The sequence below is a fragment of the Rhinichthys klamathensis genome, unplaced genomic scaffold (assembly GCF_029890125.1).
Source record: "Rhinichthys klamathensis goyatoka isolate OS25496 unplaced genomic scaffold, OSU_Roscu_1.1 h1tg000098l_1, whole genome shotgun sequence".
Lineage (NCBI taxonomy): Eukaryota > Metazoa > Chordata > Actinopteri > Cypriniformes > Leuciscidae > Rhinichthys > Rhinichthys klamathensis.
The window spans coordinates 2,272,286-2,344,374 of NW_026606637.1; the positions used below are offsets into that span (position 1 = coordinate 2,272,286).

The window sequence follows — 72,089 nt, forward strand, 5'->3', positions numbered from 1 at the left end:
TTAACATGAACTAACAATGAAAAATACTTCTGAAGCATTTATTAATCTTAATTTCAACTATTGCTTATACATTTTAAAAATGAAGTATGAGCAACATCAAGCAAAAACTTGAGTGATTCAGAGTTTGGATGCATTTTAAAAAGTTTAGATTTATCCAACAGATAAAGCAGCTAAGTCAGGTGTTGAAATATTAATTTGTTCAGATTTGTTTCAATAAACCAAAGCTCTTACAGAAACAAAAAGGAAACTATAGAAATGATCTGATGTCCAGAATCTTTCTATGAATATACGTGTACTATATCTAATGGCTGGAGTGTAGAGCTATATTGTGGGCATAAAACCTCTCTACAGCACAATGAACTGTACTCACTTTAGTGCTGCAGGTCTTGTCAGGCAAGGCTTCTAAACTGGGATCTAGTGCCCATTTTGGCTGCGCTGAAAACAGCCTGCTTGCTTGCCTCCAAAAGCATTGCCCCAGGTCTCCCCAGCACATGTATTTTGCATTATGCATAGTCTACATTCCATCAATAATTCAAAAAGTACATCCAGATTTCCTCAAGCCTTGGGGACCAGAGCTCCTGCTTCCATACCTGTCTGAACACCCAAGGCTGAACCTTGATCACACTTTCGCAGTTGTGTGTGTGTGTGTGTGTGTTTTATGAGCTGTCTGTCAACATGTATGTGTCTGTGTGTCATTGTCTATGCAGGTTTGGCTCAAAACACACAGAGAAGGGCCTTTTACAATCCCTGCGTCCAAATATGCACACCGTCAACAATGCTGATGTCAAACAAAGAGGATGTCTGAAAACTCAGTATTTATGATGAACAGTATAGGATGATACTGGGTCTAAAAATATTCTGAAGTGTGCAGTGGGTGGACTTTGCTATCCCATGAAGCTGTGATGCTTTTTTGTCCTTTAAATTATTCAGTGTATTAATTTATTCAAAAGTACATTAAAACGCAACTCATACAATGACTTGAATACATATTTTTTTATTAGCATGTTTTTTTAATTTCTTAATTAAAATGTTTTAAAGGGCTTAAAGTTCCAAATGTCAGAGAGCACTGAAGTTTAGTCAGAGTTTATTCAGTTCAACTTAGAAAGATATGTACTTCATGTAATAACATCTATAATAACTGTTTAGTTTATGTAAACAGTGTTGTTTACAATTATGCACAATGTATATATTGAACCTATAAGAAAAGATTGGTGTATATGCTGTATTTAGCATTACACTATAGCCTATAGCCAAAGAACAAGCGCTACTCTTCAGCACAATGGTAACCACAAAATTCAGTAAAAGAAACTCCTAAATGTTCAACATAACTGAATATTAAACATTACCATAAACTACCAAAATCTTTCCCTTTCCTGAAAAACACATACAATAACACTTAATCCCCCAATTTACTATCCCAATGCAGTCCCTTGCAAAGCATGTTGGGAACTACAGATGTATTTCTCAAAAGCATCATGAGCTAAGTTGATCGTAGAGCCTTTGCCACCAATGGTCTCTACGATCAACTTAGCTCACAATGCTTTTGAGAAATACAGCCCTGGGCAGTGGATCTGTAGTTCCCAGCATGCTTTGCAAGGAACTGCATTAGGATAAATTTGGGGAAGTGTTATTTTATGTGTTTTTCAGTAAAGGGAAGGATGTTACAATTTATGTTAATGTTTAGTATTTAGTTATGTTCAGGGGTTAAAGTGGGCCGGTACGGTCCGGAACTGCGTTCCGGCACCTCAGATAAATTAATAAATAAATAGATTCATTAATCTCAACGAATCTCGCTGGTCCCGATCTGGGCCGACCGACTGACCAACCTCCCTTCCTCTCCTCCCTGCTGAACGCGAGCGATTACAAATGCGTGAAATGATGTTTCCTAACAAAGTTCGGGAGGAGCATGTTCAGATAATTAAACACATGTGGAGCACATTCAGGTAATCAAGCCTAATTAGACACGAGTGGAGCACACTCCCAATCAATGAGGTAAGAGGTATATATTCAGCAAACTTAACTCAGTTCTTTGACAGTCTAACAGCATCCCTCCACCACCCCATCTCCTCACTTCTTCTCCTAAATACTCTTACAACAAGGGGGAGCACTCTGGGTTCGGGCAAAAATTTCCGAGCTCGGAGCCCTCCCCCTGGACAGCACGCCAAATACGCATAATCTTTACTCTGTTTAATTGATGTAAATGTGAACTCGTGAAATGCACTCACGGTAGTTGAGAGCGGTAAAGTTAGTTTTAGGTTCGATATTCACCGGACATTTTTTCCCTTGCCACTGTTCTATAGGGTCGGCAGTCTTACAAAGATATCAATAGCAGGATTAGTTTTAACATTATGTAACCATTGTATATTGACATGAAATATTCGTTAAAAATCACCTACTTGCGTTAATGCTGCATATTTATACCTGAGAATTCTTTGACGCGTTTACACACCGCATGATGCCTAAAGGCTGATTTATACTTCTGCATCGGACCTACGCCGAAGCCTCTACGCTATAGACTACGCGTTGGTTTTCATTTATACGTCTGCGTCGTTGTCCGTGTTGACGCGCAATTACACATGCAGAGGGAGCATGTGAAACCCGGGGAGCGGTTCTAGCAGACCAATCACAGCGCTTGCGGTACGCGTAGAATTGACGCGTTGTTACATTTTTGGAGAGGTGCACGTCAGGGTACGCCGAAGGGTACGCGCGCTACACACAGCCTACGACGTAGCTACAGCGTGAGTTCGACGCAGAAGTATAAATTGGGCTTAATGGTGCGTTCACACCAGATGCGAATAGAGCGTCTAGCGCGAGTGATTTCAATGTTAAGTCAATGCAATGACGCGTTACGCGCGTAAAAAATTCCTGCTGATGGCGCGAATTGAGCGTCTGGCACGTTGCGCGCGAATGATTTTATTAAGTGCTTTTTGTGCATTCACGCGTTTGACGCGAATTTGCATCTGCCGCCCGAGTTGAAAAATCTGAACTTTGGCGTCAATTCGCGCAGTGTTAACCAATCAGGAGCCTAGCTGCTTGCTGCTGTCACGTGGTGAAGTATCTCAATAAATTATTTTGTAATATGACAATGCCTGGTGTGGTTCTAATGCACAACAAAGCAAATATTTTATCACATAAAACTTGATTTCAATTTATGAGACATATTCATTTTGTATTGAATGTTATTTATTCCATATGTGGAGTATATGAAATATTATTATAATGTAAAGACAACCAACATACTATAGTGCATAAGTTCGTGTCTGGACAGTGTTGTGTGAGAGAGAAAAAAATCACAGGACAGGTTAATCACTTTTGGAGGCTGGCTCCATTTATCATCAAAACAAAAATAAATTACAAATTAGGTGGATGAGGGCGAGGGTGATCCTCGCTCCGATGCGGGACAAAAGGTCATCAAACTGGGCGCGGGACAGGCGGAAGTACTACTTGGGCTTAATGCGCAGGCGCAGCTCCTGGAGCGAGCAAATGGTGAAACTCGCCAAATTGGTTTCGCCTCCGAAGGGTCTGGTGGACACAAATACGACGACAATGACCCCTACGCCGCCGTTCTGCTCTCCAGAGCAAATACTCTCTGTTGACTCTAATACTCTGGTGACTCTCTCGATGAATGCTCGATCAACATAAAAAAGATGGCCGCCAACGGGTTTCGATTCCGACGTGCGTGACGCGCGTAAATTTCGTTTCAAACTTTTGTTTTTACGCGCGTTAATTTCCCTCTTGACGCACGAATGGATTCAAAGTGTTCAAGCGTATAACTAGACGCGATAGGCGTGAATTTGACGCGCTATTTGCGTCTGGTGTGACCGCACAGTAATGGAACGTCTGCCAATTCCACCAACTGCGTTAAACGAAGCCTATAATTTGTATTATTTAAAATTACTTTTAACATTTAAAAACAAAAGTTTGTAGAAGGTTCCTATTGGCAATACTGACCTGGTAGCCTTGAGTAAATTAACTTATCTAAGAAAATTATTCATAAAACATAAATATCAGTTGAGCCTATGCTTACTTTCTTCAATGACACGAAATGAAAATGAAAAGACTATCAGTCAAAGTTCAGCTTTAGGAGGGGAAGAAATAGGGCAGGATAAAGAGACTGAGAGAAAAAGAAAGATGCAGATGAGGAGAGAGCAGGTATTGACAAATAATCTAATGCCCACTGACATGGTTTTAAAGCTATTTATTATCCATTTTTTTGGCCTTCAAAAGTCTTAAATTGCACATATGTAGGTCAGAAAAGTCAAAATTTTATCGGGTAAGCATGCCCCCAAACCCCCCTAACTACCTCACATTTGACCTATTAATTAGATACTAGTACTTATTAATTAGCTACTAGTACTTATTCAATAGATACTAGTACCTATTTATTAGATACTAGTTTTTATTCCAAATGTTACTTTAAGATTTTTTATTTTACTAGTAAGATTTTTTATTGAACTCTACAGTGGCCGTTCTGACTAGTCATAACATAAGACTAGTAAAAAATCAGTTGTGACTAGTAAGATAAGAATAGTTCCCTTTCGTTGTCACTACGAGTTCCGTCGTGACGACGAATGGGGTTCGCTTAGAAGCCTCTCATCTTCGAAAGAAATAAAATGAGCCAATGGCAAGGAAATGCCATGGGTCTGCGGAATTTGCATGGCGTAACTCCGCCCCACCGCGTGGGTATAAAAGGAAGGACGCCGCAATATTGCAGATATGTTTTCGCTTCGGAGCCAAGAAGTTCTCTTCACTCCTGCAGCCTATTCTCTGACTATCTTCGAGAATCTTCTAGAGACGAGCAGCTTCCAGTTGGAACGCCATCACATCGTTGGTGTGATGGCGTGTTCCAGCGAGTTTCACATTCCTGCCTGCTGAACTGAACTGAACAGCGTGTGTGCTTCTCCCAGGGCGCTTCAGCACTGCTGCAAGCTTTACTGCTGCAAGACGCAAGCTTTTCTCTCACAAAAAGAGCGTGGACACGGCGCGTCTTTCTAAAGACGATCTGCCCGTGTATTTCTGAGTGCGGTATTCTGATAGATTCAGCTGATGTGCACGAGCGCTGTTTTGACGTGTTTGGGCTTCGATCACACTCAAACAGCGTTCGTGGATGTGTCACGTTCTCCAAGCGGGAACATGACCATCGCAATGTAACGGTCGAGACTCGATGAGCTCAATAGAGCGAGAGTCCCCTCATCCACACCCCGGTCTATTTTTCTCCACGCGAGATAATACTTCGGCTGGTGGCCAGGGTGACGTAAGACGGCAGGTCTGGAACTAAACTGACGAAATATCCTCGGTCCACACCCCGTCTTTCACATTACAACCCGTGCGATTCCGAATGAGTTCGCTGACCAAAGCCGCATCAGAGGACGCCAGCGGGCCCGCGATCTCATTCGGTTCCAAGGTGAGCTGGAGTCCTCTGGAGATGAGGTCTCGTCTGTGCTGCCATCCTCGGGTGTGCTAGCATAACGAGTCTGATCCGGAGTTGACAGCTATGCTTTCCTGGGCCGCCACGAGTATCGGGCTTGTGTGGAACCATCTGCCATGTCCTGAGCACTTAAGGCTGATTGGTTTTTGGGGGAGGCGAACCCAAATCCTTTCTACCCGGACGTGCATGAAGAGGTCATGAGATCGTGGGAGTCTCCTTTGACTTTTCGCGACTGCTCAGCGGCCTCTTCCGCCTTCTCTGCCATCGCAGAAGCCGCGGCCAAGGGTACACTGGGGTTCCCCCCGTGGAATGTTCTGTGGCAACACATCTGTGTCCCCACAGCGCCTCCACCTGGCGTGGTGACCCTAAGCACCCCTCCAATGCCTGTAGGTTTTTTGTCTACTCCGGTGGCAAAGACCTATAGAGCTGCGGGGCAAGCTGCCGCTGGCACAGTCCTTGGGAGCCTGGATAGAGCTTCCCAACCTGTCCCACTGGGTCGCACGAACCGTCAGGCTCGGCTATACTATTCAGTTCGCACGGTCTCCTCCCCGCTTCAGGGGAGTCCGCTCTACTTGGTCAGTGGCAATGCCCCTATCATGAGAGCAGAGGTTGCTACCCTACTGGCGAAGGGGGCGATCGAGACTGTCCCTCCAGCCGAAATGAGGTCCGGGTTCTACAGCCCCTACTTCATTGTCCCGAAGAAATCCAGTGGGTTATGGCCAATCCTGGACCTGCGCATCCTGAACCGCTCCCTTCACAGGCTGCCGTTCAAAATGCTCACGGCCAAACGCATCTTCAAGTGTGTGCGGCCCCAGGATTGGTTTGCAGCGATCGACCTGAAGGACGCCTACTTCCATGTCTCCATTCTCCCTCGACACAGACCGCACAGACCCTGCGGTTTGCTTTGGAGGGGCAGGCATACCAGTATGCGGTTCTCCCTTTCGGGCTAGCCCTGTCTCCTCGCGTCTTAACGAAGGTCGTCGAGGCAGCCCTTGTTCCCCTACGGGGACACGGGGTTCGCATCCTGAATTATCTCGACGACTGGCTGATCCTAGCTTACTCTCGAGACCAGGTTTGCGAACACAGGGACCTAGTGCTCCGGCACCTAGCTCGTCTGGGCCTTCGGGTCAACTGGGAGAAGAGCAAACTTTGCCCCGTGCAGAGGATCTCTTTTCTCGGTATGGAAATCGACTCGGTCACCATGTCCGCGCAGCTTACGAGCGAGTGCACACAGTCACTGCTGACTTGCCTGAGACAATTCGGGGGCAAGAGCGCGGTTCCACTGAAGTTATTTTAGAGGCTCCTGGGACATATGGCATCTGCAGCCGCGGCAACGCCTTCGGATTACTCATATGAGACCGCTTCAGCTCTGGCTTCGCGACCGAGTCCTAAGGTGGGCATGGCAACACGGCACGCTCTGAGTACCAGTTACTCCGACCTGCCGTCAGACCTTCACCCCGTGGCCGAACCTCAGCTTTCTACGGGCCGGAGTGCCCTTAGAACGAGTTCCAGGCATGTTGTTGTCTCAACAGATGCCTTCACCACGGGCTGAGGTGCCATGTGCAATGGACATGCTGCCGCGGGCTCCTGGACAGGACCCCAGCGCCTATGGCATGTCAATTGCCTCGAGTTGCTGGCAGTACGCCTTGCTCTGCACCGCTTTCTGGCGCTGCTCAAGGGTCAACACGTACTAGTCCGATCAGACAATACGCCACAGTAGTGTACATCAACCATCAAGGTGGTCTACGCTCCCGCCGTATGTCGCAACTCGACCGCCACCTCCTCTTATGGAGTCAGGAGCATCTGAGGTCACTTCGAGCCATTTACATTCCCGGAGCCCTGAACTGTGCAGTCGACGAACTCTCACGGCTTCAGCCCCTCCCTGGAGAATGGCGACTCCATCCCCAGTCGGTTCAGCTGATTTGGGACCAGTTCGGGGATGCTCAGGTAGATCTGTTTGCATCCCACAACTCGACCCATTGCGCCCTGTTTTACTCCCTGACCGAGGGCACAATGGGCATGGACGCACTGGCACACAGCTGGCCGCGGGGCTTCAGCAAATATGCGTTTCCCCCCAGTGAGCCTTCTTGCGCAGACTCTGTGCAAGATCAGGGAGGACGAGGAGCAGGTAATTCTGGTCGCACCTCACTGGCCCACCCGGACCTGGTTCTCCGAACTTGTACTCCTCGCGACAGCACCTCCCTGGCCAATTCGTCTGAGGAAGGACCCCCTTTCTCAGGGACGGGGCACCCTATCACCCTCGTCCCGATCTTTGGAACCTCCACGTGTGGCTCCTGGACGGGACGAGGTAGGTTTGAGTACCCTACCACCAGCGGTGGTGGCTACCATCACTTCCGCTAGAGCATCGTTCACGAGACATGTCAACGCGTTGAAGTGGAACCTCTTCGTCAACTGGTGCTCTTCTCACCGAGAAGACCCCCGGAGATGCCCGATCAGTGTTGTGCTTTCCTTCCTGCAAGATGGGTTGGAGCGAAGGCTGTCTCCCTCCAACCTGAAAGTGTATGTTGCCGCTATTGCCGCACATCATGACGCAGTTGAAGGTAAGTCCGTGGGAAAGCACGACCTGATCATCAGGTCGCTGAGAGGAGCGAGGAGACTAAATCCTCCTCGCGCTCCTCTAGTTCCCTCTTGGGACCTCTCAGTGGTTCTAACTGCCCTGCAGATGGCTCCCTTTGAGCCCTTGCAATCAGAGGAGCTTAACTTCCTATCTATGAAGACTGCGCTCCTGGTTGCATTGGCCTCCATCAAGAGGGTAGGGGACCTGCACACATTCTCCGTTGACGAAGCGTGCCTGGAGTTTGGGCCGGCCGACTCTCGCGTGATCCTGAGACCCCGGCCTGGATATGTGCCCAAGGTTCCCACCACTCCCTTTCGGGACCAGGTGGTAAACCTGCAAGCGCTGCCCCTGGAGGAGGCAGACCCAGCCTTGGCACTGCTCTGTCCAGTACGCACTCTCCGCGCTTATGTAGACAGAACGCAGTGTTTCAGGACCTCAGACCAGCATATTTGTCTGTTATGGTGGGAAGCTGAAGGGAAAGGCTCTCTCCAAGCAAAGGTTGTCTCACTGGATAGTGGACGCCATTGCTTTGGCTTACCAGCAGCAAGGTCGACCATGTCCCCTTGGTGTGACAGCCCACTCCAGTGTGGCTTCCTCTTGGGCTCTAGCGCATGGCGCCTCGCTAACAGACATCTGCAGAGCTGCATGCTGGGCGACACCCAACACATTCGCCAGATTCTACAATCTCCGAGTGGAGCCTGTGTCCTTTTGTGTACTCGCTTCAACCAGCCTCTACTAGGACCCGCTCAGGTGTCTTCACTTGAAGACACTTCGCTCCAGTACTGCTGACGTTGACGCCAGTGTCTATTGCCTGCGCGTTGGCTAGGTGCCTCCGTGTGCATGGTCCCCCCTCTGGGCGACCCCCACATGTGTATTTCCACTGTAAGCCTCTCTGAGCATGTGTCTTTCCCTTGGCAAGCCACCTTGCCGCCCCTGGGGTTGAAATATTTTACCCTTCGGGCTGGACACCCCAGTTTTCCCCATATGCACCCCCCTTCCAGTCATATGTGTATTCTGGAAGTCCTCCCTTCGGGCAGGCACTGATTGCATATTTCCACTGAGATATGCTTCCCAGTGTACCTTAGTATTCCTGTGTTAAGTAGGAGTCCTTCGTCCGTGCTAGTCTCACGACAGGGAGCTCAGACTTACACAGGGCACTGGAAGACAGCGGTGAAGGTGGCGTGATTAGACTGAAACCCCATTCGTCGTCACGACGGAACTCGTAGTGACAATGAAAGGGAACGTCTCGGTTCCATCTTCCTGCCACTTCCACTGTATCGCTGGAACAGCCGAGTTCAGTCTTGGCTCCTCAGCGAAGAAACATATCTGCAATATTGCGGCGTCCTTCCTTTTATAACCACGCGGTGGGGCGGAGTTACGCCATGCAAATTCCGCAGACCCATGACATTTCCTTGCCATTGGCTCGTTTTATTTCTTTCGAAGATGAGAGGCTTCTAAGCGAACCCCATTCGTCGTCACGACGGAACGTCTCCGTTCCCTACTCAGGGAACGAGGGTTACATACGTAACCGTGATGTTACTAGTAACAATTACAAAACATACTAGTGTCTAATAAATAGGTACTAGTATCTATTGAATAAGTACTAGTGGCTAATTAATAAGCAGTATCTAATTAATAAGTTCTAGTATCTATTAATAGATACTAGTATCTAAAAAATAAGTATTAGTACCTAATGAATAACTACTAGTATCTAATATATATGTACTAGTCACAATTGGAATACATAAAGTCAGAACTGAATAGTTGATATCTGAATGACAGATCCCCATAGAAGTCAATGGGAAAAAAAAAAAAAAAAAATTGTTACTAGTAACAAAAGAATAGTTACTAGTCACTATCGAAATAAGTACTAGTATCTAATGAATAAGTACCAGTATCTATTTAATAGGTTCTAGTATCTAATGAATAAGTACTAGTATCTAATAATAAGTAACTAATAAATAAATACTAGTATCTAATGAATAAGTACTACCAATTTAATAGGCACTAGAATTTAATGAATAAGTACTAGTAACTAATAAATAAGCACTAGTATCTAATAAAGAAGGACTAGTATCTAATGAATAAGTACTAGTATCTTTAAAAAGGTACTAGTACCTAAGGAATAAGCACTATTATCTAAAGAAAAGGCACTAGTACCTAAAGAATAAGCACTAGTAGCTAATGAATAAGTACTAGTACTTAATGGAATAGATACTAGTATCTAAAAAATAAGTACTAGTAGCATGAAAATAGAGACTAATGATTAAATGTTAAAACGGCTTGCCATACACCTACACAAAATTTGAGGGTTCCCTTTCAGTCGTTCACGTTCGACGTAGTCGACGTGTCGACTGATTGGGATCACGCTTAGGGAGCCTGTCATCTTCGAGTATTAAACGAGCCAATGCACATTGGCGTGCGAGATCTGCATCTCACACTCCGCCCCGCCCCGCGGGTATAAATATGGAAGTGGATGCACGCACCAGCTGTCTTTCGCTTCGGAGCCGATCGGACTTCATGTCGTTGTCTCTGGAGAGTGTTGTTTACTACAACGAGTGAGTGTGTCGGCGCTTCTTCAGGAAGGCTCTCCCGGTGCTGGTGGTTTACAGCGCGTGCAGCGGTGGTCGCGAGCTCTCTGAGCTCTCAACTGCTGTTTTAACAGCATCAAATTTCTGTTTGTGTGTTTGTTTGTCTGACGGCTGGTTGAGGGCGAAAAGAGTGAGTGCTTCACTGGTACAGGCTGCACCATCCCTGTCAGTGTTGCCGCGATCATTCCCCTGTGTGCTCCGGCACTGGTGAGAGTTTCAAATCCTGAAAGAGCAACACGGGTGCGTTTGCGTCTTTTTCAAGATGTCATTCCACCTGTGCGTTTCTGGATGCGGTCGTTCCCTGTCCCCCTCTGACGGTCACAATTGTTGCATCATGTGTTTGGGCTTACAGCACGCTGAGGCAGCTTTTGTGGATGGCTCATGTTCCCATTGCGGGAATATGACTGTCTCGGTGTTGAGATCGAGACTTGCCTTCGTCCGCGAAGCGCAAGTCCCCATTACCATGCCCCACCCACGGGTGCCGTGTGGGATGGGTGATCGGAGATTAGTGATGGAGGTCTCGCCCGGAAACCTTTCCCTGTTGGCTCCTCACTTCTCCATTACACCGCAGCCGGTGGAGTGCTCTGTTGAGCGCGCTGGTCCGTCTGTAATGGATCGACCAGACGTTTCATACAGGGTTTCTCCAGAGGACAGGATGTCGATTGCAGCATCGGAGGGTGAGCTGATCTATGGAGATGATGACTCGGCTGCGTTATCCCCTTCGGGGAGTGTAACGTTGCCAGAGCCAGATCCACAGCTGTCAGCTATGCTGAAACGGGCCGCTGAGGCTGTCGGGCTCGAGTGGAACCCTCCACCGTGTCCCGCTCAGTCTCGGTTGGATGATTGGTTTCTCGTGGCGGGCCGCGCTGGTTCTCAGCCCGCCGCCCCTGTTCCTTTCTTTCCCGAAATGCATGGAGAGCTAACAAGGTCGTGGACTGCACCTTTCACTGCCGAAAACGGCCTAGAGAGCACCTCCCCCCTCACTACCCTTGACGGAGGAGTGGCGAAGGGTTACGATGTGATCCCTCCTGTGGAGCGGTCTGTCACGGCACACCTGTGTCCGGCGGCCGCTGCATCAGAGAGTGTGGATCCTTGTCTCCCCCCCCAGGCCTGTGAGCTCTCGTCTGTTCTTATGGACAGAGCTTACAAAGCTTGTGGGCAAGCCGCTTCCTCTTTGCATGCCATGGCGTTGCTACAGGTCTATCAGGCCAGAGTACTCATGGACATGCACGCCTAGATCGTGCGCTCATGAGTGAGCTCCGCACCACAACCGACTTGGCTCTTCGGAGCACGAGCGTTGCGGTCTGCGCGATCGGTCTAGCGATGTCCACCCTGGTGGTCCAGGAGCGCCATCGTTAGCTCAGCCTGGTTGATATGGCGGATGCGGACAAGGTTCGGATCCTGGACTCCCCTATTTCCCAGGTTGGGCTTTTCGGCGACGCGGCGGAGAACTGCGCCCAACAGTTCTCTGCTTCTCAAGCGCAGACGGAGGCCATCCGGCACACCCTGCCACAGCGGCCTGCTGCTGCCTTCACCCCGCCGCCGGTGGCAGTTCCTCCGCCTGCTCGTCGTCGAGGGCGTCCCCCTGCCGCCGCTTTCGCTCCTGCTGAAGTCCCGCAGCAGCCTTCACCCAGGACTCGGAGTAGAGCAGGCCGCAGGCAGGTCGCCCAGCCTGTCTCAGGCGCTGCCGAACCAGGTGGCAAGCGTAAGACAAAGCGTCCCTGAGACAGGCCACCCAGGGATGGGGGGACGAGCTCTTCAGATAGTTACCGTTCCGCCACTGGCTCCCCGGAGTCCAGTGGTACCCAAATTGTCGGAAGAGCAAATTCCTCCTTTCCTGGGTCCCAAGAGAGTGAGGCTGGCGGTGTGCGACCCTGTAGATCAGCCTTGCATCCCTCAGCCCCCTCTTGTTCGCCAGCTGGCAGCACGATGCGTTCGGGGACCCGGTCATCCGCCTTCTCACGCATCCCCTGTTGCCCTGTAGAGACAGGTAAGTGTTGCTCCGCTCACTCTGACCCCGCTTCGGACCACCCCCGGGCCTTCCGGGCCGGGTCCCTGTCTTCCACCTCGCTGCCCCACCCCGGGTACGTCTGTGGTGCCTCTGGTCCCCCTGGCCCGGTTTGTGGAAGCCTGGAAAGCGTTTCCCAACCGGTCCAGCTGGCTCCTCCGTACCATCAGACTCGGCTACACGATTCAGTTCGCCCGGCGTCCGCCCAAGTTCAGCGGAGTTCGTTACACTTCGGTGTTAAACGAACGTGCCCCTGTCATGCGAGCGGAGATCGCAGTCCTACTGGCGAAGGACGCGATAGAGCCGGTTGCTCCAGCCGATTCGAAGACCGGCTTTTACAGCCCATACTTCATTGTACCCAAGAAAGGTGGTGGGTTACGGCCAATCTTGGACCTACGAATTTTAAATCGGGCCCTTCACAAGCTTCCGTTCAAGATGTTAACGCAGAAACGCATTTTCGAGTGCATCCGTCCCCGAGATTGGTTTGCAGCGATCGACCTGAAGGACGCCTACTTTCATGTCTCCATCCTGCCGCGACACAGGCCATTCCTGCGCTTCGCGTTCGAGGGTCAAGCATATCAGTACAATGTCCTACCCTTCGGGCTGGCCCTGTCGCCCCGCGTCTTTACGAAAGTTGCGGAGGCTGCCATTGCTCCCATGAGAGAGCAGGGTGTTCGTGTCCTCAACTATCTCGACGACTGGCTGATACTAGCTCACTCTCGAGAACAGTTGTGCGAACACAGGGATTTGTTGCTTCAACATATCAGCCGGTTGGGTCTTCAGGTCAACTGGGAAAAGAGCAAACTCACACCCGTGCAGAGGATCTCTTTTCTCGGTATAGAGCTGGATTCGGTCCAACTCAGGGCACGTCTCACAGAGGAACGTGTCCGGTCGGTGCTGAACTGCCTGAATACTGTCAAGAGCAGAACAGTGGTCCCACTGAAACTTTTTCAGAGGCTCCTGGGGCATATGGCAGCCGCAGCCGCAGTAATGCCGCTCGGCTTGCTGCATATGAGACCACTTCAGCACTGGCTTCAGGGCCGAGTCCCGAGGTGGGCGTGGCACAGCGGCAAGCTCCGTGTGACAGTCACCCCGGCTTGCCGCCAAACCCTCAGCCCGTGGTCAGACCCTTTGTTTCTCCGGGCCGGAGTGCCCCTAGAACAAGTGTCCAGGCATGCTGTGGCCTCCAACACCGGCTGGGGGGCCACGTACAACGGGCATGCAGTAGCGGGGATCTGGACGGGCCCCCAGCTGCATTGGCACATCAATTGCCTCGAGTTGTTAGCAGTACACCTTGCTTTGAGACGCCTCAAAATGCCGCTACTCGGCAAGCATGTACTGGTCCGTTCGGACAGCACTGCGACCGTTGCGTACATCAACCATCAAGGTGGTCTACGCTCCCGTCGTATGTCACAACTCGCCCACCACCTCCTCCTATGGAGTCAGAAGCATCTGAGGTCGCTTCGCGCCACTTATATTCCTGGCCTGCTCAATCGTGCCGCCGAGGAGCTCTCACGACAGCTTGTGGCCAAGGGAGAGTGGAGACTCCATCCCCAGGTGGTCCAGCTGATCTGGGACTACTTCGGGGCTGCACAGATAGATCTGTTTGCCTCTCCGGACTCGTCCCATTGCCAGTTGTTTAACTCCCTGACCGGGGGTACCCTCGGCTCGGACGCACTGGCACACAGCTGGCCCCGGGGCCTCCGCAAGTATGCGTTTCCCCCAGTGAGCCATATTGCACAGCTTCTGCGCAAAGTCAGGGAGGAAGAGGAGCAGGTCTTGCTAGTTGCCCCTTATAGGCCCAACCGGACCTGGTTCTCCGAACTTGTGTTCCTCTCGACAGCCCCTCCCTGGCCCATTCCTCTGAGGGAGGACCTTCTCTCTCAGGGACGGGGCACCGTATGGCACCCGCGTCCAGACCTCTGGAAACTCCATGTCTGGTCCCTGGACGGGACGCGGAGGTTCTAGGTGGGCTACCTCAGTCTGTCGTAGACACCATCGCTTCTGCGAGAGCACCCTCTACGAGGCATGCTTACGCGTTGAAGTGGAACCTGTTCGTTGAGTGGTGTTCTTCTCACCGAGAAGACCCCTGAAGGTGTTCGATCGGTTCCGTGCTTTCTTTCCTGCAAGATGGGTTGGAGAGAGGGCTGTCTCCCTCCACCCTCAAAGTGTTTGTTGCCTCTATTGCCGCACATCACGATGCAGTGGATGGGAGATCCGTGGGAAAGCACAACCTGGTCGTCAGGTTCCTGAGGGGAGCGAGGAGACTGAATCCGCCTCGCACCCCCTCTATACCCTCTTGGGACCTTTCTCTGGTGCTGTCCGCACTGCAGAGACCTCCCTTTGAGCCTCTGCAGGCAGTTGAGTTAAAAATTCTGTCTTTAAAAACAGTTCTCTTGCTTGCGTTGGCTTCCATTAAGAGGGTAGGGGACCTGCACGCTTTTTCGGTCGACGAATCGTGCCTGGAATTCGGGCCGGCTAACTCTCACGTTGTTCTGAGACCCCGGCCTGGATATGTGCCCAAGGTTCCTACCACTCCCTTCCGGGATCAGGTAGTGAACCTGCAAGCGCTGCCCCTGGAGGAGGCAGACCCAGCCCTGGCTTTTCTCTGTCCCATCCGCTCCTTGCGGTGTTACGTGGACAGAACGCAAAGCCTCAGGACCTCAGACCAGCTCTTCATCTGTTACGGAGGCCAGCAGAAGGGAAAGGCTGTCTCCAAGCAGAGGTTGGCCCACTGGATAGTGGATGCCATCATCTTGGCGTATGACTCCCAAGGTGAACCTTGTCCCCCTGGGCTGCGAGCTCACTCCACTCGGAGTGTAGCTGCTTCCTGGGCGTTGGCGCAGGGTGCCTCGCTGACAGATGTTTGTAGAGCTGCGGGCTGGGCGACACCTAACACGTTCGCTAGATTCTATAGCCTACGTGTCAAGTCAGTTGCTTCCCGTGTGCTCTCTTCACATTGAAGCCAGTCAACACTGTAGCCCTGCTCGAAGTGTCGGCTTGCTGCGCCACTCCCCTCCTATGGACTGGATATGTGCGCCATTTTTGCTCCAGTTGAGTTCCCTTCCGAACCCTGTTGAGTTCCTCCACACCCCCTGCGGCATTGGACGTGGCGGAGCGTCCGATGCTAGGCCTACCACTTGTATGCTTGGTGGAACTTGTGCTAGGCTGGGTCCATATGTTGTGATCCCTACGGCGGTCCCATATGTGTATTCTTCCACGGTACGGCTCCCTGCGGTGAGTCAGTGTCTTTCCCTTGGCAGAGTTCTTCTGCCGTCACTGGCTCGGATGAGCTCCCCCCTGTGTTAGGCTGGAGCCACCTCAGTGACATTCCATATGTTGTACTGCCCGGTCTTCCGCCCAGTTCATATGTGTATTCTCCACATGTTACCTCCCTTCGGGCAGGATGTGGCTTCGCAGCGTCCCTCCTTCCTTGTTAGGGCACACTTCCCAGTGTTCCAAGTCTAACTGAATGGGTCTTGCGGAACAGCAGTGACTTCCCTGGCCTAGCCCTGTCCCTTCCCCGCCTAATTGCGGGGGGATCTGGTGGCTTTGTCTAGGCACTGGAAGGTGGCAGCACTAGATGGCGTTTTTATTGGGATCCCAATCAGTCGACACGTCGACTACGTCGAACGTGAACGACTGAAAGGGAACGTCTCGGTTACGTATGTAACCCTCGTTCCCTGAAGGAGGGAACGGAGACGTAGTCCCGTAGCCACTATTGCTGGACCACCGCTGACTCCGGGCTCCGCTCGGCTCCTCAGCGAAAAACAGCTGGTGCGTGCATCCACTTCCGTATTTATACCCGCGGGGCGGGGCGGAGTGTGAGATGCAGATCTCGCACGCCAATGTGCATTGGCTCGTTTAATACTCGAAGATGACAGGCTCCCTAAGCGTGATCCCAATCAGTCGACGCGTCGACTACGTCTCCGTTCCCTCCTTCAGGGAACGAGGGTTACATACGTAACCGAGACGTTACCCCACCTGCCAAATCCCACTTTTTTAACCACTGGTTATGTTGAACATTTAGGATGTTCTGTTATCGAATGTTGTGGTTACCATTGTGCTGAAAAGTAGCGCTGTCAATAGCGATTTTTACTTTGATGCAACTTAATATGTATTAATTTAAATACAAAATTTTAATTAGAATTACAAAATCAAAATTAGTTTGTAGGCAGAATCAGGTAGAAATGCTTCCTTAAAGCAACAACTGCACGTTCACTTTTTACAATGTGGTACAGTTGTCTTGATGTAATAATGAAAAAAAAGGCTAATAAAAAATTTAATTCTTCGAAAATAAAACTGTATTAAGTAGTTTGCTATAATCTTTTTTATCATTATTATTATTATAAAAAAAAAAAAAAATAAGCAGTGAAGTAGCTACTATGAATATCAGGAAAAAAATTGTGTATGTCCAGGGCTCGAATTTCGGCGCGGGATTGCGGGTATTGCGGGTATTGCGCATAATTCTAATCATTCCCGCAGGTCTCCCATTTATAATGCGGGAAATTCCCGCAATCGCAATTAAATCCAATCATTCTTTTAACAACTCTCTGCCAGACGCAATTTCACAAACAGCGTGAGTGTTCAGCGGTGCCGCGTCTTCTATCTCTTCTCTCAAAATGTGTTGTGCAAGGCAAGCATCAAGCGCTGCGGCGATAATACACACTCGCGTTTAGGACATGACGGAATATTCACTTGCACAATCAGGCCAGCAGTGCATCGTGACTGAAGTTTACCATTTGCACGTCTTCAAGCGATTTTAAACTAATCAGTGCTCACACGCTCTCTGAGATGATTTTCTATGCGCACATTCATAGAAAATACGTCTCAAAAACAGCTGGCCAGTAACAAAAGTTATTTTTCGCGGATTATATTGCTTTAACACGCAAACTTGTCAATTTCGGTCTTCATGAGTATACTCTAAACATAGTCGGTTTTGTCTTTAATAAGCATAAAAAGCATGCCAGTATAATAAACACAAGATCCGTGCACTAGCTCTTAAAGTGACGGAAGCCATATGTGTCTGTCATTAATTTTGTTGTCAAAAATACAAAAGATAGCTTTAAGTTAAAGGAGTCAGGATTAATAGCCTATGTATTTAATTTTTGCTGGACTAAAATACTACCCAGTGTTATTTTCCATTTGATTACTTTATTCAGTGTCTGTAGCCTATATGAATAGCCTACTATAGTGTTAGACCTATTCAAAACGTTTCTCTTTATTTGTATCTTTATTCTATTGTATTTATTTGTGCTACTTTTTTCAATTTAAATCAAGCTTGCTTGTGATGTGCAAATTCTTAACAACAATATTACCCCATTGTAAAAATGCAATGAGCGCAAACATTTAGGCAAGATAAATGTAATAATTTTGTTTGGAAAAAATCCCCCCCATGAGAATCATCTAAGGGGGATTTCCCCACCATTTTCCAAAACGAAATTCAGGCCCTGATGTCAAATCAAAATCATTTGGTGTGAATAATAAACAGAAACATGCAGAAAAAAAATAAATTTACATCAAGGTCAAGATCAGATAATCTCGTCTTTTTATGGCAAGGCAAGGATAGTTTAGGTTATAAAATGTCCCATGCTGTAACTTATGTAATTTATGAACTAATTCATAAAATAAAAACAAGCTGAAATAAAATAACATACATTGTTACGTCCTCTTATGATCTAGGGTCAGAAGAGGTAACATTGAGGTTATGATAAAATTTGGAGTGATGGATGGTGGTGCAGGCAAGAGACAACACTGAACAAAGTAATGTGAAAGAAAACGTCTCAGGTTACGACTGTAACCATAGTTCCCTGAGAAAGGGAACGAGACGATGCATCAACGACGCTTTGGGAACGCCCCCAGCGTGAATGCGTCTGAGCATCAATGTCAACTAGTCCAATGGAAAGAATGAGCGTCACGGGCGGGTGACGTCATGACCAGGAAGGGATAAAAGCACATCCGGTGCAAACCGGCAATAGCTTCAAAAATGTCGAAGCTAGCCGATCACAGGGATGCAGGAAGTATGGCAGGGTGACGCATCGTCTCGTTCCCTTTCTCAGGGAACTATGGTTACAGTCGTAACCTGAGACGTTCCCTTTCGAGGGAACTCGCGATGCGTCAACGACGCTTTGGGAACGAGAATACCCAAAATGCCAGAATTCCAAGTACCTGAGTCTCAGTCTGTTGAAACTAAGCACTAAGCACCTGAGAAACTGGGGCAGCATCCAGGTCCAAGCTGTAAAACCTAACGAATGTGAGCGGTGAGGACCAGCCTGCCGCATCACAAACGTCTTGAAGAGAAACTCCAAATAGTAAGGCTTTAGAGGCCGCCATACCCCTCATAGAGTGAGCTCTGACCGCCAAAGGACACGGCTGGTCAGAGTACTCGTATGCAAGTGAAATAGCCTCAACTATCCACTTACTAACCGTCTGTTTAAAAGCAGGAAGACCCTTCTTAGGTGATCCAAAGCAAATAAATAACTGGTCGGACTTCCTCATTGAAGATGTCCGATGAACATAAGTATCCAGTGCTCGCACTGGACAGTGCGAGCAAGAGGTTCAGCCTTTCCTGGTCCGCAGATGTAAAAGGAGGAGGACAGAAACCTGCAGCACAATAGGCCTCGGAATAATGGTAGGCACCTTTGGAACATATCCATGTTTCGGGTAAGATTGCCTTGGCCATCCCCGGTGCACTCAAGGCAGGTGGGGACCGAAATGGCCTGAAGGTCTGACTCTTATAGGGACGAAATAGCTAGCAGAAAATAGTCTTAAAAGAAAGGAACTTCTCTGAGACCAAATCTAAGGGCTCGAAGGGAGCCCCAGATAGGCCTACTAGAACTATTGCAAGGTCCCAAGCCAGCACCCTAGTGCAAGTTGCAGGCCTCAGCCTCAAAGTGCCACGAAGAAAACGAGTGATCAGGGGGTCTCGACCCAAAAATGTACTACCCACCAGGGCGTGGAAAGCCGCAATGGCCGCCACGTATACCTTAAGCGTGGAAGGACATAGACCTGATACAAAGCGTTCTTGCAGAAACTCGAATACTGTGTTTACTGAACAGTTAACCGGATCCCACTGACGCTGGTAACACCAAGAAGTGAAAAACTCTCGAAATAGTGAATATAGTTTCCTCGTAGCGGGAGCTCTGGAGCTTAGAATGGTCTCAACAACCTCGGTTGAGAGACCACTCTCTATGAGTTGGGCCCCCTCAGAGGCCAAACCCACAGTTTCCAAATCCCCTGCCGGGGGTGCAATATTGCATCCCCTGCCTGAGACAGAAGGTCTCTCCTGATCGGGACCTCCAAGGCAGGTCCGTCGAGGAGAAAAATTAGGTCCGCAAACCAAATTCAGCTCGGCCAGGGTGGTGCTACTAAATAGGCTTATTCCATCCTGGCGGAATCACTCCAGAACTCCTGGGAGCAGAGCAACAGGGGGAAATGCGTACAGACGTAGCCTCGGCCACGTCTGCACCATAGCAACCAGCCCCGAGGGGACTGGTTGAGTGAGGGATAACCAGAGTGGACAGTGCGTCGTATGCTGAGACGAGAACAAATCCACTTCTGCCTGGCCATAAAACTCCCATATTTGCTCCACCGCCTCGGGGTGGAGTCCCCTGGCCTCAGCCCCTGCCTCGACAGGGTGTCTGCTCCAATATTCTGGCCCCCCTGGAATATACATTGCCCTCAGACAGCGTAATTTCCTGAGGGACCAAAATAATAGGCCACCAACGTGTTGTCTGTGGGTCAAGAACCAGAGTTTCCTCCATATAACCAAGGCGCGGGGATACTGCCGCGTGATCTTGATCGTACGGAGTGGGTTTCCCCTCAGGGAGAACCCTCTGGTCCTGAGCCACCACTGTAAAGGTCTCACGTACAGCAGGTCAAAGGGTATCACATTGAACGCTGCTGCCCTGAGGCCTAACAGTCACTGTTTCAGACTAACACATGATGGCCCCTCAGGTCTGGGAGGAGATGTCTCAACGCATTGAAGACGACCATCATCTCTAGGCAATTCATGTGCCAAGCGAGATGATGACTCCTCCCAAGCCCTGAGCTGAGTGGCCTTCCAATACCGCTCCCTAGCCGGTGAGGGAAGCATCTGTCGAGATCACAACTCGATGGCAAAGAGCTCCCAACACCGGACCCTGGGCTAAGAACCAGTGTTTCCTCCATATAACCAAGGCGCGGAGACACCGCCGCGTGATCTTGATCATATGAAGTGGGTTTCCCCTCGGGGAGAACCCTCTGGTCCTGAGCCACCACTGTAAAGGTCTCATATACAGCAGGCCAAAAGGTATCCCTTTGGACGCTGCTGCCACAAGACCCAACAGTCTCTCGAACTGTTTTACAGTGCGTGACTGGCCTAGCCTCAGCTCTTTTGTGGCTGTTAGGATAGCAGCTACACGAACGGGCGACAGAGTGGCCCACATCGTCACTGAATCCCATACCACACCAAGGAAAGTGGTTCTCTGTACTGGAGAAAGCACACTCTTCTTGGCATTGAGCCTCAACCCCAACATCTGCATATGAGCGAGAACGACACCTCGGTGCCGAACCGCTAACTGTTCTGATTCCGCTAAAATCAGCCAGTCATCTATGCAATTCAGAATGCGTATACACTGCAGCCTGGCGGGGCCAGAGCTGCATCTACACACTTCGTGAATGTGCGGGGTGATAGAGCTAGACCGAAAGGAAGTGCCTGATACTGGTGTTCTTTGCCCCAAAGAAAACCTCAGGAACCTCCTGTGCTGAGGGAGGATGGAGATATGGAAGTATACGTCTTTTAGATCTATCGTGACAAACCAGTCCTCGGATCTGATTTGAGTCATGATCTGTTTGAGTGTCAGCATCTTGGACTTGAGTTCCAGCACCAAACACTCCAACAGATGAAGATCTAGTATGTGACGCAGCTCTCCATCCTTTTTTGGAACAATGAGATAATGACTGTAAAGACCCGACGCAATGTCGGGTGAGTACACCTGCTCTATAGCTTTCTTTGCTAACAGGGCCTTTACCTCTTGCTCCATTACCAGAGAGATTACCATTACCCATAGAGATATATTTGGCAGTAGCTTCCGCGCTGCCAGAAAATCTACCAAGGGAACCAGCCCCTCGAGGCTGGCCTCTGGTGTAATAAAGACAGCCAGTTCGGGGACCTGAAGCATACTGGCAGGAACCACCCGAACTGACTGTTTTCGAACCCCCTCAGAGGGCGCGAGTCCGACGCAATGTCGAGTTGACGCTGCGCCAGAAGCTCGCTGGAGAACGCTGCGCCCCGAAGCACCAAGGGTGGCGGGGTTGGCAGAACGGTCCCCTGAGGGCACCGAGATGGAAAGGAAACCGTATAATGAGGTGTACACCATTCCACCCCGGTTGGGGCTGCCCTCACCGGTCTGACGCCGGTGGCGCCAGACCTTTTCTTTTGAGCCACAGCCTTCTCAGCATGAAGAACGGTCCTCGGATCCGGCTTCTGCTTTGAAGGCTTTGGCTGCTGTGTTGTGTATGAGAAACTAGCCGGCTGGAGCTGCTCACGCCCAGCAGCCCCAGGGGGTTGGACATAGCGAGGGAGAGATTATCTTGTATCTTTCTCCATGATTCCCATCAAATTGAGCCAGAGGTGTCTCTCAGTGACCACAAGGGCTGCCATCCCTGAGAGATAAATCTGAGGCCCGACGGAGTTCTCAAACCCCATCGGGCCAAACTCCCTCACTTCTGTCCAAATACCACAGCAGGTCAGCCTGATATGCTTGCAGCACTGCTATAGTGTGCAAGCAGGCTCATGCTAGACCCACTGCCATATATGCTTTTCCCACTAGATTAAAAAATAGTTTTCTTTAATGGTTTAGTGAGAGAAGCCGACGCCTTCAGGGACGATACTGAACCGGGAGACAGATAGCTCGCAAGTGTCTGTTCTACCCGGGGTATTGCCCCATAGCCATACTCCCTTAACCCCCAAATATCTGAATATACATGAATGTGGGGCTAAAAAATGAGTAAGGCTTTTTCCATGATCTAGACAGCTCGCTGTGCAGATCGGGAAAAATGGAAGGCCCCGTGATGGAGGTGGAAAAATAGAGGGAAGGAAACTCGTTCAATTTATTTTAAGGACGAGTGCCCCCTTATTTCTGCTGGCCATTAAATATTTAATTTATCTACAGCCTTAGTAAACACCTCCACCAGCTTATTATTATTTTTTATTTATACATTCTTTATATATATTCACTTTATTTTATATATAATATATAAACTATCATATATATATATATAGGCTATATATATTTCTCATACGCTGGGGAAGAGATGGCAAATCCACTTCCCCCATGATTGTGTCACTTTCAATGCCCAGCACATCTACCTCCTCGGAGGTAGAGCACTGAAGCATTGATTTCTCTCCCCGAGCGGAAGAGACCGCAGCGCGGGCTTCCGAGACCGGCGAGAGCACTGGATCCCTCGTGGAAAGGGAGGAAATAAGATCCGCGGACCCGTCTCCAACCCCGTAAAGAGATCCTATTCGCGATCCACAGGAATGCATTCTCCGCGCTGCCTCGGCAGACGCGGGTCCTGCACCCTGAGGATCGCGAGCCTGGCCACTTTCCTCGAAAAGCGCCAGGCGAGAGCGGAGCATGCGGAGCGGAAGCATCTCGCAATGCTGGCAATCAGCCCCCTCGAAGGCTGACACCGCATGCTCCACTCCCAAACAAACTACACAAAGCTCGTGTGTGTCCCCACCCGTTAAATAACGCAGGCAGGGAGAAGCACAGAGTTTGTAAAGTTGTTTCGCCATAACTCTTCCCAATAATATCGAACAGACAACAATAAATAGACAGAGACAGAGTAACACAGATCGCTTGCTGAGACACAGAAGCTATTGCCGGTTTGCACCGGATGTGCTTTTATCCCCTCCTGGTCATGACGTCACCCGCCCGTGACGCTCATTCTTTCCATTGGACTAGTTGACATTGATGCTCAGACGCATTCACGCTGGGGGCGTTCCCAAAGCGTCTTTGACGCATCGCGAGTTCCCTCGAAAGGGAAGTAATTTATTATATATAAATGAATTAGCAATCACCATCGCACACCTGGAGGTGATAGGTGCGTGGGAAAAAAAAGACTAAATGAGTCAGATCAAAAATCTAAAAAACAAGGAACTCCCGTACACTATCAATTCTTGCAAATGAGTATCAAAATTTTATTAGCAACGTTTCGGTCTCACGACCTTCATCAGGCGAGGTCTGATGAAGGTTGTGAGACCGAAACGTTGCTAATACATTTTTTAAACTCATTTGCAAGTATTGATAGTGTTTGGGAGTTCCTTGTTTTTTTTTTAGATTATACATAAGTGAAAATAACTGTACAAAAAAGTGGAAAATGGTAATAATAAATGATGAAAATAAGTACAGAAAATAATTAAAATATTTACAGATCAAAGAAATATCAGATAAAAAAAAAACAAGAGAAAAGGGGTTTATACGCAAATAGTGATGCCAAAGAAAAGAAAAGAACAAAACAGAACTCAGTCTAACTTTTACTTAAACCTCTAACCTAATTAATAAGAAATAAAAGAAAATAAATAAAATCTTCAGCGTCAAATGCCCTAACTTACTTACTCTAACAAATACAAAACATGTTAAGCTATGTAAGTTACGTGACATTTAACATGTCCACTATATTCTTAGGCAGAGAACATCGCCATCAAAAAGCAGAAAGAAAACTAAAGGGTAAAAAGTAGCAAAACAATATTCAAAACGAGATAGCAAACTAAACGCAATAGGGCTAAGACTGTCACAGAACAAAATTAGCAATACAAAAGAACAACACAAAGAGCGGCAGGAAAACCAAGTTGCCTCCCTCACATTCATTTTGGTGTCCTTTTAAATGGCTGGCGGGAAACTTGATTGGCAGCGGAGGAGTTGACGTCATGCCGTTGATAGAGATTGACAGGTTCCCGAACCAACAGAAGATTAGAGAGGTGGAGCCTAAGAAAAATTACAAATGAGAGCACAACAAAATGGTTAAAACAAAACTTTAAACTTAAATATAAAAAATTTGAAACTTCATGAAACTTAAAATATAAAAATAAAATATAAATCAAATTATAAATACATACCTTAATAGTATTTAAATTATACTAAAATAACACTGGAATCAAATACAACCAATTACCCACAAAACCTCAGCAAGCTCACAAGATGGATGAGGAAACAAGTGAATTTTTGTGAGGGTCGTCTTGGGTTTTATCATTTTAGATGGTGTCGTGCTCAGTTTGCCTTCTGTGAGTCATGCATTTCATCAATAAGCAATGCCATAATAAAAATTCTTATTTGGATGTAGGCCTACATCAGGGTTGCCAACTTTGGGACTTTGGCTGGAGTGAGACTGTAAAATTCGAAATTTTTTGGTAACCCTAACCCTAATTTTAAAAATGTCAGTCCTTGTTTACTTAGTATAAACCCTGATTTATGCAACAACAACAAAAAATATAATGGAAACATTTTTTCAAAATGTACAATTAATTTATTGATTGCACTATAAAAAAATAAAGATAGAGGTAATTAAATAACAAATAACAAACATGTAAAACAACAACATCTAAACAATAAGAAATCTCAAAACAAAAGGGACACATAATAGTTACTCCACCTCCCCAGAAAACCACAACACACAAGTTTCACAAATTAGGACTGTTATATGCCACAGTGGCAGTTTGGCCTGCTTCACTGCCTCTGCAAGAGGTTTGTATCTGAAGCAGGTTTCAATCCGTTCATGAACAATCCGTTCATTAGGACTGTTACGTGACAAATGAACGAAAGACTCGGAAGGTAAAGTAATTATTTATGTTCGCTGTAAATTATTTTTGACTGCATTATAATGATTTCTTAATTCAGAATATGATAAAGACTGCGTAGGTGGATGTGTTCGAGGAATTTGGCTGTTAAAAGTAAGTATAACATTTAAAGCCCTTTAAATGAACGAAATGACTCGAAAAAAGATTCGTTCATTTTAATGAACGAGATCGAACAAGCGAGTCAGTAAAATGATCCGAACTTCCCATCACAGGGTGCCATCAAGTGACAGTCTGTGGTGTCAGTCTTGTTTAGGCCAATAACTGAAAAGGTTCGCTCAGCATCCGCATTTGAGTGTGGCAGGCTCAACACAATCTGGACAACCTTTGATAATTTGGGGAATTTTAAAATGCCACTTGAAACGATTTGCCAAAACGTAATTTGTACCATGAGCCTATTTTTATTGAGCAATTAGCTAGCCCACATAACGCACATCAGACGTTTGCAACTATAGTTGACGTCTGTACTCTCGGCACACAGACTGATAAGGCAAGGCTACGACACTAGTGACAAGGCACATCATTTTATTATCTGCTTACCTTGATTGTCATCCAAACTTTCAAACGTGCATCAGTGGGCTCCGACTCCGAACCTATGCTCTGAACTCTCTCTGAACTTTTCACACGCAACTGATGTATCAGGTGCAAGGTTTTCAGCGAATCAACGATCAGAGAATACTACCGCATGAGAACGTTGTAGGCAGATGTTACAGCTGTGGGCCTTAAACTCCTCTCCTGTCATTAATAAGCTGTGGTCTAGTCATCAACAGAAAATTAACGGATTGAGAGGGGAGAAAAATGGATTTTGGCGTGACATTTCTTGCGTCAAGTCAAGTCAAGTCAAGTCATTTTATTTATATAGCACATTTAAACGAACCACAGTTGACCAAAAGTGCTTTACACATTAGATCAGGAAAGGCAAAAAACAATATGCCTTAAAATGACATACATAAGAACAGTTTAAAAGAAATAAAAAACATTAAAAAAAAAAAAAAAAAAAAAAACAATTGTTTTGCAAGACTTGATATGAAGTGGGAGGGAGTTCCAGAGTCTAGGGGCTATTACAGAAAAGGCTCTGTCCCCTCTGGTTTTAAGGCGTGTCTGGGGAATTGCAAAAAGCTGTTGGGTTGTAGACCTGAGTGATCTTGTGGCAGAGTAGGTGGACAGAAGCTCAGAAATATACAAAGGGGCTTGACCATGTAAAGCTTTAAAAACAAATAGTAAGACTTTAAAATCAATTCTAAATTTCACTGGTAACCAGTGAAGCTCGGCTAAAACTGGAGTTATGTGCTCAAACGTTTTGGTACCAGTGAGGAGTCTTGCAGCAGCATTCTGAACTAACTGAAGTCTATTTAGATTGTATTTGGTTAGACCTGTGTACAGTGAATTGCAGTAGTCTAAGCGTGAGGTAATAAAAGCATGAATGAGTGTTTCAAGATCTTTTTGGATAACGAGTACTTCAGCTTAGCTACTGTTCTAAGCTGATAAAAACTGCTTTTAACAACAGAGCTAACTTGTTTATTAAAATTAAGAGAGCTGTCGAAAATGACACCTAAATTTCTGACCTGATTCTGCAAATTCAATGACCAAGGGCCAAGGTCGTTGCTCCGGTATTTTGTATGGGTGGGTGATCCAAATAAAATCATCTCTGTTTTCTTGGTATTCAACTGGAGGAAGTTTTCTGCCATCCAGGATTTAATGTCTTCCAAACAGCTAAAAATAGTTTCAATAGATGTAGTGCAACAAGGGGAGATAGGTAAATAAAATAATGTATCATCGGCATAACAGTGGTATCTTAAGTTGTGCTTTTCAAGGATAGTGCCAAGGGGCAGCATGTATAGGGAAAATAGCAGGGGGCCAAGAACTGATCCTTGAGGGACGCCATATTTAATATCTACTGGAGGGGATGATTTAGCTCCCAGTTTGACAGTGAATGATCTCTCAGTCAAATACGATTTAAACCAACGTAAGACGGGGCCCTGTAGTCCAACACTTTTTTCCAAACGATCAATAAGAATACCATGATCGATAGTGTCGAAGGCAGCGCTAAGGTCCAAGAGGATAAGTAATGCACTTGATCCAGAGTCAATAGTAAGAAGGATGTCATTATAAACTTTAAGTAGTGCGGATTCAGTGCTATGGAGGGCTCTGAAACCAGATTGAAATTTATCCAATATGTTAAAACTCGTCAAGAAAGAGGAGATCTGCTGGAAAACTGCTTTTTCCAAAATTTTAGAAATAAAAGTTAAATTAGAAATGGGTCTAAAATTTCTAGGGTCGTTGGGGTCAAGATTGTTTTTTTTCAACAGTGGTTGTACCACTGCGTGCTTAAAACCAGAGGGAACAACACCAGTGTATAAAGAGCAGTTTATTATAGCTAACACAGTTGGACAAAGGACATCAAAGACCTCTTTAAAGAGACGAGAAGGGATAACATCTGAGGGGCAGCAAGAAGGCTTAAGGTGAGAAACTATCTCAGACAGCTCAGGGGAAGACAGAGGGGTAAAATGCTGAAGGATATTAATAGGACTGTAAGCTATAACGGAGATGCAACCCTGGGTTGTGATGCTAGATCTGATATGGTCAATTTTATGGATAAAATAATCAGAAAACTCATCACAAGTTAAGGATGTATCAACTGTATATGCCGGATTTAATAGTGTATCAACCACTTTAAAAAGAACTTTGGGTCTATTAGCCTGTGAGTTAATAAGCTCACTGAAATAATTAGCCTTTGCCTTTTTTACAGCGGCTTGGTAGGCTTTCAGATGTTGCAAAAATGTGTCATAAGAGACCTGAAGCTTATCTTTTTTCCATTTCCGTTCAGCCTGTCTACAGGCTTGACGGAAAGCTTGTGTGGAGCTATTCGCCCAAGGGGTTGAAGTGTTTGACTTGAGTCTTTTTAATTTTACAGGGGCTATCTGATCCAATGTATCAGTACAGGACAGGTTAAAACTAGAGACAAGCTCATCAATATTAGTGCATGATGGCAAGTCAGTACAAAGGGAAGAAGAGAGAGCAGGCTTAAAAGAGTTGGAAAAAAGGGAAGCTGTAGCTGAGTTAAAAGAACGAGCTAAAACATAAGTAGGGGAAAAGACAGAGGGAGGGCTATAGCTAGAAAATTCTAACTCAATCAGAAAATGATCTGAAAAGGCAACATTTGTGATATCAAGTTTATCAACTGATATCCCTGATGACAGGACAAGATCCAGTGTGTGGCCCTTGACATGAGTGGAGCCACAAACTGATTGAGTGAGGTTAAAAGAGTCGAGTAACACTAAAAATTCATTCACCATCGGCTTAGTTGGGCAACAGACATGAATGTTGAAGTCACCAAGAATAAGCATCTTGTCAGACTGAATGGCCATAACAGACAGGAGGTCAGAGAAATCATGTATAAAACAGCTAGTAGCTTTGGGGGGGTCTGTAAACCAGTGCACATAACAGAGGGCTTTGGAAACAATTTGCAAGTCTAAACAGTTGAACTTCAAAAGATCGGAGTAGTTTTTTACAGGAAGAATTTTGCAATTGAAAATATTCTTAAAGGCTGTAGCCAGGCCACCACGGCCTGAGATCCCTGGGGAATTTAGGAAACCCCACTGTCGAGGACATAATTCAGTGAATGGGGATGAATCACCAATACTAAGCCAGGTTTCAGTCAAAAATAAAATGTCCAACTCATGCGATGTGATAATATCATTTAAAATAAATGCGTGTGCGTGAGAGCGTGAGATTGATGCTAAAAGCGTGAGTGTCACACCAGATGCGTGAGAGTTGGCAACCCTGCTACATAAATCAGACCTTAAATAGGCGGAACAAAGAAAACAGAAGAAAAAGACTCGTGTGATGAGATCAAATATGAGTCCATTATATTGGCAAAGACAAACAAAAACCTTGCCATCCGCAAGAGTGCACATAGCCTACTCCAAAACGCTAATGCACTTCTGCAAACAGATAAACCAATTAAACAGAGCAGCAGACATAACGGGTTTTAAAACAGTCACATTTGCGTGCACACATGCACTTCACTCTTCGTTTCTGACATTATGGAGGCAGGTGTATCAGCAACTTGACACCAACGCTGAGCCATGCGGGTGGGATTAGTGATGCAGGCCGAGATGCGGGCTGTTCTGTTTGACCGCTGCTCAGGGGACGAGACCTGATTATCAATGAGCATAGTGCTACTCCTCCCATGCCCCGCAGGCCTGCTCCTGTGCTCAGTGCCGCGTGTCAGAGCTTGTTAGGGCAGCCGGAGCCCAGAGAGCAGAGAGTTTCAATCACAGTCAGTTCCCCCCAGGGCAGAAAGAGCCCCCCCACCTCTCCCACGTGTGCGTTTACCAGCACTGATATTTGGGCTGCCCTGGAGCTGAGCTCTAATTGACAGGTTAATGGAGGGAGGAAACGCTATGGCTGGGGAAAAAAAAGAATCATTAGTAGGTTTGTGCAGTAACTGTGCATTGCGGCAGGCCTTGGCAGTTGGCACCTGGGTTAGTGCAGAGTTAGTCTTAAAAAATACCATATTGGAGGGGGGTTGGGGGTTGCTGCCTCCACTGACAGGGTTCATGGGGTATTAGACAACAGCGCCGGCAGGAAAATTCAGGCAGGTTTGGAACATGAGCACACGTATACACTTATGGATACACACAGAAGCATAAGCACACTTGCTTTAAAACTTTTAGAAAAGTTTTTTTTTTTTCCAGTTTGGGTGGGATTTGCTAACACTAACAAAAATAGTTTTAGACGTACCACAATAATTCCATAGGGCTCTTTGAGGTACTTTGGGATTCCATAAAAGATACTATAGGATAGTAATCATTTAGAACCATAGTATTACTATCTAATACTGTCACAGTACTCTTTTTCTAACGAAGGAATCCCACAATTTGATATTTACTGAAGAGTTGGGTAATAATATAAAACGTACTGGGTGATTTCTGATCAGGTTTGGGTCCAATTATTTGCAGAGGCTGTAGAGTTTTGTGAAACGGGTTTGCAGATGTGTTCTTTAGAGAAAAAAAAAATCTGAATTGAATGTAATATTTCACATGTGTCTGTGTGTTAACATAATATACTGTCTAGTCCCAGACGTGTAGTGCTGGCTTGTCACCAGTATTGTTGCTATGATAAAGTGCACTACATTTTGAGTTTACTTTTATTTCAGTAAGCTCAAAATATAGGGCACTTATCATAGCATATAAAAACATTAAACTTATTTCATTTCATTAGTTTCCAAGACAATGTTTCGTATTTTAATTTAATTTAACTTGATATAATAAGATAACTAAAACTGAAATAAATTAAAAACAAAAACTTTAACTAAAATAGCAATACTTATAAAAATGCTAGTATATAATTGTACTAGTGTGTAAATAAATATTTCCAGATAATTATTTTAGACCTATTTGTGTGATGCTATCTATATAATAGTGTTCCAAATCAGTCAGTTACTGTTATAGCCGAAGCAGTTCTCTCGATTTTGAAACAGAGCCTTAGACATTTTTCACAGGTATGAATGCTTAAGGCATGACACTTGTTGCAGGCTGCATCTGTCATTTCACTAGTATGCAACTTTTCAACATTGCATACTGACGTATTACAGTAATTAGCAACAGCTGCTAATGCAGTGTATTCTAAATCTACTACTCATTCGCGCTAAAACTGGATGTACATAATGCTAATGTTATTCTCTCCAAGAGCATTAAGGTGAGACACTACAGGTGAATAGGGTACAATTTTTAAATAATAGATATCACCATGAAACTTCCTCAGTTAATTACTTACACAAGCATATAAAAAAATGTATTATAAGTTTTTGAAATTTGTATGTTTAATTATGCAAATTAGGCATTATCTCATTAAATATGCACAATTTTGCATATATTTTCGGTAGATAGATCTGAACATATGATAAAGCCAGGTGCAAAATTCTTTTTTCATTTTGTTTACACACAAGATGAAAAAAAAAGTTCAGAGGGATTTCAGGATATATGCTTTCATTACCTAGGAAATCAAAACATACTGTCTATAGCCTTAAAAAATCGATTTTCGCCATATTTTTTGGATTAAAAAGTCACATAAATCAGGCCAGGAATGATTTATTAACAAATCCCTCTGAAAAAATCTTCAGAATACTGCTAAGTGTATAACTGGAAAGTTTGGTGTACATAGGTGCTACATAGGCTGAGATATTTGTACTGGAGAATGACAAAAAACGATACTCGGTTACTAACGTAACCTCGGTTCTCTCTAGAGAGGGAATGAGTATTGCGTAAGCTAGCTTACGCTACGGGAAAGATTCATCTTCTCGAGATATTGAAGCCAAAAATTATCCTTAATTTTGTATTTATTGTCAACGCAGTGCAGCAGCTAGCAGACCTAGAGCAGGCTATCTTGCGTGCTCATTGGCTGCCCTGCGGCAACTGCAGCAGCCTACCAGTGAGCCCGGTGTGACGTAACACCCAATGGAAGGCGCCCGCGCCTTCATAGCCATAGCCCGCCAGAATGGGCGTGGCTTAGCGTATAAAAGAAGGGGCTGTAGGCTGACTTCCCTGGTTTTCGTCGACTGAAGCAGAGTCGCTCGGGGCGCGAGCACGGCCGGTTACGCAATACTCGTTCCCTCTCTAGAGAGAACCGAGGTTACGTTAGTAACCGAGTATTGTTCTCTTACGAGAGGTTCTCTCGTATTGCGTAAGCAAGCTTACGCTACGGGAACTTTTTGTCAACGCCGTGCGCGCCAAGCATCCACCATGAGTCCCCGAGTTTTTCAGGGAACCCAATAAGCGGAAAAATAAGGTGGCCAGCCGCGCGGGCCATCACTTGTATATAAGCACACATAGGGAATACAGAGCAGCGCGCTGGTCTGTATTAGCATATAGCACATACCCCATCGGTGCAGCTCAACCAGGAGAGCTAAGTTGCGTGAGAGTGGTCTGAGCACGAAGATCTGGGCAGAACGCACATCTCACTTAGACTGACAGAAGTTTAGCCTGCAGGGCGGGAACTTCTAGGTTATAAAGCCTGACAAAGGTAGAGGGGGAGCTCCAGCCCGCCGCTACACATATGTCGTGGATAGAAATCCCGCTGGACCATGCCCACGATGAGGCCATGCCTCTTGTGGAATGAGCCCTGATGCCCAGAGGGCATTGCAGACCTTTTGACGCGTAAGCAGCTGCTGTAGCGTCCAATATCCATCTGGACAAGCTTTGCATCGAGGCGGCGAGACCTTTGGTGCGTCCGCCAAACAAAACGAAAAGCTGTTCTGAACACCTGAAAGAGGCGGAGCGCGCAGTGTATAGCCTCAGCGCCCTGACTGGGCAAAGGAGATTCACATCGCTCTCGCTGTCGGATGCTGGCAGAGCCGACAGCGAAACAACTTCCGCTCTAAAAGGAGTGCCCATCACTTAGGAACATAGCCATGTCTAGGTTTGAGGATGACTTTAGAGTCATTTAGCCCGAACTCAAGACACGTCGCGCTGCAGGTCCCCCACACGTTTAACTGATGACAGCGCAGTCAGAAAAACGGTTTTCAGTGATAGATATTTTAACTCCACGGAGTCCAGTGGCTCAAAGGGGAAGATTTTCAGGGCCTCGAGGACCGAGGAAAGGTCCCACATAGGAAACGACGGGGGGCGCGGCGGATTCATCCTTCTAGCTCCTCTAAGGAAGCGGATAACCAGCTCATTTTTTTCCCAGCGACCGGCCGTGCATTGACTCTGCGAACGCTGCTACGGCCGCCACATACACTTTGAGCGTGGATGGGGACCTCCCCTTATCCAACAGCTCTTGTAGGAAAGTGAGCAGTTGCGAAACCCCGCATTGTCCATGGGTCCAGACCTCTGTCAGTGCACCATTTGGAGAACACTGACCATTTAGACGCGTAGAGCCTTCTCGTAGAAGGGGCTCTGGACTGCATGATCGTGTTCATCACTCTTTCTGGCAGGGCAACGAGTACCCGTTGATCAACCATGCGTGCAGAGACCAGCGCTCTGGATGGGGATGCCAGATCGAGCCGCGAGCTTGAGAGAGGAGATCTGCCCTCACCGGAATCGGCCACGGGGCTGTGCGTGACAGCCGTGACAGCTCCGGGAACCAAGTCTGATTCTCCCAACGCGGGGCTATGAGGAGCACCGAGTGGCGCGTTTCCCTGATCCTCTTGATTACCTGTGGCAACAGAGAGACCGGAGGGAAAGCATACAGCGGGCGGCTGGGCCAAACCTGGGCCAGCACGTCCTCGTCCTTCAAAAAGAACATCAGGCAATGAGCGTTGTCCTTTGACACAAATAGGTCGACCTCCGCTCTGCCGAAAAGGCGCCACAGTTTCTGGACTGTTTGGGGATGCAGGGACCATTCCCCTGGGGGAACGTTGTCCCTGGACAGTCTGTCTGGGCCGTCTTTCATATAGCCAGCCACATGCGCCGCCCTCAGCGAGCGCAGGTGGATCTGAGACCAAGTAAGGAGGCGTTCCGCCAGATTGCAGAGGTTTCTGGATCTGACACCGCCCTGACGGTTTACATAGGACACCACAGACATGTTGTCCGAACGGACTAGAACATGTTGGTCCTGTATGAGCGGGAGGAAGCACTTCAGCGCATTCTCGACCGCTATCATTTCCAGACAGTTTATGTGAAAACGACTTCTCTTGATCTGACCACTGGCCAAAGGCCGGTCTGACCTTTCGATAAGAGATAGCTCCTATAATTACTCCCCGCTGATACCAGTCGGCTACTAACCAGGGCTGCAGAGCTGCTATGCAGGTCTGAGTCACTCTGATCTTCTCGCCGCCAGAAGCCCAAGCTCGGCGAGACACGCGAGCATTCAGTCAGAGTTGGAGCGGGCGCATGCGCAGTAGGCCCGGCTGAAGCACTGCTGCAGCTGATGCCATACAGCCCAGCATCCTTTGAAAGGTTTTCAAAGGGAAAAAGCTGCCCTTCTGGAAGGATGCGCTGATACACTAGGTGTCGAACACGGCGCGCGCGCTGTGTCTATAAACGAGCCGTCATGGCCACAGAGTCCCGTTCTATTCCTAGAAGGAAATCGACTGACTGGGCAGTAATGAGCTCTTGGTCCAGTTGACCGAGAGTCCCAAGTTCTCCAGGTGACTGAGGAGCACCGTTCTGTGAGATAACAGTTTTATCTCTGACTGTGCCAAAATCAGCCAATCGTCCAGATAGTTCGTGATTCGCAAACCTGATTTCTCAAGGGGGCGAGCGCCGCGTCCATGCACTTCATAAATGTACGGGGTGCTAAAAGACAGGCCGAACGGCAGGATGGTGTATTGATAAACCTGACCGTCGAAGGCGAATCTCAAGAATGGCCTGTGACGGGGTATTATCTGAATCTGAAAATAGGCATCTTTCAGATCGAGAGAGATAAACCAGTCCCTCGGGCGAGGATTTTCCTGGTCGTAAGCATTTTGAACGGCCTTTTCATAAGCACTTTGTTCAAATGTCTCAGATCTAAGATGGGCCTGAGGGCTCCGTCCTTCTTGGGCACGAGAAAAATATCGGCTGTAAAAGCCTGACTCGCTCAGAGAAGGCGGTACCAGCTCTATAGCACCTTTGCACAGTAGCTTCGCTATTTCTGCGCGGAGTAGATGTGCTACTTCTGCATTCACTGTCGTTGCGGTCCGCGCTTGAAAGCGCGGGGACGGCGAACGAACTGACGTGAATAGCCCTGCTTTATTGTGCTTAGCACCCATTCTGAAGAACCCCTGGGATAGCTTCCCATGTTTTTATATGTACAGCTAGGGGGCGAATGGCCTCCGCGCTCTGATCGCCGCACTTTGGGGGATCGAGAAACTGAACCGGAGGAGTGGGCGTGGTGCGCGCGCCCTCAGTACTTGGAGGCGGCAGCTCGCTGACAACCGTGACAGGCTGAATTGTGTGTGAGGTCCCAATTGCCATGAATGGGGATCGTTCTTTTACCATTTTGTGATGCGCGAGCAGCGCCCTGGGCGAATTGTCTATTAGTAAGCGTGAGCGCTTGTGCGTGGGCACGAGACTTACATATGAATGTGACGCCCTGATCGCTTTGGATGGGGAGCGTTTTATGATCGCCTTGAGACGTGAGCGCGGCGCTATGGGCAGAGTGTTTATTAGTAAGCGTGAGCGCTTCTGAGCGGGCACAGGACTTACAGTTATAAGTGACGCCCCGATCGCTTGGGATGGGCGGCGTTTTATAGTCACTCTTAGATGCGCGGGCGGCGCTCGGGGAGAGGTGAAAAAGACGTCTCGCTGCTCTTTTAGGAAGTGTAGAACACAGAATACAGAGATTAAAGGATATGTCGCCGGATAGCGTAGCTTGCACGGATGGCTGAAGGTGGCGAAGACGGCCGGCTTCCTCAGCGCTGTCCTAGCCTACAGCCCCTGAAATCAGCCTACAGCCCCTTCTTTTATACGCTAAGCCACGCCCATTCTGGCGGGCTATGGCTATGAAGGCGCGGGCGCCTTACATTGGGCGTTACGTCACACCGGGCTCACTGGTAGGCTGCTGCAGTTGCCGCAGTAGGTCTGCTAGCTGCTGCACTGCATTGACAATAAATACAAAATTAAGGATAATTTTTGGCTTCAATATCTCGAGAAGATGAATCTTTCCCGTAGCGTAAGCTAGCTTACGCAATACGAGAGAATCTCTCGTAAGAGAACTCATTTTGAGAAAAAGGCATTTAAAGATTTAAGTAGGGAATTTAATAAATTTCTATTGGAAATATTTGCTCAAAAACAGAATAAATGCTCAGGCCCTTAGTAATAATAATATATTGTAGCGACACTGACGGGTATCCGGCCAAAGGTTCGGAATTAGCAAATCCTGGTCAGTGGATTAAAATTACTGGAAGCTAATCTAATCAACCACAGCTCTACCCTTCTTTTTGGCTGTGACACAAAGAAGTTTTGTTCGGACTTGATTGAGTCACTGACTACAATTCGCACACACGGCAGTTCTCTCTAATGATTAAGTCAAAGAAGACTTTGTTTACCACCAAAAGACATTTGACCAAGAGCCCCGCTTTGGCGAGATCACGCGGAGAGCGCCCCGAGGGTTTCCTACGAAGATGACAAGACGAGCATTGTCAATTTAAATCCGCACACACAGGATTCCCCGGAGAAAACGCTGACTGAACAATCACATCCACGCATACCCGCACACAAACGACCTTCCTGTATGCATGCATATCTAATTAGTTTTGTCTTATTCTATAGATGTAATTTTAACTGTTCTGTAACTTCGAACCTTAAGTTTATTTCTAAAGAAAGATTCTATAACTCTCCCTCTTGCTAGGTCATAAAACTTTATGACTCCCAAAAGGAATTCCAAGGGAAAATCACAGCTCCCACTTGAATTCTGATGAAGAAAGAGGAATAGACTCTGCAATCTTATATTGTCTATAAGTATAACCACTTAAGAAATGCATAAACATGAATTTGATATTTCCTAGGTCATGGTAGCAGGTATTATGGCTTTATAGTCGTGTGAAGAAACTTTAAAATGCTTGTAATTCTGCATATGAATGTAACTCTATGTTCTTCTACTTTTACCTGCCATGTCTGGTAGCTGTTTGACCGTCTTGTTTTGACTGAACCAGTCATACATAGGATATTACTGTAAAATCTATTGTCCGGTTTGTACAATCTTTCTGGGTAGGAATGACAAAATGTTATACCATCATAAATGATCCTGACAAGACAAAGAGGAATCTTCCGCGGGCACTTTTCTCCCAGCTGACTGGTGCCTTCATGCCAGAAGGGGCGTGAACCTAAGTGTCCTTAAAGAGACGCGCCGAGCTTCCCTTCACCCTTCTGAAACGCTTCTGAAACTCTTCCTGCTCTCTTCGAAGCTTCATCATGTGACTCCTCGTGCATTTGGACCTCGCCTTAGTGTGATGATCCATCGTTTCTTTTCTTTTTTTGTTTCTTCAAGTTTATTTTATCCTTTTCGAGGTCTCCTCTGTTCATGTCTTCTCGCGAAGAAAATGAACACAGCCAGACTGGCAAGCTTCACCTACAAGGACATTCAAACACGCCGCGCTCACGCGCGCTGGACGAACCCGAACTCGTGACACGAGGACAGAGAGAGACACACACGCCGCCTTCACATCAACCACAAAAGAGCTTTACCTGTTGCTAGTAACCGTTTACCATTCTTTCGAAGTTTAAGATCTGTGATTCTTGTTGTCTCAAAAGGTTCTGTCTGTGATGAATTTTGCCAAACCAGAAGATCTCTCATCTTCTTACTCTCTCTCTCTCTCTCTCTCTCTCTCTCCCTCCCAATCTTTCTCTCTCGCAACCACTCTCTCTCTCACTCCTGTTTGTTATTCGTCTGTCTCGTTAGTTTTACTGTTTAACTGTACATACATGTATCCTGTGTTCAAATGTAGAATTCTGTATCCGTAGTTTCAATTATTAAAACCATATTCTTGATTGATCCTGAAGTGCTCATTTACAAGTCAATGAAATGATGATCTCATAGCTACAAAGCTTTACAAGTTGTTACTATTTCAGTAACGTAAATTTTATAAACACGAGAAAATTAATGTTCACGGCCGGAACATTGAGATTTCTTGGAGTTTATAAAAAGGGATAACTTTGTTGAGAAGTTGGTAAGTTAATCTTACAGCTGTTTGCTGGACAAACCGATTGTTTGATAACTGAATTAATTCCCTTAAAGTTATCTCATATAATCGATCTGTAATGAGACCATTGATATATGAATGAGGAATTATAATTCGTTATGATTTACCATTCATACATACGATCGATCTGTTTTCAATTTCGATAATATAACTGTAATATGCAAATATATTAATCATATTTCATGATTAATTATTAAAATTCCCTATAAATAATTTGAGCTAATTAAGGCACATCTCAATGTGGCTACAATATAATATTTCAAGCTCATGAAAACTGATTATTTAATAACATGGCAGGCATATAAGGCCTACAACTGCAGTAACTCAATGAATTAACATTGGCAGAGTACACCACGTGATGCGTCTGAGCGAATCACGTTAGCAGAAACCAGCAGTAGCCTATGAGATTTCGTCATTAGCTTTAAATTACCCTTTGGACATTCACGATTGGTTACTGATAGAAAGGAAATGCCCATATTTGGGTTACATAGCGTTGTGCAGGAGATTCAGAGATTTACAACGATACCGGTAATGACTGACTTCAGTAAACAGACGGAACGCGGCATGACGCGATGGAATGCTATAACTTGCTATAACTTTATTACATTTTGCAAGTAAACAAAATGTAATAAAATAAACATCTTAATGTATATTTTCAACGTTTTCTTTATAGCAGCTTGAAAGAACACATATTGAAGGAGTAAACTAGCCCAAAATCTCAAAACTGATCACTGCATGACAAATCGATGTTTTTGCCTGCCGTGTCTCGCCTTAAACCACCACTGTCAATAAATGTTCTCTTTTCATGCAGCTCCAGAAAAGGAACTAATTTGGAGTGTGTAAGGAAATCTCTCAGAGATTGTTATCTCACACACACACACACACGCACACACATACATACACATAACTTTACCTCAGCGGGACACTCTACAAGCTTCCAATTACACCCAGTCTCACCTCTCATTAGGATGCATTAACAAAGAGTCCAGATTTAGTTTAAATAAAGCAGATTGTGAAGCAATAAAGACTGGCCTAGCATCTGCGGTCTGTCAGGCAGGTGTGAGGCCTGATCCCAGCGCTCCTCTTGGCCCATCACCTATCTACTTTCTCCTCGACAATGGAAGCCCTTGGTCGGCTCTGGGGAGCAGCGGACCGCTCAGCAGCCATTGATCGCATGAGGTGGAGGCAGCCGTGTGTGTCATTATTGGAATGCAGTATTCCTCCTCCTGCTTTTCATGTCTTCACACTCTACGAGCACGACATCGACCATTCTCTTTGCAGCATTACTCTCTACAAGAGAGACCAATGTGCTGGTAGAACTAAACTTGAGGAAGTTTCTAAAGTCCACCTGCCTCCCTCAAGCTTATCTATCTAGTTATCATCTCTGCCCCCCTCTTCTCCCTTCAGTTGTTGTTTAGTTTAAACTGTTGAAGCCTGCATATTGAAGGATGCCTTGAAAGATGTTATATCTGTTGAACAAGTGTTGAACAGCGTCTTAAACCTAGGATGATGAGCGCTGACTAAAAGTGAAAGGCCTTGGCACCAGTTTTCTTAGAAACTCTACGTGTACTGACAAGTCAAGATGATAAAATTAGAAAACAAAATAGCTTTTCTTCGGAATTGTGTTAGTTTTATTGTGTTTGGGTGCAACTGTACATATTCAAAATGTCTTTATTCATATGAAGTGTGTTGGTCCTTTTTGGATGTTAAAATTATAGGGAAGAACAAACTTGAAAAAAATGCAGTGCAGCACAGGATCATTATATAGTACACATCAGGGATTTTTTTTCAAGAGGCCCCTTCATGAAATATAAAGGCAGTGGGTTGCTGCTATAAAGAGCTCACGATGAGGGAAAATTCAGAAATAAGTAACGGCGTTCCCATTACCCTTCAATTTGCACAATAAAGAGCTCATGATGAGGGTGTGATGAAGTTCGGCTGGATTGCCCTCTAGTGTCACGAGAGGGCGCTCCACTTCTGCACTGGCTTCCCTTGGACTGTTTTCGCACACACCCTGAACTGATTGCGCACACCTGTTTCCACTGATCACTCTCACACCTGCATCTAGTTCCACACGCAGCTCCACACTCATTTATACCCCACTCTCACTATCACTCATTGCTAAGTCTTGTTTTACTGTTGTGGACATCACCAAGCTTTTCCGAGTCTAGTCCTGTCTGTGTTTCTGACCCATCGCCTGTTTCCTGGATTCCGTTTCGTCTGCCGCCTGCCTCTGTCTTCCCGCCTGGTTATCGGACTCTGAGTATTGCCTTGTCTCCTATGCTGTGTTTGCTGTCTGTGACCCTAGCCTGTCTGACTATCCTCTAATAAACTCACGCTGCGTTTGGATCTAACCTTTTTCTGGTTGTTCATGACAGAGGGAAAATTCAGGAATAAGTAACTGCGTTCCCATTACCCTTCAATTTGTGGAAATTGAAATTGTGAATTGAATATACACCCAATGGAAACACGTCAATTTCACAAAAACTCCCATATATCGCAAAAAAAGAGCTCACATGACGTGGTTTTTCAGGCAATTCGAAAAAGGAATATTTTGGAAAACGTCTCGGTTACGTATGTAACCCTTGTGTAACGTTACGTCGGATGACGATGAATGGGGTTTTGCTTAGAAAGCCTATCAACTTCGAGTCTTACAAAACGAGCCAATGGCAAAGAAATGCCATGGGTCTGCGGAATTTGGATGGGGGGGGGGGACTTAGAGAATACACATATGACCCGAAGGAATGCATATGGAGAACACTGGGGTGTCCAGCCGCAGGTGGAATATTTCAACCCCAGGGGTGGCAAGGTGGCTTGCCAAGGGAAAGACACATGCTCAGAGAGGCTTACAGTGGAAATACACATGTGGGGATCGCTCAGGGGAGGGACCATGTACACAGGAGGCACCTAGCCGACACACAGGCAAAAGACACTGGCACCGACGTCAGGAGTGGTGGAGGAACTCAGGGCTTGAGGGAAGCTCACCTGAGGAAATATCGCACGTATCCAGTCCGTGGAGTGGAATGGCGAGAAAGCGAAGACACCTGAGCGGGTCCTAGTACCGGCTGGTTGAAGCGAGTACATGGGAGGACACTGGCTCCACTCGGAGATTGTAGAATCTGGCGAATGTGTTGGGTGTCGCCCAGCCTGCAGCTCTGCAGATGTCTGTTAGCGAGGCGCCATGCGCTAGAGCCCAAGAGGACGCCACACTCCGGGTGGAGTGGGCAGTCACACCAAGGGGGCACGGTCGACCTTGCTGCTGGTATGCCAAAGCAATGGCGTCCACTATCCAGTGAGACAGCCTTTGCTTGGAGAGAGCCTTTCCCTTCAGCTTCCCACCATAACAGACAAAGAGCTGGTCTGAGGTCCTGAAACACTGTGTTCTGTCTACATAGGCGCGGAGGGTGCGTACTGGACAGAGCAGTGCCAAGGCTGGGTCTGCCTCCTCCAGGGGCAGCGCTTGCAGGTTCACCACCTGGTCCCGGAAGGGAGTGGTGGGAACCTTGGGGACATATCCAGGCCGGGGTCTCAGGATCACATGAGAATAGGCCGGTCCGAATTCCAGGCACGCTTCGTCTACAGAAAATGCGTGCAGGTCCCCTACCCTCTTAATGGAGGCCAATGCAACCAGGAGCGCTGTCTTAATTGACAGGAAGTTAAGCTCCACTGATTGCAGAGGCTCTAAGGGAGCACTCTGCAGGGCAGTTAGAACCACTGAGAGGTCCCAAGAGGGAACGAGAGGAGGATTCAGTCTCCTCGCTCCTCTCAGGAACCTGATGATCAGGTCGTGCTTTCCCACGGAGAAGAGCACCAGGAGACGAAGAGGTTCCACTTCAACGCATAGGCATGTCTGGTGGACAATGCTCTAGCGGAAGTGATGGTAGCCACCACCGCTGGTGGTAGGGTACTCAAACCTACCTCGTCCCGTCTAGGAGCCACACGTGGAGGTTCCAGAGACCGGGACGAGGGTGCCATAGGGTGCCGCTGGTGGTAGGGTACTCAAACCTACCTCGTCCCGTCCAGGAGCCACACATGGAGGTTCCAGAGATCGGGAAGAGGGTGCCATAGGGTGCCCCTGGCCAATTCCTTCCTCAGAGGAATTTGGCCAGGGAGGTGCTGTACAAGTTCGGAAAACCAGGTCCGGGTGGGCCAATGAGGCGCAACCAAGACGACCTGCTCCTCGTCCTACCTGATCTTGCACAGGGTCTGTGCAAGAAGGATCACTGGGGGAAACACTTACTTGCGGAGGCCCCGCGGCCAGCTGTGCGCCAGTGCATCCGTGCCGAGCGTGCCCTCGGTCAGGGAGTAAAACAGGTCGGAATGGGACGAGTCGTGGGAGGCAAACAGGTCCACCTGTGCGTCCCCGAACTGATCCCAAATCAGCTGGACTGACTGGGGATGGAGTCTCCATTCTCCAGGAAGAGGCTGAAGCCGTGAGAGCTTGTCGGCTGCACAGTTCAGGTCTACGGGGATATAAATGGCTCGAAGTGACCTCAGATGCTTCTGACTCCATAAGAGGAGGTGGCGGGCGAGTTGCGACATATGGCGGGAGCGTAGACCACCTTGTCGGTTGATGTACGCTACTGTCGCGGTATTGTCTGATCGGACTAGTGCGTGCTGGTTCTTGAGCAACGCATGGAAGCGGTGCAGAGCGAGACGTACTGCCAGCAATGTCCATTGCACATGGCACCCCAGCCCGTGGTGGAGGCATGTGTTGAGACAACAACATGTTGATAAGCCAGTCGTCGAGATAGTTCAGGATGCAAACCCCGTGTAGCCGAAGCTGCACAAGGTCTGCCTCGACGACCTTCGTGAAGACGCGAGGAGACAGGGCTAGCCCGAATGGGAGAACCGCGTACTGGTATGTCTGCCCCTCGAAAGCAAACCATAGGAACGGTCTGTGTCGAGGGAGAATGGAGACATGGAAGTAGGCGTCCTTCAGGTCGATCGCTGCAAACCAATCCTGGGGCCGCACACATTCGAAAATGTGTTTGGCTGTGAGCATCTTGAACGGCAGCCTGTGAAGGGAGCGGTTCAGGACGCGCAGGTCCAGGATTGCCCGTAACCCACCGGATTTCTTCGGGACAATGAAGTACGGGCTGTAGAAGGGGTGATCGGGGTGTGGATGAGGGGACTCTCCCTTTTGCAAGATCATTGAGTCTCGACCGAAGTGTTACGAGTGCCATGTTTCCGCAATGAAAACATGAGTCATCCACAAGCGCTGCTTTAGCGGGCTCTAAGCCCAAACACACAAAGCAACGATTGTGCCCATCAGAGTCAGATAGAAGTCGACCGCAACCAGAAGTGCACGGGCGATGCATCTTTAAAAAGACGTGCCACGCGCTGCTCTTTTAGAGAGGATTAATCTCCGCAGAGTGTTGAAGCGACCAGGGAGAAACACACACACTGGCAGATCACTGCACAGATCGCAGGGAATGTGCACTCGCTGGGAATCGCCGTCACACCAACACCTGGAGAGAAGCTCGTCTCGAAGAGGAAGAGAAGATCTCAGGATGGCTTTGGGAGTGAAGCATACACTTGGCTTCGAAGCGAAAACTTATCTGCATATTGCCGGCGTTCTCCTTTTATACCCACGAGGTGGGGCGGAGTTGCGCCATGCAAATTCCGCAGACCCATGGCATTTCTTTGCCATTGGCTCGTTTTGTAAGACTCGAAGTTTTGATAGGCTTTCTAAGCGAAACCCCATTCGTCGTCATCCGACATAACTCGGAGTAACAACGAAAGGGAAGGTATGTTTGGACAAAATATTAATATTCTTTATTAAACTCATAAAAGACAAAAGAATTACAGGAATACTGGATTATAAACAACAAAATAATGCCACAATTTATCAAGACCTTGAAGCAGATAGGAGGGAGAAACGCACCTCATACGTGGCCGCACCCAAGTATAAGGGGAATTCCTTGCCATTAATGCTTGGATAATACACCTAAGTCTCCTCTGGTTAAATATAACAACTAGTGCAGTGGCTTGCGATATACTTAAACCTACTAACATCCGTTGCCATGACTTTTGGAATGATTTATCGTGAGAGGAAAAATGTACGTTTTAGTCGCATAAAATCGGTTAATGGAAACGGCATCATTCGCAATAGTTTTTTATTGACATTTGGAAAATATCCCAGATATAGTCTTTAATAAATCCATACAGGAGAAATGTAGGACAAAATAGACGTAACATAAATGACACCAGTGCCCGTATTTATCAAGCTTCTCAAAGTGCCATTTTAGTCATCAAGTTATCAAATTTCTTAAAGCTAAGAATCAGTCTTACCCTCCCAGTTATTTAGGACAGCTCGAGAGTTCTCTCAAGTGGTTAGGAGTTGCCAATATAGGGGCTTGTGATGTACTAAGGAGACAGAGATGTGCGTGAAACTTTCAGGAGATAAATATTTGACGACGAGCAGTTAATATAGGGATGAGTCACGATCTTCCAATAGGCCTATTCGATTAGTTGATTTAATTATAGAATATCCAATAGGTTGTGCGATTATTGTCAAAAAAAATCACAATGTTTTCGGTGCTGATGCGGTGGTGACGCGTTCATGTAACCAGAGGGTGACAATAACGCACCTAAAAGCTGTCACAAAGAACCGGCAAAAGTAATGATTATGAATGTGTCAAATATAGCAAGAAGACATTTTAAACTCTAAGATCATTTGGCAAAACAGTCTTACAGTTCAGCACAACACTCACTTGCAGCTCACTTGCTGACTTGCAAAAGCTCATATCTCTCCCAAAACTGTTCACTCATGCTTCAAAACTAAATTCCTTTACCATATAAAGAGTCAGTGCCAGGAAAATGGCAAAGATCCTTCTCAATTGCTTTGGCTCATTTCTTGAAACAGACCGGACGTTCTCAACACTCTTGGTGCTTTTGCCAAAATAACTTGGTTGGTTCGGCACAATACCATGATTCACCTGCAAAAGCTCATACCTCTCCCAAAACAGTTCACTCATGTGTCAAAACTAAATTTCCTTCTCATTTAACCCTCTGGGGACGGATTGGGCGGTACCGCCCAAAATGGCATACTTTTACAAATGTGTATATATCTTAAAAACTATTAATGATAGAGAGGTGCGGTCTTTTTTACCGTCTTCCTCAGATTCCGCTGAAAACAGTGATAACTTACCCGGCTTGTAAATATACACACTTGTTGCGCAATACCACTATGTAAAGGGCCAATGAAATCGATGTTGTTTGGCAGATTCTGCAAGCAACAACCAATGGAAAAATTGCCGATGGTGAAATATTTTTCTTATCCAATCAGAGGAAGGTTACCATGACGTATCTAGCAAATCAGAGGACTCTGTAGCCTTGCAAGGGGTGGTACTATATAGTTAGGGATATGACGCAAACAGCGTTGAATGGAGAGAAGGAGAGAGAGCGAACGGAGGCTTACGGAGCGGATTATCAGAGAAATATGAGAGAGAGACAGAACAATTATAATATATATATATATATATATATATATATATATATATATACATCCAATTATAACATTATTTATTGTTTTAGCACTTTTATGATGGCAAGCAGTAAAGATTTACGGTGGAACAAGCTCTGGAACAATTACTGGAGAGTGACGAGGAGAAAGCATTGCTTAGAAAATTCTAAGCATTCCTAAGAAAAACGCCTAGGACTATTTGTAAATAAAGTTAAATGTTTCATTGTTCTTTACACATTTTATTTAACAATTACACATTTCTGTCAAGCAAAGGCTTTGAAAATATATATTTTTTATTCAAAAACTGTTCACTATTGTTGTGTGATGTGTGATTTTCAGAAATAAATGACAAAAATCTAATTTCCGTTTTTGAAATTCTCTAGTTTATTGTACATTGTTCACTCATACTTCCTTTATAAACACACTACATGCATGCTTATGTTAGCTTAGGGTCTTCTGAATCCATAGATACCAAACACATAGTGTTCCATCTCCATTACATGGTTTATAAGCCCAAATGTAAAAATAGAGAAAACGGACCAAAAATGGCTTAGTCCCCAGAGGGTTAAACAGTCAGTGCCCCCAAAATGCTTCATCCCTTTGGCATTGTGTAAGCACTGCAAGTCAAAATGTTTAGATGTTTTGTCACTATGGCAGAGGACCATTGAAATATCCCTCATGTCCACCTTTCAGTCTTAGCCCAGTCCTTCATTGACAATGGTTACTGTACTGTTTTTTGTCTAGCTAACAGAATACAATTGTGTATAAAAAAAAGAAAAAAAAAGAAATAGGATTTTAGGGTAAGAGTAGCCTCCAAGGTTTGACATCACACATTGCACTCATACTGCCAAGGAAATTGTAACCATTATCATTCACACACATAAAGTAACTTCCATACATCAGAGTAAAAAGAAAATGTATACAGCATAATATACTGTAATATAAACACACAAACAAAAAACAATGAAAATTAAATGCAGCCTACAGTGCTGTAAATAAAGCTGGAGTTTCACAACTAACAGTTCTTCACTGGTCGCTGTCCTCACCTTCCCTCTCCTGGCCACCGTCCTCACCCTCCTGGCAATCCAGACGCTGCTGTCTGTCTGGCCACAGATTCTCGTCCACATTACAGCTCTCACTGCTCCTGCATCTCTCACTGTTCCTGCACCTCTCACTGCATCTCTCACTGCTCCTGCACTTCTCACTGCATCTCTCACTGCACCTGCATCTCTCACTGCTCCTGCATCTCTCACTGCTCCTGCACCTCTCACTGCATTTCTCACTGCTCCTGCACTTCTCACTGCATCTCTCACTGCACCTGCATCTCTCACTGCTCCTGCACCTCTCACTGCATTTCTCACTGCTCCTGCACTTCTCACTGCATCTCTCACTGCACCTGCATCTCTCACTGCTCCTGCACCTCTCACTGCATCTCTCACTGCTCCTGCATCTCTCACTGCTCCTGCACCTCTCACTGCATCTCTCACTGCTCCTGCACTTCTCACTGCATCTCTCACTGCTCCTGCATCTCTCACTGCATCTCTCACTGCTCCTGCATCTCTCACTGCATCTCTCACTGGGCCTGCTCTTCTCCCTGGGCCCCTTGCCAGACATTACAGTGTTTGTCTTTTTCTGTTTCCAAAAACATCACTCCTCATTTTACTGTATAAGTGTCAATGTAATAGAAAAAAATAACCCCTGCCACTGAGTCTAAGCCAGACTGGAATCAGCTGCGGTTGGCCCAACATAAATCATCTGTGTGTCAATTATTCAATTGTTTGTTTATTATTTTGCTGAGATATATTGTTTTTGAACTGATATCATTGCAGAAGCAGAGGTTTTTATACTGTATCTAAGGTTTGGAATATTGTTTTTGCTATTGTGGGATGGTGTGTGTTAACATTCGCAAATACTACAAAAACAATCCATAATTTTGTTGGGAGGTATAGCTTGTCTGTTAAGAAAATGAAAGCATTGTGGAAATGTGTTCACTGACTGCATATTGTGTGAAAACGACATGAAATGTGTGAATGGTATGGCCACAAAAGACCAATGCTGTGCTAATTGTGTTTAGAGTTTTGAAAATGTGACAACTGGTTGGACAGACGCTTGTTAGCGACTGAAAAAAACTGAAGAAGACAGAAGAACACGCGTGTGTTTATCCGGTGCAGAGAGGCCTATGATGCTGAATGATTTCATCAAAGGCTTTGAGTGAGTATACTACAGAAATGGATAACAAAATCTATTAAATCTTAAATTGTAGTTTATTTGAATTATTGTAATTTCAAACGGAGAAATTACAACACTTTTCTGATTCTTGATCTGTGCATTTGCTGCAGAGCTTTTGTGGTGGAGCAGGACCTGCAAGGAAAGATGATGGCAGCATTTGTTGGGAAAAAAAGGTTTTAGGGATTTTACTCAAATATAAAGTAAGATCATTTTTGTTATTTTTAATACATAAATCAAATGACATTGTGCTGTTAAAATGACTGCTTTTGTATAATGTTTGTGCATTTTTGTAGGATCTGAAATGTCTGCAGACTGGTGTGAGCACTGAGGATGAGGAGCCCAGAGCTGAATCCTGGAAGTGGTGCCATGGATGAGACCCTCCATCTCTCCATCTGCCCTTATGAGACCCTCTATCGCTCCATCTGCCCTTATACAGCCGAGCCCGCGACTCACGTCCGCCCAGCCGAGCCCGCGACTCACGTCCGCCCAGCCGAGCCCGCGACTCACATCAGCCCAGCCGAGCCCACGCTTCTCGTCAGCCCAGCCGAGCCCACGCCTCTCGTCTGCCCAGCCGAGGCCGCGCTTCACGTGAGCCCCGACGAGCATGCACTTTACGTTAGCCCCGACGAGCATGCACTGCACGTGAGCCCAGTGAGTGAATCAAGTCCAGTGAGTGAATCAAGCCCTGTGAGTGAATCAAGCCCAGTGACGCGCCGCAGGAGGAGGAGGAGGACTCGTTCGGCTCGCCAGTTTCCGGTGAGCGTACCCAGACGCCTCGCCCTGCCGGCCCCGCCTCTGCGCCTCGCCCTGCCGGCCCCGCCTCGGCGCCTCGCCTTGCCTGCGCCCTTCAAGCTCCGGGAGGCCTCTCTTGAACCCGTTGACAGCTCGGAGGTTCCTCCCGTGGTTTTCCCCAAGTATTTTTGGGGGGGGGGGGGGCAGTAGGTACCCTGTGAGGGCCATGGAGGCGACGCTGACATGGACCTCGTCTCCGCCTCATCCTGCTCCGCCCTGGCCTTCGCCTCGTCCTGCTCTGCCCTGGTCGCCAGCCCAGTCTGGTCCGCCCACGCTCTGCGGCCCAGGCCCGCCTTGGCTACCTCCTGGTCCCGTTCCCCTGCACGGGCCTGGCCCTCCGTCCCTCTCCCAGGATTGTCTTTGCTCTGCCCCCCGCCTGGATCTTCTTTGGAGCGTCTGGAAGCCGCTCCTTAAAGGGGGGGTTATGTGATGAAGTTCGGCTGGATTGCCCTCTAGTGTCACGAGAGGGCGCTCCACTTCTGCACTGGCTTCCCTTGGACTGTTTTCGCACACACCCTGAACTGATTGCGCACACACCTGTTTCCACTGATCACCCTCACACCTGCATCTAGTTCCACACGCAGCTCCACACACATTTATACCTCACTGTCACTATCACTCTTTGCTTAGTCTTGTATGAATGTATTATTCACTGTCGTGTACATCTCCTAGCGTTTCTTAGTCTGTTCTCCGAGCGTCTGTTATCCTGCCTGTGTTTGCTACCCTTGCCTGTCTGAGATTAAACTTACGCTGCATTTGGATCCCTCTGAGTCTGGTGGTTTCATGACACTCAGATTGTGAAGCGCAGCGCAGCACAGCAACAAGCCCTGGCACGTAGGCATGGCTCAGCTCTGGTGAATTCATCAGAATAAAGCCACAGAATGGGAACCGCTGTGTTGAGATGGCAGTAGGATTTGGGGTTCAGCGCCTGTAAATACATGCTTGTAGTTTGAATAAAGCTTTGTTTCATGTGTTGTTGACTTGTATATGCATTTGTTTATTGTGGTGGTTACTTTTATTTGTTCTTTTACTCATTTATTCATGTTTCTTATTGTTGTCAGTATATAAAATATAATTATTTAATTAATGTATGCATTAATTCATTGCTTGACTGACAATTGAGCTGTTTCACTGCATTTATCAATATAAATGTATTCATGCATTACTATCATGTCATATGACAAAACAAATTACATTTTGCTTGTTTTATTAAATTATATCATATTTAGTATATAAAAAAAGTAATATAATTAAGTATTGGTCAGCATTTAATATTATTATTTTGTTTAAGTTTTGGGGTGGGCTAACAATGCAATTCATTCTGAGGTAATATTAATTTTTAAGGAGTGATACTTACATTTTTTGAGTATAAAATCAACAGTTTTCTCCAAAGGAGAGATCTTCGAGCAGCTGCCCGTCTCCTTTGTGCAGACATTACAAACGCAGAGGAAAACTGGTCTAGGTTGTGCTGTCGAGTTACTGATGTTATGAAGTGTTAGTGCACTTGTCGCTCATATAATTTAAACTTATAAACTTATTACATACAAGATCATGGAAAAATAGCATAGTTGTATAAGAATCATAATGACAAAACAGAAAACCTAAAGATCATTGGTTTGTGTACATCATAATATGATATTTATACACAGGAAAAAAGAACAATAACAAGGCTAAATATCTTGATAATACATAAAAAAAATGTTTTTTGTTGTTGTTGTTATAAGTCGGAGGGATGAAACGAGAGGTAAATTCATCAAGAAATAGAGGGAAACTTTTTGGGTATAAAATAAAGAAATTAACAACATATTCAAGAGATGACGATTTTGTGGTTTCTTAATAAAAAATTATATCGTTATAAGGATAAAACTGTGGGTCACATTAGTAGGGTTTAAAATATAACAACTTAAATTAACCCCAAATGTAATAAATGGGCAGCTGTTTCTTTAACAATACTACCACAAAATGAGCAAGTTTCATCAATATCAAGATATTTATAGATAGATGAATTAAACGTGTCGTTCATATATTTTAAGTTGTTGCTCTTGTGATAACGTGTCGTAGGTCACATGATAACATCAACATGGCAGATGTCCGGTTCGCATTCATACTCAACGAGATTTGGCTATAAAGTACCTACTCTTTTAGCGCTCGTTAAGTAAGTACTTATTGAAATTAAGTACCTACTCATTGAGTATGCAGTTTCGAACGCAGCCATAGTTATATTGCCGCCTCGCTGGCCTGGGACATCCACCGTGGCCCGGTGGCCAATAATATTACTGCCACGTCTTTGGCCCTTGGCCAGGTTGAAGCCAGCTTCATCCACAAACACGAGGATGTAATGGGTCTCGTTTCCTTCCAATGCCATTATTCTCTACAATAGCGTAAAAAAAGAAAACATAAAATCAGTTATACAGAAGAGTCATACACTACTACAGTTAGAGACAATTACATAGGAATGTTCTATGTTCTCCACAAGTTCAATATACTACTGGCCACTACTCCAGTGGTTCCAAACCTGGGGTACATGTACCGCTATGCAGAGGTACTACAGGGGGTATTTGACAGAAAGGGGAGAGGGGGTAAATCATCAATGTCTAGACTTACTGAAATGTTACAGTAAAACCCACAGTATTAGATAGATTTACATGGGAGGCACTAATTGCAGCTCGTTGACCCCTTTTCTTATTGTATGTTATATATATATATATATATATATATATATTTTTTTTATTGCATCATACAGTAAGCTGCAGTTTTTAGGCAAAATGTTGAAGTCAGATAAATCAAATACTTCCATACGTGGATTACCTGGATACACAAATCAGGTAAAGTGGGTACTGAAGCCAAAAAAGTTTGGGAAACACTGCTTAAAGGTGCTAAATGTAACTTTTCTTCTAAAATGAATCCTTTTTTTTATTGCCTGTGTGTGAAGGGGTTGTAATCACACATTACAATGATCCACTTTTTTGCTATTTTGCTATTACCTCTGAAGGCCAGTATTCCTATTTCTATGTGAAGTCTCCGGGTCGGATTTTCTGCAAAATCCATCGGATGTGACGTGCATGCGCGCTCCCGAGCCTCTCTCCTTTTTATATACAGTCTATGCGACGGCACTGTAGCTGACGACATGGGGTCTGATAACACCCAAAAAACGACCTGCCTCCAGCACAACACAGACTCCAACAGAAACTCCACATTAATATAAAAAAAAAAAAAAAATGTGTCTGCTGAAGCTCGTCAGGCCAAACGTCAATCGGATCGACTTAGGACGAAAACACGGATCAACATCGGCAGAGCGTTTGAATTATGGAGAGACCTCCGCTATTTTTATTGTGATAAATTACAAGTTTTCAGATATGCTGAAATAAATAATGGTAAACTGTAATGAAATGGCAAGGTAAACTACAACATACATGAGACATGAAATGAATACAAAAGACTGTTCCAGAATAACAAAAAGTAGGTGCTTTAGGATGTAACTTTTATTTGATGTACTAGATCTACTGTCTAACGTCACTCATCCCACTACTATCATATTGTTTATAATTTTCAGAGATGTTCAGTACAGTAATGTTACTTCCTACGATCTTACTGTTACACTGAAATTGTTCAGTCTTGTCATGAGGGTGCAGATAGATGAACCCAGAAGCAGACTGAATGCACACACACAGGGTTTATTGAGGCACAAAACAGAAAACAAAACCCACGAGGGGGCAAAACATAGACAAGACTAGGAAGCTAAACTTTGACTAAGACTAGACAGATAGAAAACAACCGGTTACACAAACTTACGAATCTTGTCACAAGATACAGATAATGTACTCACAGAGAGTAACACACAGTTCTGACAATGAACCCACACAGGACAGCAAACACAAGGGAATAATAAAGGGAGACGCTAATGACAAGGACAGGTGAAACTGACTAGACAATAACGATGAGACGAGGATAACAAGGGGGCGGGGTATCGAAAACGAGACAACGCAAGCACATGGCCCAAACAAATGGCCATGTGCTGCACATGAAAACATGGGTCTGTCATGATTCTGCCACAAGACCAGAGAAATCAAAGACATGATGGCAGAATCATGACAAGTCTAGTTCACTAATCGTTTTCGTTATCATATTATACATTCACCTATGTTGCCATTGCTGATTGTGAAAGATACACGAATAGTTGGTGAAATGCCTTATGCTAACACCACATGTCGGCTAAATGCAGTCAATGTAACGTTATCATGGTACGAGCATGGAGCACTAGTTCAACGTCAAGCTGATAAAAGTAGCCTATTATTGTAACGTTGCAGTGGGAGTTTACATGAGTTTCCAGCATGTTGTGTGATGCTTTCTCCGGTGTGTTGAAAGTCTCAGTGTGGCCGGTACCATGAGTGCTCGCTCTTGTGTTCGAGCATGCGCAACGCGCAAGAGAACGAGCGCTCTTGTAAAAATTGGTTGCAATCTGAAACATCACAGATAGAGGCCGCTAAAAAATACATATAGCACCTTTAATTGTAAAAAGGTTATAATGATGGACAACCAGTAACTGACTTACATGTACATACTGGTACCGCAGCTCTTTCACTCTATCAGAGTTCCTCTCAAATGGTACCCTGTAAATTTGCTTCATTGTCATCTGATGCTTCTTCAATATCCGGTCTATTGTGGAGATGCTTATAGAGTTCACATTTTGGAATATGGCATTGTCTTGTAGGATTGTAGCGCGGATCTGTCTCAATGTGATGGCATTATTTGGCATCACCATGTTACAGATCTCTTGTTCTTGTTGTTCATTGAGTTTTCCTCTGCCATCCGTGCAAGGTTGTCGTCCAATCCTAGACATAGAATTCAAAGGACAACACACAATTTGTAATGTATACCTTATGTATTCCTTACAGAATGAGTTACCTATGTAATTGTATTGTTGTTTTACTTACAGTAACATTACCACAATTCTAATGCATCATTGCACAGTGACTGGAATACTACTGTAAACTGTATCATCAATACTGTAGAAAATAAACTATTCCATGGTTTATTTTCTCCAATGTTTCTCTTGTTATTTTTAGTATCATAACATCCCATTGAGGTAAGATATTACTGTAGGCCTATCACACACACACACACACACACACACACACTAAATGAATAGGTAAATGTGTAAATAAATATATTTCCTGATTTCTTGCTCTATGCAGAGTGTCCTGTCCTATACAACATATAATTCCATCATTGACTGACTACATACCTGTTTTCCCTGCGAAAGGTTTGGATGATGGAGGAGACTGTAGAGCGAGGCACATTAGGCTGCACTCGGCGACCTGCCTCCGCCATTGTGAGGCCATGGTTGATGACATGGTCTATAATTCTGGCCCGAATTTCATGCTACATGGTGTCTTCATGCTCCTCGGCCTCTTCCCCCAATTCCACCCTTACTCCCTTACTTGGAGTGAACAACCATTAAACAGAGAATCAACTATCAGTTTAGATCAACAAGATCTATTCACTTGGAAATTGTACTAAATGTAGGCTACCTGTACTTAATAATTTGCAAAGATGTACTGAGACATTGAGACATGTACTTAGACATTTGCAATTTGATGAAATTAATGAGAAATTCAATTCTGTTGTGAACAATTGCCAAGTGGTTTGGAGGTTTGTCCATGTTGTTTTGAGAATGTAATTTCTGTTTCAAGTAATGAGCCAAACCAATGGAGAAAAACTGCAATAGGTCAATATAAGCCTTCTCATTAAATTATTTATTATTGTTTTTTATTAGTGACACATTTGGGGAGAGGATATATTCCAAAACTTTCTGAAAATACAGTATGAGAATTAACTGCATAGTTACTAGAAATGTTTACCTTGGATATTATACAATTTGCATGCATACAAAATAAGTCCTCGCATTCTTTCTTGTGGTACCCAGTGACACACCTGAATGAAAGGCTCATTATGCAGCTCATTATGCGGGTCATTGTATTCTCAGGTGTGAATCAGAGCATTATTCATGATCATTCATGATCATTCACGCCCATTCGCATATTGCCTTGGATAACAAAAAATGTTTTTCACAATTTAAAAGAATCTATTGTGTTATGTGAATGATTTAGACAGGATGATTTTCAGATCATTTTGAAGCAAAAACTCTAGGCCACAACTTCCATTAGTCAAAAGTCTGGTAGACAAATATTGAGTATGTGTTTTGTGGCCTTATTTCAGAAACTTTAATTTTTAGTTTTTTTCAATAACCATGCATAAACATTATTCTCTCAAAAATACAAACATGTACATACATGTTGCTCACATATTATGGTAGCCCTGTTTGTGCTAAATAGAGTGTAATTACACATTTGCCATTAATATGTTTATAAGCAACTGAAAAAAAGCACAAATGTTAGGGCATGTCAAAACATCTCAAGGACCCCAAAAACACCTTAGACCCCAGAGGGTTAAAAAGAGGTGCAATAGTACTCCAGATTTCAAAAAAAAAAAAAAAAAAAAAAAAAAACACTTCAACAATCCAGTTGATATAAATACCTGGTATAGATAATGCTGTTTGAGAAGAGTGTTTAAAGCTGCAGTCCGTAGCTTTTTTTGGGTTAAAAATTATCCAAAATACATATTTGAGAAAATACATAACCAGCCAGTGTTCAAAACTATCTGCTTGCCTTAGCTCGATTCAAAGCGGTAAGCTTGTAATAATGTTTTTAATTCCAGTGGTACTGGTGGATTTCCGCGGGAGATTCGAGCATGTCTTTGCGTCATTACGTCACATCTGTACACATAAAGAAGGAGTCTCGGCTAGTAGGCTATATTGCGAGTGAGGATGTTGGAGGTGGAGATTTATAGCCTTTTCTCACAGCACTTGATATAATTAAACTTATCAATTTGATGGAGGATCCAGAAGGGTTCAAACGACAATCACCAGTGACAACAGATTCACCCGTTGTAAAATGCAAAAGACTTCGTTCGGACTTCGGAGTGGCTACAGAAAAAAAGAGACTGCAACCGGACCCATGCGAAAACAAGGATACATATCGGAAGGACATTACATGTAGTTACGCAATGCTTACGTTGTTAACATTAACAATTTGAGAACAAAGTATAATTTGCACGGTTTTGCGTGATATGATAACTTATAAGCGATTGTTAGATTTAATCAGCGCGATTTACTGCAATGTCAGAACCAGAACAAAGGTGGATGTTTCTTACTAGTTCAGATGACATTTTCCGGAGAGAATTCTTATGTTGGTCATACTTCCAAAAATAATAATCTGTGATTCTGAATGACAGTATCCACACCGGCGCGGTGACTGACAGCCTCACAGTCTCCTCAAACATTGTGTTCATCCGCGCTGTGCTGTGTCGAGGGTGTTGAAGTACAACTCACGTAAAGTTGATAATTCCGCGAATGACTGCAATTGCAGATTTCGAACAGAGATGGCGACAAAGAGGAAAAGCGCCGGACTGCAGTTTTAAGTGTGTGTGTGGTTTCCTACAAAGAAATGTAAAAAATACAATAGATTACAACACTATAACTGAATTAAAATATACACATCTTTACATGCATACATCACATTTCTTATCTATATATATTGAGTGAGACAGTGAGGTAAACTAACGGCGCTGTTACTAAGACTGTGATGATTAAAATTACGTCTTAAAGATGCACAGATGAAAAATAGGTGCAAACAGAATACGATACAGTGACATCAACATAAGTTTTAATAAGAAAAAGTTTAGAATCACACCAAACGCTTTTGCGGTACTGAAACCGTGAAGAGTTATAGCAGTTGACGTAACGATAACAGATACACTTTGAAGCAAAATAATCGTATTGATTAAAGCATTTAAAATTCAGCCTATAAGTTAATTATGCGTACCCTCTGGGCCAATATGAACTAACAAAGTAAGGTGGCTATATACCACACCCCATCAGTTATATTTAGTTATATACTGCCACCTGTTGGTGCAGTTGTGTAACTAAAGCCAGGGACACACTTAACGACTGTAAGGCAGATCATGAATGTAATTTGATACTTACGACTGATCATGTGTGTCCCCGGCATTTGAGAACAACTTTTGTTGTCGAGATCATGAGAAAATATTAAGTCGTGACAACGTGAAAACAAATACAAAGTTCTGGCATGAAATTCTAGATGACGCAGGCTAATGGGTCTTTTAACTCACCTGTCCATATTTATTTTTTTATTTGTCAGGGACAATGCAAAAGAGACACATTGTAACAGGTTACAATAACTTGAACAGATGTGTTGCATATAGGGTTTCTAGCTGAAGCTAATTTGCAACCCCTGTCCCTGGTTAGGCTACATACAGCACCATTACCAAGAGAACAGAAACAAACAACAGAAACAACAATAAAAAATAACAAAAACACAACATTATATACATATATCTGTGTGTGTGTGTGTGTGTGTGTGTGTGTGTGTGCATCTATCTCTCTATCCGTATGTACATGTCCATTTATAAGTGCGTCTGCACAGTGACATAATCAGTGATCACAGATTTGGTTTTGTTTCAGCCAGTATTTCACCTTTTCATTAAATGGTTTCAGATTGGTTTGTGTTTTTATTTCTGTTGGTAGGGCATTCCAAAAATGTATCCCTTTTACAGAGAAAGATGACTGATCGAAAGTGGTTTTGCGCTGTGCCACCCTGCAGTTGCCATTTGCTGATCCCCTAGTGGTGATTCAATTAGTATTTGTTTTTGTCACATATGGACAAAGTACAGCTGGAGCGAGATTATTCACAAATTTAAAAATCATTTTGATAAAAGAGAACTTAATAAAACTATCATAACTAAGCAAATTATACTTTTTCAGTATTATACAATGATGCCATTTTGTTTGTTTTTGATCCATTATTTTCAGTGCTTGTTTATATAGTGAAATAATGGGTTTAACAGTTGACTGTGAATCCTGGCTCCATACAGTAACACAATAAGAAAGATGGGAGAATATCATGGCATGCATAAACAGTTGAGCTGCCTTGAGGGGTATGTAATGCCTAATCATTCTAAAACAGTTCAAATTAGTCTTTACAGTTTTGCATAGTTTTTTAACATGTTTATCAAATTTAAGTTCGGGGTCCAAAATTACACCTAGGAATTTAAAATCATTGACTTCCTCTATTTCCTCTTGATTTATTCTAATTATACGCTTTTCTTTTGCTTTCCTTCTCATGGAAAAACACATTGACACAGTCTTTTTTCAGATTCAGAGTTAAGTGATTGTTTTTAAGCCATAGGGATACTCCCTCCATTTCGCTTGTTAATATATCTGCTGCTACACAAGGGGTTTTAGATGATACATGAATAATTGTGTCATCAGCATACATCTGACATTCGCCTTTTTTACAACATGGCGGTAAGTCGTTTATGTATAAGCTGAAGAGCAGAGGCCCCAAAATCGAGCCTTGTGGAATTCCCATTGTAGATTGTCGGGGGGTTGAATATTCTGCATTGATTTTTACACACTGCTCTCTTGATTCGAGATAGAATGCAAACCAGCCAGTTGCTTGCTCAGAAAAATTAAAAGTACTTAGTTTGTTCAAAAGCACTTCATGATTCACAGTATCAAAGGCCTGTTTAAGATCTATGAACACTGCTCCAACTACATTACCCTTATCTAATGAAGACTTGGGTAGCAGTTAGCCATTTCAGTTGAATACCCTGGTCTAAATGCAAATTATTTAGGATAAATAAGTAAATTATTTTCAAGGTGGTCAACTAGTTGTTCTGCAACAATTTTTTCCAGAATCTTTGAGAGAACTGGTAGGATTAGAGATTGGTCTATAATTGCTTACTTGGTCTAGTGCACCAGCCTTCAAAATTGGCGTTATGACTGCTGTTTTCCAGGTTTGTGGAAATTTACCAACTCTAATGGAGAGGTTTATCAGATGTGTTATTGGTTTAATCAGAGTGGAGCTGTGTGTTTTAATAACAGAAATATCCAACCCAAACCAATCCTTTGCCTTTGAATTATTTAATTTATTAATGATTTTAGCAACTTTCTCTTGGTCAACTTCCTTAATATAAAAGGACTGAAAATAGTCTGTTATATTAGCCTGTGATAGTTTTACTGTTTAAAAATTTTGAGCAAGCTCCTCCACTGATTGAATGAAATAATTATTAAATTCATTTGCGATTTCTGTACTCTCAGTGCTAATCACTCCATTTACTTCCAACTCCGTTATTAATTTTCGTTGGCTGGGCTTAAGTTTAGTAAGACTGTTAACCCTCTGGGGTCGCCGGCAATACCAGCTCACTTTTTTTCTTATAAGTGCAAAAGGTACTCACAATAAAAACAAAGTGTTGTGCTGTTTGTCAAATAAAGAAAAATAAACATGATGCGATTTTTGCCTTCTCTCTGTCAGTGAAGTCCATTCTGAAACGCGTCCGAAAATGAACTGTAACTCAGTCAATACTTGTCACAGAGACACGAAAGATTTCTCTTTATGACGCTAAAAAATTCTCTTCTTTTAAAAGAAGTAATTTATATATATAAAAAAAATATTCTCAGTTTATGTAATCTGTATGAAAAGAGCGAGATGTCAGTCTTTTTCCTTTCAGCTCATTATAGTTTATTACGTGTTAATCTGACCACGCCCACGGAGAGCGAGCGCTATTCAAATGCAAATATTGAGTCAAGCCATGCCAACGCGCACATCAGCTGGATAAAACATCAGTTTAATAAGAATCTTGTACTTTACCTCGTCTTGCTGCGCTGTGAAGAATAATACTATCGTAATAATCCTGGAAAAGTTACCTCAGAAGTGCTGGTAGTTTCATTTCGAGGAGCACGGATTCAGCTGATGTAGTAAGTCATTTATTCTTAAGTGCTTTGTTCTAATCGCGTTATTGAATAGTGTCTGTAAACTGCACACAGTGGCGGATTTAGCAAATTGGGGGCCCAAGGCAAAGGTAGTATGGGGCCCCCCATCCGATCTTTAAAAGAGAACGAAATTTCTTCTTTTTTTTTTTGAAAAATAAACCATTAAATGGCACTTTCTGGAGAGTTTTGTGCAAAGAAATATAGAAAAAAGTAGGTCTAGCAAGTCTTATATTTCTGTAATTCACACAGATCAAACACAAATATGCAGACTGAATAGATTGCTAGTTGAGTAACACTGCTTTAATTAATGTTTTTTTGATGACTTTGCAGGGTTCTCAAGTCTCACGCATTGGCCGTGAGACACACGCAATTCAACCAGTTCACACGCTCACACGCCACACAGTGTATTTCTCACGCTGAAAAGGCAATGCCAACCAAGTTCTCCTGCAAGATTTATGCATAACGTTGTATACGAGGCGCAGGCACACAAAGTGAAGTTTCCTGCCGCCAGCGCGTCCGTATCTCGGCCAGATTGCGTTCGTTACTAGGCAACATAGATGCGCGAACCACACGGAAGTTGACGGAACATTCTCGGCCATCGCGCGAACGTACGCACACACATTCTCGGCCACCGTACGTTCGTTACTAGGTAACCAACAATATCGCGCAAACACACGTCGTGATGGAGAAAGTAAGTTGGAAGAAAGCTCGTCTAACATTTTTAGGCTAGAACATTTAATATATAGCCAATCGTATACATTATTATTGATGCAGTCAAAAACTCTACAACTACTTTGCAACCAAGCCAGAAGCTTTTGCTAAGGGAAATGTTAGTGGGTATGGGAAGGAATGAAGTTAATTGAAGAATTGAATTTTATTTTAAATTATATATTATACTGTATAGTCTTTCTAGTTACATTAAGGCTACATGTATTAAGCCAGAGTGCTCTGGGTAATATTTTATATCCTGTCAAAACATACATTATAATCATTGCCATTGCATTTCTATTTTTCAAAGATGTCAGGGAAAAATGCAAAAAGATTTGTTTTTCCAAACTGTTTGGAGCAATTTGTTATATTTTAGTCATTTTGAAATATAACATTAAAGAGTATATTTGATGTGATGAATTGCTCTGTCATTTATCAGATTTACCAATTATTATAATTTTAATTTGTGCTGGTTAATTATGAACAATGGGTAAAATTGGGGGGTGGGGTGGGCGGGGCTCCACTGGGGCTCCTCCCCTTGGGCTCCTCCCCTAACTGCATGTGATCTCACTCCAAGCTTTTGATAAAACTTGAGAACCCTGACTTTGTGAAAGGTTAACTAAACAGCATGAGCCGTCTTCCAGCTGGCCAGTAAGTTATTTGGCAAATTTAATTCATACAGATCTGTTTTATGCTATAGTTTGTGATAGTGTTATACATTTCTTACAGATAATCACGATGATCATTGCGTTTGTCTTACCGAATGTGGTAGCTTTATGCAATTACAGTTTGTCTATAAGCTTTTTTTTTATTAATGCCGACAGTAAAATGTTGCCAGATATTGCTACGAAAAACAAGAAAAACAAAACAAAATAATAATAATAATCCAATATAAGCTTGTGTTTTGGAAATAAGATTAATATATCACTAACCCTAAAATGCAACTTTCCACTTTAAAAACTTCCTAAAGTGTCACATTAAATCAGAAAAACAGCTCCAGAAGACTACTACCACCTTTCCATTAGTGGATCTGGCAACACGGAGGCTGCACGCGCGCCCTCACTCACAGCGCGCTCTCAAGCCCCGTTCACTCAAGGGGGTAATCCATCGACCGGAAGTTGAATCCGGCCGGGTGCCGCCATGTTGTAGCAGAACTTCACTTGCGTTAGCATTTCCATTGACTCCCATTCATTTTGGCGTCACTTTGACAGCGAATAACTTTACATCTGAGGCGTTTAAAGACTCCATTTGTCCATTATTTATTTCTAAAGAAACACGACAATGTATAAAGGGCTCCATTACCTTGTATGTTACATTATCGCCCCGTAGAAACAGATTTAGTAAAAATAGGCTAACGATTGCGTCATTACTCTGTCGCGCTGTACAGAAATGACCGTACAGACAGGAGGAGAAGCTCGCAGGCAATCGGGGGGACGTCCCGTCAAGGGAGAAGCCCATAGATAATGAGTCCATAAAAGCAACGGAATACTTACTCCTGCTCACTCACGCCAAAGAACTCTTTGCTCGAGTTCCCCGTCTCTGCAAGATTAACGTTGGCAATTTTCACGCACAGCTACTAGAAGATTAACGTCTGTCAGACAGGTTGCTCACGTCATCAAGCTTAGTTTGAGTCTGCGCGTCAGGAACGGAAGTGCTCAAAAATCGCTAAAAATGGGCTTCAACTGTCTCAACTGAGTTCCAATGAGATGGCTCTGTCCACTTCTTATACTGTCTATGCGTTCACTGCGCTAGCTTCTCGCAGCAACATGAATTGTAAACACTCATATGAGGTGGTTTAAACGGGTAATTAATCATTCAGAGAGCTTGACATTTTATTTTTGAATGTAAAAAAATGACAGAGTTGCCGGACCTCACCTCATAGCTGGCTATACGGCCATGGACTTGTAACATATCGTTAGCATTGTTGTCATTGTCAGCGGGCATCACAAAAAAGTTTGTTACCTTCTGCAATTTTGCTAAAAACGTTTTGCTTTCCTCCCGCTTCCTGGTTTTTCAGCACCGCTTGGGTAGCTTCGCTTAATTTTTACTCTGTCTAGTACTACTCTGTACACTCTGTCTGTCTGTAGCCTACACTGTCTGTTAATCACTTCTTTTTCTCCGTCAGTTTTTTTGGCGCATTACAGCCTTGTCACTTTCGCACGCAGAAAGTGAGATAATGGAATAGTCCAATGTAGTGAGGTGGGGGGGGGGGGGTGTGGGGGGGGGGGGGGGGGGGGGGGTCCTCCTGTCTGCGACTAATGATTTGATGCCTTTTTTCGCAAATGTTTTTTAGAAATATATAATTTGCGAAAAGTAAAAAAAAAAAAAAACGTAAGCATAGTTTAATGGGGCATTTTGGGGGCCCCTAGGTAGCTCGGGGCCCAAGGCAATTGCCGACCTTTGCCTAATGGTTAAGTCCGCCCCTGACTGCACAAAGACTGTTTAAATATGAATTGCGTGTCTGTGTGTGAATGAATGAATGGCACAGACGCGCGCGCGCGCGATGTTGTTTACTACAGATGTACATCGCATCTGTGCGTTCTTTTACTCTCGCTCCTACATTAGTAAACGTTATGTTTACATGAACACATCCAAACTATATTGCTATAGCCTACTGAGATTTGTTCTTATCGCGATATAGAATAGTGTCTGTAATGACAACATTTCGTTGACTAGTTTTGGATAGATTATAAAGTTTTTACTATAAAAAAAGACATCAAATAAGCTTTTGTTAGACAGTTTCTGCTCATATGTTTTGTCAAAAATAATCTAATCAACTGTTATAGTGTTTGTTCCAATGCAAGCTACACTCACCGCCCACTTTATTAGGTACACCTGTCCAACTGCTCGTTAACACTTAATTTCTAAGCAGCCAATCACATGGCGGCAACTCAGTGCATTTAGGCATGTAGACATGGTCAAGACAATCTCCTGCAGTTCAAACCGAGCATCAGTATGGGGAAGAAAGTTGATTTGAGTGACTTTGAACGTGGCATGATTGTTGGTGCCAGAAGGGCTGGTCTGAGTATTTCAGAAACTGCTAATCTACTGGGATTTTCACGCACAACCATCTCTAGGGTTTACAGAGAATGGTCCGAAAAAGAAAAAACATCCAGTGAGCGGCAGTTCTGTGGGCGGAAATGCCTTGTTGATGCCAGAGGTCAGAGGAGAATGGCCAGACTGGTTCGAGCTGATAGAAGGGCAACAGTGACTGAAATAACCACTCGTTGCAACCGAGGTATGCAGCAAAGCATTTGTGAAGCCACAACACGCACAACCTTGAGGCGGATGGGCTACAACAGCAGAAGACCCCACCGGGTACCACTCATCTCCACTACAAATAGGAAAAAGAGGCTACAATTTGCAAGAGCTCACCAAAATTGAACAGTTGAAGACTGGAAAAATGTTGCCTGGTCTGATGAGTCTCGATTTCTGTTGAGACATTCAGATGTTAGAGTCAGAATTTGGCGTAAACAGAATGAGAACATGGAACCATCATGCCTTGTTACCACTGTGCAGGCTGGTGGTGGTGGTGTAATGGTGTGGGGGATGTTTTCCTGGCACACTTTAGGCCCCTTAGTGCCAATTGGGCATCGTTTAAATGCCACGGCCTACCTGAGCATTGTTTCTGACCATGTCCATCCCTTTATGGCCACCATGTACCCATCCTCTGATGGCTACTTCCACCATGTCACAAAGCTCTAATCATTTCAAATTGGTTTCTTGAACATGACAATGAGTTCACTGTACTAAAATGGCCTCCACAGTCACCAGATCTCAACCCAATAGAGCATCTTTGGGATGTGGTGGAACGGGAGATTCGCATCATGGATGTGCAGCCGACAAATCTGCGGCAACTGTGTGATGCCATCATGTCAATATGGACCAAACTCCCTGAGGAATGCTTCCAGCACCTTGTTGAATCTATGCCACGAAGAATTGAGGCAGTTCTGAAGGCAAAAGGGGGTCCAACCCGTTACTAGCATGGGGTACCTAATAAAGTGGGCGGTGAGTGTATATCAAAATAATGAATCCTTAACTTTGAAATATGTATGATAAAATTGATTGGCCTACTTTAAAAAATAATACTTTATAAAGACATTTATGGAAAAAGACAATTTTCTTTTCAAGATGTTTCCAACTCTAACTTTGAACCAATTCTGTAGAATGGCCCATATAACCTATTTGAACAGGATTTGTTTCCAGGTATGACTAAACATGTGCTTTTGACTTTCATTTATATATATATATATATATATATAGTCCTTGCATTCTTTCTTGTGTGGCACACCTGCATGAAAGGCTCATTATTATGCGGGTCTTTGTCTTCTCTGGTGTGAACCACCTAATTATTCATGAGGGGGTTGGGCCGTTCACGCCCATTCGCATATTGCCTTTCCAAACAAAAAAATGTTTTTCACAATTTAAAACAATCTATTTTATGTGAATGATTAGGCAGAATGATTTGCAGATCATTTTGAAGCAAAAACTCTAGGCGACAACATCCATTAGTCAAAAGTCTTGTGGACAGATATTTAGTATGTGTTTTGTGGCCTTATTTCAGAAACTTTACATAAACAATATTCTCTCAAAAATACAAACATGTACATACATGTTGCTCACATATTATGGTAGCCCTGTTTGTGATAAATAGAGTGTAATTTTACCTGTGCCATTAATATGTTTATAAGCAACTGAAAAAAGCACAAATGTCAGGGCATGTCAAAACATCTCAAGGACCCCCAAAACACCTTAGACCCCAGTGGGTTAAGGTGTTTCCAAAGAGAAATACTATTTCCTTCAGATTCTGCTATCAGTTGTGTAAAGTATGTAGGTTTTGCCAAGCGCAATTCCCTAACAACCCGATTTCTTAATCCCTTAAAAATAAGCGTTTGTTTTTCCATGTTGTCCACATTAAAGCATTTTCCGAGTGGCACTAGCAAAAGCCAACAGCAGAGCAGCAGTGTGCAAACATTACCATTTCCCTTATCCTTATTGTTGATTCTACTTCTCCATATTAAGCTTGTCTTTGCAATGGTAAATATCTGTTTAAAACAGAGGGTTAAAACAGCGAGTAGTGGCAGAATAAACGGGTAAGAATGGAGCCTAACAAACCACCCACACCCTCAGCCGCCATCTTAGTCTTAGTCATGTTTAAGATAAACACATTGTTATCTATAGGGCGCAGCTGATTGGTTCCTGCCGTATCAGTAGCCAATGAGCTTGTTGCTCAACCTTCAAATACTCGGGTAGCCTTAGCAGTGCAGCGCGCTTTTAGAAATCCTCTGAAATTCAACATCTAAAATAAGTGCATGGGTTTTTATAGTCTACTTCATCAAATCCTTATGAACTAACCATTCACAGGGTTTAAATCATATGTTATGTCAACAGTCCTGATTTAATGCTTAGAGTGATTTACTAATATTAGCAGCTAGAGGATATGAATTTAACATTTATGTAGCAGCAAGCAGGCAATATAAGGATACAGAGACAAGCTTTGCCGAACTCTTTAGTGAAATAGGCTTTTGTTTGTATTCACATATCTAACAGAGCTACAGCAATTCCTAGTATTTGTACAGTAGCAATATGTATAACAAATTAGATTGCAATGTAAGCGAATATCAACAGCAATAGAACACTAGCAGACGTTGCGGTTAAGTAGACACTGTAAGTAGACACTGTAAGTAGTACACAATTAAGTAGTCATTCAAATAAATCATGTTTGCTAATTTGAGTCCATGTGTCGGCTAATGAGTCAATCATGAAATGTAAACATTACCATGATTTAAAATGCAAAAACCTTATTTAAATATAAAGTAAGCGAGCAGCTGCATTTTCGTTAGAATTATATTTGGGTATATACTATTTCATAACTGCAGGACGAACAGCGATGTATGCTAATGTCGGATACCTTTTCGTATTAGACATCACTGCTCACACATAGAATGATAATTGTCATTTCAATTTAGCTAGAGCGTGCCAAGGCAGTTTCCATGTATTTCTCAAACGAAAAGCAAGAGCACCACAGTGATGCTGTATCATTTTGGCAAACGCTCCACGGTATGCGCGCTGGAGAATGTCAGTCATTTCCGTTTGTGGCATGTTTTTTGCAGCGGTGGGCGTTTCGATCACGGACATGTTGTTGATCTTGAGTGGTGGCCATTGTAGAAGATTTTATTATTTAGAAAATAAGTAATTTAGCTATATTAATTTAGTACACTATTATTTCCTCTGTGTGTGACTTTGGTTTGACTTTTGGAAGCCTGAAGAAAGGCATGGAATGTTGCCATTCTATTCCTAGTAGGGATAACTGCAGGCTGGAGCAATGGGTGTGCCAAAAGGTAGTAAGGGATAGGGCGTGCCATAAGGTCTTTACAATTGGATGCGAAAGCTTCCTGTTCCGCATAAAAGTGAGCCATAAACTTAATCACCATTGGCCAACAAATAATTCTATAAGACCAAATACATTTCTTTCACTGTAAAAAGAGCAATAATGATATTGAGAATATTACATTCGAAAAAGTATGTTACCTTCGGAACTTCTGCATGGCACAGGTTACATGATGTCATTACCACCGTGACTTTGTTTAGGGCTTATAGTGGATCAGTCATTCAAATAAATCATAAACTAATTACAATTATTATTTTAAAGATAAAAATGTCTCCTGACACTATTAGAGTCACACTAGTTGTTTATCATTTGGAAATAACCTGTTTTAGCGTCTATTACCATTGTATTGGTTCCACATATCAACAATACATTATACAATTAGTAATTTGTACTGTTTTGAACTGATTTCCAATTTAGTTTTTTGTACTTTCATTTAAAATGCATACAAACTAAAAACACATTGTCATGAATGCCAGCTGGAGTGCCCACGTGAGCCTCTGGAGGGCACTCTCTTCCTGTGCTATGTTTCCCCATGGACTCATTATGTTTTATTATGTTCATCGAGGAGTAAAAACTGTTTAATAACCTTCTGTTAAGGGACATTAACTAATTTAGCAAAACAGACACCGGTTTATCTACAAAACATTTATTCAGTTTTCAGTTGTCATTTTTCAACAATTCATTTTTTGAAGATTTTTTTAATTTATTACAAAGCATACATACATCTTTATAAAATTGTAAATGACAATTGGTAGTATTGTTTATCTATGAAATTACAACTACAAATTCCACATTCACTAAGTTTTTAGATGTGAGACCAGAGACTGTTCACGTCATGCCTGCCAAGCCTGAGCTTCACGTCATGCCTGCCGAGCCTGAGCTTCACGTCATGCCTGCCCAGTCAGAGACTGTTCACGTCATGTCTGCAATGCTGGCCATTATGGCCACAGCCATGTGGTGTGTGTGGGCCGCCGCCGAACCAGTGTCTCCAGACAAGAGGGCCGCCGTTGAGCCAGTGTCTCCGGACAAGAGAGCGCCGTCGAGCCAGTGTCTCCGGACAATATGAAAAAAACCTGCATGGTTCATATACAGCAACCATATATATTCCGTACTTAAATTGGCCAGTATTACCTTATGTGTTTCATGTAAGACCAATACATGTCCTATACAAAATCAGACCGATTATGGCCCTTTCATACTAAATAGCACACATACAACTTATAGGGGATTTTGGCGTCATATATGAATACTGTAAAAAGTCTTATATGAGTTGTACATGACAAAAGTATGCAATGGTGTATGGTATTAGTAGAAAACACCCGATATTCATATACAACTCATTTAAAGTTCTTATATTGAATCATATGAGTTTTACATGACAAACGTATGCAATGGTGTATGGTATTAGTAGAAAACACCCGATATTCATATACAAATCATTTAAAGTTCTTATATTGAATCATATGAGTTTTACATGACAAACATATGCAATGGTATATGGTATTAGTAGAAAAATAACTTCATATACAATTCATATACAAATCATTTAAAGTTCTTATATTGAATCATATGCTAGTCAAATTAAAGTCATACAGGATTTATACACATTTTGTGTCATTTTTTTATTCATGTTATATAAAGTGTGTCATACAGATTTCATGTTTAGATGACCAACATCACTTATATGAAGTTTGCAAATTTGAAAATTGTACAGTACAGAAGCTGGTTGGAGGATGTAGTGTCAAAATATCTCTGACCTTTATGAGGACTGGCCATTTTCCTTCAGGATTTGAACAGTAAATTTGAAATCTGGAAATCTCAACACTTTCAAAAGTGTTTCCTCTCGCAACACTGACACAGTGTTACAATATGAACACTAAGAGTAAAATATGACCACCAATGCAGAGAACAACAACACTGTTACAGAGCTGGGTGCAGCTTTGTAGCAAACACTGGCAGAGTTACAATTCTACACTGTTCTGGTGTCGACCAAACACTTGAAAAGAAAATGGAAATCACTCATCATGGAATTCTTCTCAGCCTTAGGAGTCGAGTATTACACCACCCTGGTGTTGATAGAACACCTTTTTACAAAGAAAAACAACACTAAAGGAGTTACCAGTTTTTCATAGGGTTCTGCATTACCTACTTTAAAGAACTGTAAAATAAACTGACAAATCATTTAATCTGAAAAGAATAAATTCACTTTGAAATAAACACATCACTCTATATTACTCTTTCAAAACTTTATTTCAAAACAATCCAGAAAGTTAAATTGTAACCTTAGTCTGGGATCATAGCAGAATTCTGTTCATTGTAAAGTAAAAAATAAAGGCAAAATGCAAACAGTGGTTTTAACAAACTATTTGTTTTATTAACGAACAAGCCCCTTTACATCATAGGCATTTCTGTCATCAGAATTATATGAAAGCTGCTTACCAAATGGTCTGTAAAACTTCAAATCCTGAACATGTCAGTGAATGTAAGTCCTGTGTCAGTGAAGTTGATTCAGTACCTTCGACTCTGCAACAGTACAGCAGTGCTCGAGTCAACAACATTCAGCAGATGAAGAACAGTTCTAGGATACGAGTGGATCAGTTGTGTCCAGTTGCTAACAGTAGAATTTCATAGAGCAGGAACGGCTGTGCAGATCCAACTTTCTTGAAAAATCCTGGAGTGCTGGTTCTCTAGACAACACAACACAAAACCAGATCGATTACAATTAACACAATTTGTGTTTTAAAAGTACAGCAAGTTTATGGTGGAAAAAGTTCAATCATCTTAGACTTTCGTGAGTCAAACAAGAAACTATTTTGGTTAGATTAAGACTTGAATTTACTGATTTCCAAGTAAATTAAAGACTTCATTCATCCAAAAATGTTAATTCTGTCATTAATTATTCACCCTCATGTTGTTCCAAACCAGTAAGAGTTTTGCTCATCTTCGGAACACTTAATGAAGATATGTTTAATGAAATCTAAGACATTTCTGTCCCTCCATTGACAGCCTATTCAACTACCACTTCCGAAGCCACGGAAAGGAAATCAAAAGTAATCCATGTGACTCTAGTGGTTTAACTTTTTTTATGACAATTTTAACTCAACTTTATTTACAAAATATTAATCTTCGATGCACGTTCATGCAACTAACATCTGCTCTCGCATCAACAACATGCACAAGTTGTAATGTTCTCATGAAAGCATGTTGGAAATTAATATTTTATAAATTAAGTGGTAAATTTTTTTTGCTGCTAACACAGCACTTGTGTAGTTTAACAAAATTGATGTTAAACCACTGGAGTCGCATGGGGTACTTTAATGGTGTGTTCACACCAGACGCGAATAGAGCGTCTGGCGCGAGTGATTTCAATGTTAAGGGTGCGGATCCACTTGTCCGTGCGATACTTCTGTCTCACCGCGCTCCGCTTTATTCCTATGGGTGACGTCACGCGACTTTAACGCGCCCGCAAAGCATCCCGGGAAGGCGGCGCTTCATTTGGAAAAATGCTGCGCGTCAAAAAGCTGGCCGATGCCCATCTTTATGCAAATGGATCCGTTGAACGCGACGCCTCTATCCAATAGAACTAGAGCATATGAAGACGGGGGGAAGTCTCTCGAGGGTCGATTGTCCTAGACTGGCCACTGGCTCAAAACCACGCCCATAGCGGTAAACTTGAGGAATGCCCATCAAAGTACAAATGTGGGGAGGCGTCGCGACACCACGCGACAGTCGTGTCGCAAAAGTGGATCTCTACCGTCAATCAATACAAAGACGCGTTATGCGCGTAAAAAATCCCTGCAGCGCGAATGGCGCGAATTGAGCGCCTGGCACATTACGCGCGAATGTGCATTTGGCGTCAATTCGCGCCGCGTTAACCAATCAGGAGCCTGCTTGCTGCTGTCACGTGGTGAAGTGACGTGATAAACGAGGACAGGCCCGCTTTTCAGTTTAGCCAATAATATTATTTTATATGTTTGGCCTCAATAACTTATTTTATATAAGAAGAAAGACCCAAGGTCTAGCTAGGACCAAGGAACAGGACCGGAGCACAGAACGTTTTAAATAATCTTTATTACAAAATGACTAACGTTTCGACGCCCATGCGTCTTCTTCAGAGTCAAACAATCAATGGCAAAGATCTACAGAATTTAAATAATCAAAATTCCAGGTATTGGCCACTGGCCTAGATGGGTGTGATACATCAATTATCAAATCAAATACTCAGGTCTAGGAAAAAAATAAATAAATAAAATTAAATGAAAAAAAATTAAATGAATAAAAATAAAATAAAAATAATAACAATAAAAAAAGTGTCTATATATATACATTTACATTTTTACATTTAGTAATTTAGCAGACGCTTTTATCCAAAGCGACTTACAACTGAGGACTAAACCAAGCGAGTCATCGTGAAGAGGCAAAAACAACGCAAGAAGTGCTCAAAATACAAAGTTCAGACATTGCTCGGAGTAGCATAAGCCAGATAAGCAAGGATTTAAAGGAAAAGGAAAGAGTTTTTTTTTTTTTTTTTTTTATGTTAAGTGCTCACGGAAGAGATGAGTTTTCAGTTGTCTTTTGAATGCTGTCAGGGATTCTGCAATCCGGATGAGGGTGGGCAGATCATTCCACAAGCATGGTACCGTGAATGAGAATGTTCTGGAGAGTGATTTTGAGGCTCTCTGTGATGGTACCACGAACCGTCGCTCATTGACTGATCGTAGGCTTCTGGTAGGGATGTAGACTTGTAGTAGTGAGTGGAAGTAGGAGGGAGCTGATTCTGTGGTCAATCTGTAAGCAAGTGTCAACACCTTGAACTTGATGCGAGCAGCGAGTGGTAGCCAGTGCAGAGAGATGAACAGAGGAGTGACGTGGGCCCTTTTGGGCTCGTTAAAGACCAGACGAGCTGCAGCATTCTGGATCATTTGTAGAGGTTTAGTTGCACATGATGGAAGTCCAGCCAGAAGAGCATTGCAGTAATCAAGCCTAGAAATGACCAGGGCCTGGACGAGAAGTTATGTTGCATGCTCAGTTAGGAAAGGCCTGATCTTCCTGATGTTGTGCATAGCAAACCTGCATGATCGAGCTGTCTTTGTAATGTGGTCTGTGAAGGTCAGCTGATCATCAAAGATTACTCCAAGATTTCTGACTGACCTTGATGGGGTGATTGAGGAAGAATCTAGCTGGATAGTGAAGTCATGCTGTAGAGACGGATTGGCAGGGAGGATGAGAAGCTCAGTCTTTGCCAGGGTGAGCTGCAGGTGATGTTCCTTCATCCATGCCGAGATGTCCGCCAGACAGCTTGAGATCCATACAGCTACTGTGGGATCATCTGGTTGAAATGAGAGGTAGAGCTGGGTGTCATCAGCATAGCAATGGTAAGATAAACCATGTGCCTGTATGATGGGTCCCAGTGATGTGGTGTAAATGGAGAAGAGGAGCGGTCCAATAACTGAACCCTGGGGAACCCCTGTGGTCAGTTGATGTGCTTTGGATACCTCACCTCTCCATGTGACCCTGAAGGACCTACCTGTGAGATAGGACTCAAACCAGTGGAGAGGAGTACCTGTGATACCCAGTG

At 44.2% G+C, this 72,089-nt stretch overlaps 1 long non-coding RNA gene across 1 annotated transcript; it reads left to right on the top strand.

Moving 5' to 3' along the window:
- The first annotated feature begins 47,731 nt into the window (after positions 1-47,731).
- Positions 47,732-48,200, top strand: LOC130086597 (uncharacterized). The gene is made up of 3 exons (XR_008807238.1): positions 47,732-47,750; positions 47,879-47,968; positions 48,062-48,200. It is a non-coding gene; the product is annotated as an uncharacterized LOC130086597 (long non-coding RNA).
- The last annotated feature ends 23,889 nt before the right edge of the window (positions 48,201-72,089 follow it).